We start from the raw sequence: 72,089 nt of genomic DNA, 5'->3' as shown, positions 1-72,089 counted from the left end.
CTCACAGGAAGGTCAGTTTTGTAGCTTCTTTAACGAGCTAGACTGTTTTCAGATGTGTGAACATGATTGCACAAGGGTTTTCTAATCATCAATTAGCCTTCTGAGCCAATGAGCAAACACATTGTACCATTAGAACACTGGAGTGATAGTTGCTGGAAATGGGCCTCTATTCGCCTTTGTAGATATTGCACAAAAAACCAGGCATTTGCAGCTAGAATAGTCATTTACCACATTAGCAATGTATAGAGTGCATTTGTTTAAAGTTAGGACTAGTTTAAAGTTATCTTCATTGAAAAGTACAGTGCTTTTCCTTCAAAAATAAGGACATTTTAATGTGACCCCAAACTTTTGAACGGTAGTGTATATCAATCTAAATGATCAATTTACGATCAGTAAAGTATCAACACTGTAGTTCCAATATTAATAGATTCTGTTGGTGGACAAAAAGTATATAAATTATGCACGATCAACTTGTTTTTGTGTATCGTGCAGAAATTAATTTATTCTCCCACAGTCGACGCGTTTCTTCAGTCACCTCCAACCTGTGACTGATTCATCAGGATGGGGAGACAGTATATTACAGAAATAGGTCCACTTTGATGATGGATAGTGAGGATGTATTAATCACTTATCAAAAACTCCCTTTTTTTTTTTTTTTTTTCTCTTTTCCTGTGGATTTTTATATAGTACGGGAGTTTTCTTTTCCCCAAAATTTGATGATACTTGTGTTGCAAATGGTCTGAATTATGATATTAATTGGTTTTAGCTCAGTACTTGAAGTATCCAGCCCAGATTGATTTAGGTTTAATCATGGTTAACGGATGCCATCCGAGCTAGATCTCTAACCACATTAATGATATCATTCAGGAATCATGTGGTTACGATAATACACGGACTGGCATCCAACTGATGTATGTATCTTCACTGTGACTCTGTTAGACTAGTGGTCATCAGTGTGATCTTATTCCATAAATTATTCTAGTAACTTACTGGGGTACTTCTGTGTAGCTGTCCCTGATGTTTGTTTATAAACCATCAGTAAGTAGCTAACAGATGTTACACAGCTACTTGAAATGTTTTTATATAGGCGGTCATAAACACAGTTGGGCCTCAATATTATGAGCCCATTGATAAACTGTGTTATCATTAGTGTCCTTAGTGCAGCTTTAGGTTAGTCTAAGTCAAAAGAGCTAGATACTTTGGCTCAATTGCAGTGACTGAACACTAAAGCTGACTTAGTTTGCTGCCCAGATCACTAAAGAGAGCTGTAACATAGTACTGGAATCGGATGTGATATCTGATAGCACCCTTCAACCTTTCCCACACAGCACAGCATGTGCAACCGCTGGGATCAATGTCCCACAATAAACTGACAGACCTGAACTAAGTCAGCTTTAGTGTTCAGTCACTGCAATTGAGCCAAAGTATCTAGCTCTTTTGACTTAGACTAACCTAAAGCTGCACTAAGGACACTAATGATAACACAGTTTATCAATGGGCTCATAATATTGAGGCCCAACTGTGTTTATGACCGCCTATATAAAAACATTTCAAGTAGCTGTGTAACATCTGTTAGCTACTTACTGATGGTTTATAAACAAACATCAGGGACAGCTACACAGAAGTACCCCAGTAAGTTACTAGAATAATTTATGGAATAAGATCACACTGATGACCACTAGTCTAACAGAGTCACAGTGAAGATACATACATCAGTTGGATGCCAGTCCGTGTATTATCGTAACCACATGATTCCTGAATGATATCATTAATGTGGTTAGAGATCTAGCTCGGATGGCATCCGTTAACCATGATTAAACCTAAATCAATCTGGGCTGGATACTTCAAGTACTGAGCTAAAACCAATTAATATCATAATTCAGACCATTTGCAACACAAGTATCATCAAATTTTGGGGAAAAGAAAACTCCCGTACTATATAAAAATCCACAGGAAAAGAGAAAAAAAAAAAAAAAAAAGGGAGTTTTTGATAAGTGATTAATACATCCTCACTATCCATCATCAAAGTGGACCTATTTCTGTAATATACTGTCTCCCCATCCTGATGAATCAGTCACAGGTTGGAGGTGACTGAAGAAACGCGTCGACTGTGGGAGAATAAATTAATTTCTGCACGATACACAAAAACAAGTTGATCGTGCATAATTTATATACTTTTTGTCCACCAACAGAATCTATTAATATTGGAACTACAGTGTTGATACTTTACTGATCGTAAATTGATCATTTAGATTGATATATATCTGTGTATGTTTGTCAGTGAGCTCAATTTTTAACAGAGTGAATAAAAGTTATATTTTATGTTTAAAATTAGTTAGTGGGCTCTTTCCAGTGTAAATAAGCCATATTTACTTTGGGCGACTTTCAGGAATCTTTTCATCTGGATATAATGTATGTCTATAATCTACACCAGTGGTGGCGAACCTATGGCACGCGTGCCAGAGGTGGTACGCAGAGCCCTCCCTACTGGCACGCGCCCCATCGGCCGCTCACCACTTGTGAATACCAGCAGGGGCCGCGGCTCCCCTGCCGGCATTCACAAACGGAACTGCTAGCCGCGCTGATCCCAGCACACAGTGACTTCAGTGTGCAGCTGGAATCCCTCTCCCCCTGCCCCGACGTCTCCTACTACTTGGTTCCGCCGGGAGGGGGGGGAGGCGTCCAGCAGCGTGTGTGTCAGAGTGTATGTCGGGAGCATGTTAACACTTTCTGCCCCACTTCTGCAGCAATCAGCAATTCCCAGCAACCTGATTGGTTGTTTGGGTTGGTCGATTCACCAAACAACCAATCAGGTTGCTGGGAATTACCTATTGAGGCAGAAGTGGGTAAGAAAAAGTTAATATGCATGCCGGACCATGCTGACCAGAAGAGGAGCATCAGCTTTCAGAAGGAGGAGCTAAGTATGTGGGTCTCGGGAGGGGCACTGTGGGGTGTCACTACTGCACTGGGGGGCCACTGTGGGGTGTCACTACTGCACTGAGGGGTGTCACTACTGCACTGGGTGGCCACTGCGGGGTGTCACTACTGCGCTGGGGGGCGTCACTACTGCACTGGGGGGGCGTCACTACTGCACTGGGGGGGCGTCACTACTGCACTGGGGGCCGCTGGGGGGTGTCCCTAATGCACTGGGGGCCGCTGGGGGGTGTCACTACTGCACTGGAGGGAGCGTCACTACTGCACTACTGCACTGGGGGGGCGTCACTACTGCACTGGGGGCCGCTGGGGGGTGTCCCTAATGCGCTGGGGGGGTGCGGAGGGGTGTCCCTAATGCGCTGGGGGGTGTCCCTAATGCACTGGGGGCCGCTGGGGGGTCACTATTATTGCTGTGGGGTGGGGGACACTATTACCGCTGGGGCCGCTGTGGGGTGGGGGTCACTATTAGCGCTGGGGCTGCTGTGGGGGTCACTATTACCGCTGGGGCCGCTGTGATGTGGGGGGTCACTATTACCGCTGGGTGGGGGTCACTATTATCGCTGGGGGTGCGCGGGGGGGGGGGGTGTCAGTATTACCACTGGGGCTGCTGTGTGGTGGGGGTCACTATTACCGCTGGAGCTTCTGGGTGGGTGTCACCATTACCGCTGGGGCTGCTGTGTGGTGGGGGGTCAGTATTACCGCTGGGGTCGCTGTGATGTGGGGGTCACTATTACCCCTGGGGCTGCTGGGGGGGGGTGGTGTCACTATTACCGCTGGGGTATGTTTACATGTGGCGGAAATGGGCAGGGCTGTTTCAAAATAGACAGGGTGCAGACCTTGACTGCTTTTTGGATGCAGAAATGCTGTAGAATCTTCCACAGAAATTTCCGCTGAGGACGTTCTGCAGCATTTCTGCATCCAAAAAGCAGTCAGAATCTGCATCCAGTCTGCTTTGAAGCAGCCCTGTCCTTTTTAGAACGACGGGGGTACAATGATACGTTGTGATAAGCCCCGCCTCCTAATGTGTTGGCACTTTGCGATAAATAAGTGGGTTTTGGGTTGCGGTTTGGGCACTCGGTCTCTAAAAGGTTCGCCATCACTGATCTACTCTATCTATCTATCTCTATACAAATAGCAAGATTTATTTCTCTATATAATCTATAGTTGGATGGATGGATTTATGTATGTATGGTGGGGGGAAAAAAAGGCCTGCTATACATTTTAACTTCTTCAGTTGACCATGCTGATCTATTCTTATTCTTACTAGGGTCTACTAATGCCAGCCCAGGGGAAGCCAATAAAGCCCTATGGGGTCGAAGCCAATTTTCCTCATTTTTGGGAAAAAGTTTCCGTCCGTCCCCACTCGAAGTGCATACAAAAATATTGGATTAGTCATCTTGGTGACTTGGCGGAAGATGATGATTGGGATTTGTTTTGGGTGTGGGGGGAGAAACTTCCGGAATACTCATTGGGTGTCTCGTCTGAAGTTTTTGCATCTATGGTCCGGGGATGGGAGAGCCCAAATCTTATAGTTCCAGTGTATGTACAACCTTCCACGAGAGCGCGGGGACGTTACTAGTCTATGTAAACGATGCGCATAAATGCCACAAATGTATTAATCCTTAATCGTACTGACCAGCAGATGGCAATGTTGACCGCAGCATGTAATTGCAGAGGGCCGATGTGGCCGTTATCATCCTGAGGTCTGACATTGGCCTCTTGATCTGCCATGGCTGGGATAGTAAAACACAAACAGAAATACACTGCAGTGCAGCATTGTGCTAGCTGATCCCCACCGGGGCGAACAGTGCAGGCCAAAAAAATAGCATTGGTGTATTAGTGTATCTTGACGCCACCCGTAATTCGTGGTGGAGTCAAGATTGACAGAGGGTTCACGCCCCCTCTACGTGATTGGCTGCATTGGAACAAACGTGTCAGGTCCTGCAAGGTCGGTGAACGTAACAGCACGCCGTGGTGCTATTTTTTTTATCCTGGGTGCCCAACTGAAGGGGTAGCACATCAGAGAGGCAGCCTGTGTCCTTATGATGCATCTGGGGTTAGAGAGGCGGCCGCCCTTACCCACCACCACCATATACTTACTTGTCTTCGGGGGACCTTCTGTCAGGCAGAAGACAGACGGCCAAAGCAATATAGTAAAGTCAGTGGCCCCCCGCACGTAGGCGTCCGCCCTCACCCAGCATTGAGTCGACCGCAGTATTGCGAAGTGACACCGTTGCAGTGGCCGGCACCCAGCAGACAGACGCCTGGCGCAAGACACTACAATCCGTCTGCCCCATGTACAGAGCACGCCGCCAGCGTCCCATACGTAGCAGTCTGGGATCAGATGGCAGTGAGCCGCGGCGGTAGGATTCGAGGCTGGCAGTGGTGAAGCGGCCGCCAAAACAGAGAGAGCAGACGTCCGCCGCAAGACATAAAAATCCGTCAGACCACGCAACCGGCAGAGTCAGGGGTTGGACGGCAGTGAGCCGTCTGCCGCAACAAGGGGAGAAAGCATGACTGAAAATACGGCGGGCACACAGCAAGCTGCACACTGTGCATTGATTTGTGCGTGCCCTGCACGCACACATCAATCCATACAGTGCTGCTAGGACCTTAGTACGTTGACCCTATCGGGAGCTTCGGGTGTGACGGGGTCGTTCTTCCTGTCAAACCCCTTGCTTCCGGTGGCGTCAAGGTACACTAATACCTAGCATTGGTTTGATATACAGTAGGCCTCATTTATTAGAACTAGCTACAGGAAAAACTCTGTTGTACGCAGCAACCAATCACAGGGCAAGTTTGCTTTTACTAGAGCAGTTTGCAACAATGAAAGCCCCCCTGGTTGCTAGGGGCAACAAAGACAGTTTTTTAAGTATTTAATCAGTAATCTACTTCTAGAACATTGCTGGTGAGTTATTGGAGCTTCTGCACAAATGGGCAGCAAGTGTAATAGTCGTTTGGCCGCGTCCCTCCCGTTATTTTGGATTCTTGGTTCTGGAGAGCCGATACGCAGTCTGTAACCTTCCAAAGCTACCGATTGACCCATGTGCTGAATTTGGTGCAGATCGGTCTAGTTCACCGCATCTCACCAGTGCTTTAGTAAAAAAAAATTTTAGCAAATATCCCGTGATCAGAAGGCTGGGTTCACACAGGGCGGATTTGTCGCAGAAATTCCGTCCAGTGATAGGCCACGGCGAATCCACCTGTGGCCCTTCAGCCCCGCCGCCGGGAAAAGTGCTTCACGGCCCTGTGGGTTCCCTGAAGATTCACTTGGATATGCAGAACTTTTAGGCCTCATGTCCAAGTGATTGAAAGAAGAATTAAAATCCGCAGCGGATCACCTGCACTCGGATCCGCACCCCATAGGGATGCCTTGACCACCCGCGGGTAGATAAATCCCCGCAGATGGTCAATAAAAGTGAATTTAAAAAAATGTGGAGCATGAAAAAAAATGGACATGCTCCATTTAGGTGCGGGTCTCCCGCGGGGACGGCTCCCGCAGGCTTCTATTGAAGCCTATGGAAGCCGTCCGAATCCGCGGGAGACCTAAAATAATAAGCATTTTAAAAGCAGCTGTAAACACTAATGCCCACTAGAGATATGATGGCCTCACCTGCTGGATGTGCAGCTTCAGTTCCTGCAGGCAGAGCTGCACATCCAGCAGGTGAGGCCCCAACTGCACCGCTCTTACAGATGCTGCTCACTGATGTCAGTGCACACCCGGACGCATATGAACTTTTTCCACAAGACTTCTGCACTTGTCAGCAATTCCAGCAATCTGATTGGGGAATCAGCCAACCCAGAGAACCAAACAACCAATCAGATTGCTGGAATTGCTCAATAGTGCAGAAGTCTTGTGGGAAAAGTTCATATGCCACCCGGGCTCAGCACGATCCGAGGAGGAACGGTGCTGACAGCAAGGAGGAGGTAAGCATATGGCTGGGGAAGGGGGAAGTTAATATTGCTGCTGGGGGGTGAGGGTTAATATTGTTGTTGCTTGGAGAAGGTTAATAATGCTGATTGCTGCCGGGGCTGAGGGAATTAATATTGCTGGTGTGTTGGGGGGGGGGGTGGAGGGGTTTAAATTGTTGCTGGCAGGGGGTTAATATTGCTGCGAGGGTCGGGTGGGGTGGTAAGATTGCTGGTGGGGGTTAATATTGCTGCTGGGAGGGGGTTAATATTGTTGCTGGCAGGGGGTTAATATTGCTGCCGGGTTGGGAAGGGGAGGAGGAGGGGGGGGTGTTAATATTGCTGCTGGGTGGGTGGGGGTTAATACTGTTGGTGGGAGGGGGTTAATATTGGTGCAGGGGGGAGGGGTTAATATTGCTGGTGGGGGTTAATGTTGCTGTGTGGGGGGGTTAATATTGTTGCTGGGAGTGGGTAATATTGCTGCTGGGAGGGGGTAATATTACTGTAGGGGTCGCTATTACTACTGGGGCCACTGTGGGGATCGCTATTACTAACTGGTCTACTGTGGGGGTCAATATTTTTACTAGAGCAACTATGAGAGTCACTATTATTACTGCGACCACTATAGGGGTCACTATTTTTACTGAGGCCACTATCAGAGTCACTATTACTACTGCGACCACTATGGGGGTCACTATTAGGGCTCGTTCACACGGGCGTAATTGCATTTCGGTCGCACAAATACGCTACGTATTTGCGCAATCGAAAATCGCTTATGCCTGCGTATTTGGGCACGCAGAAAAGAACGCAGATGGGCCCCTGAGATGGTGCGCAAATATGCATTGAATACATAGGCTTCCTGCGCATTCACCACGTATTTGCGCGGCCCATTCACTTCAATGGCCTATCGGGGTGCGTAGTTTGAAACAATATAGGTCATGCTGTGTGAGAATATACATCATGTGAATGAAATCATTGACATCAAGGGCTTCTGTTCTCTGCATATTATGTACGCAAATACGCTGGTGTGAACGAGCCCTTACTGTACTGTCTTACAATCGGCCCTTTGAAGTTCACCAAAAACCTGATGTGGCCCCCGGTGAAAATGAGTTTGACACCCCTGATCTAGAGGCTCAGTCACAGCAAATGTGGACACATAATACCATATGGAACCTGTATGCCTCAATTGCCCCCCATATCACATCTTGTATCCAAGCTAGAGGCGGTACAACAAAGTACTAGAGCCTCCATGCTCGCCTGTATCACATCTTGTATCCAAGCTAGAGGTGGGACAACAGGGTACTAGAGCCTCCATGCTCGCCTGTATCACATCTTTTTTTATGATCGCAGGGAGAGAAAACGCATCAATTCTGCCATAGAATTTTGAGGTTTATTTATAGCGTTAATGCAGCACATGGTTAACTACCTGAGCCTAATATATGTCATTTTAATTTTAATGATGGGATTTTTTTCTATAGTGCACATGAAGATGAGGATTGACACCCCAAAATGAAGACCCCCCGTATGTCCCATGTTCAGAGATATACCCATTGTGGCCCTAATCTTGTGTCCACCTAAATGAAGTACAACATGTGGCAAAAAAACAATATCAGAATCACTTGGATATGCAGAGCCTTTAGACCTCATGTCCACGGGGAAAAGAAGAATTAAAATCCGCAGCGGATCCGCACCCCATAGGGATGCATTGACCACTCGCGGGTAGATAAATACACGCAGATGGTCAATAAAAGTGAATTTAAAAAAATGTGGAGCATGAAAAAAAATGGACATGCTCCATTTAGGTGCGGGTCTCCCGAGGGGACGGCTCCCGCAGGCTTCTATTGAAGCCTATGGAAGCCATTCCGGATCCGCGGGAGACCTAAAATAAGAATAACTTACCCGTAGCGGACCGGGTAGATCTTCTCTTCTTTGCGGCCGGATCTTCTTTCTTTCTATCTTGGAAAATGAAATCGCATGCGGAAGATAGCGTGCCGCACTGCTTCCATTGACTAGAATGGAGGCCGGCCGCGCGTACACCCGCGGCAAATAAAGCATACCGCGGGTGAGGTCGGGTGATTTCATGGTGCGGAATTCCGCGATGGAATTCCGCACCGTAAGCATTGAGCTATTAGGTTCAATAGAACCTAATAGCTGCGGGCAACGCAGCAGATTTACGCAGCATAAATCCCTCCGTGGGAAGGAGCCCTAACTTTAGCCAGCAGAAGGCGCCTTAGTATAAGGCAGAAAAAGAAAAGCCCCTAGGCAATCCGAATCCAAAGTTGGATTGCAGAGGGTTAAAGAAGCCCTGTCCTTTTTAGAACGACGGGGATAAAATCATATGTCCTGATCAGCCCCGCCCCTGACACGTTGGCACTTTGCGATAAATAAGTGGGTTTTGTGTTGCAGTTTGGGTACCCAGTCTGTAAAAGGTTCGCCATCACTGATATAGAGGAAGCCCCAACATGTTGGATACACATGGGAGTGCAGCGCCAAAAACGCATGGAACCGTAGTGAGAGGAAAAACTGTGTGAAAATGGCCTTATAAAGATATATGTTTACATTTAGGCTGGATTTCGACGAGCTTACGCATATTTGCACAGACAAAGAAATAACACGCAACGATTATCTCAGCTAGTGAAATAGACAATTAGTATAATATGCGTTCTTTCCCTATGAGAATGTGCGAGAAAATATAGTATGCTGCGTATTTTTTTGTGCGATCGAAATGCACATGGAAAATACGCGCCTGTGAACAAACCCATTGAAATCAATCATTTCTATTTTCTGTGACTTTTGTAGGTGCAACTGCCCCAGAACAAATGGAATCCTGTCCCCTTCACCAGCAGTTTACACTCCGTGCCAGTGCGCAGAAGTTTGGAAATTGCTACGGGATGACAGGCGCCGCCTGATCTTCCCTGCAGGTACTGTCACTACATGATAGGACAGGTCTTATCTTTTCCTGAGCGCACAAATAACGGCCGGTAAAAGAAGTGGTAAAAACAAAACCGCAGAAATTCCACATTGCAAGAGGGCAGTGTTTCGATACACATTCCTGCTCTGAACAGAGCAGGAATTGAAAAAAAAAAATCAAACTGCGCATGTCCATGATATGAGATTAGTGGGCATGCACAGTGCTATACTTACCACATACGCGGCCTCTGCCGTCTATCTGCCGGCAGAGAGTATTGGTTGCAATTTGTAAAACACCGCAGGAGACCCACAGTGTGTTACGTATACGCCCGTGGACATGAGCCCTAAGGCTGCTTTCACACAGGCGTCTGGGAAAATGCTGCATTTTAAAGCGTTTTCGAACGCCATTTTCAAACGTGTTCAACAGCGTTGTGTAACGCACTCCATCATTACAATGGGTGATGAGGGGTGTTAAAAAGGGCTTTTCATTGAGGAAAGGTCCGCGGGTAAACATCCTGTCATGGGACATCGCCAGAGGCCTTAGGTAAGTAATTTCCCCTCCCCTCATGGATCGGATCTGTGATTGGAGGTGAAACTAACTTTTTTAACTTTTCCGTGATCTCCGTTCGCAACTACATTGTCTTCAGTAAGGCCAGCTGCACACGACCGCTTCACATTCCGAATGCGGGATACCACAGCGGAATCTGGCCGTTACCCCAGCCGGCGACCCTGCGTTCCTGCAGAATCTGTAATGCGGATGACCGCGAGTGTGAAGAAAGTAGCAGTAGTATGTATCTTTCAATGCATGTGATTTGCTGCAGATCCTCCGTGTGGACGACGACTGCGGATTGAACAATAGGAAACCGGTGGTGTGAAGCCGGCCCGAGAGTGTGAGGTCGCAGGGCTATACAGCGATCTTGGTCGCGTAGCACTAGTCTCATTGCATGACTACAACTCCGCCGTTCATGGGAGCTCAGTGCTTGACCATCTCCGTCAGCTCCACAGAAGTGAATGGAGAAGTAGTCACACGTTTAAAGAAATCTCATCCATATAATGCGGAAAAACAATCTACAGTTTAAATTGACCTGCGGGGCAGATTTTAAAGCTGCAAGACATCAATTTACAGATGTAGTAACACTAACGCATTCCACGTCAGCGTGCCACTGAGTAATTGAGTCACAGCTCCACTTGGCTTAGCACAACTACACTATCTGTGCAGCACGGCTCCGCTAAGCAAGTAGCGTACTGCATCTTACAGACGCCGTCTGGTCCGCGCAGCAGATGTAGCCTGCCATCCTTCAAGGATTCTGTGAGGCAATAGTAAAACAAACTGGGTATAGGTGCGACCGTCCTAGAGAAGCACAAGGCATCGGGGATTAGCTCAACTGCTCTGTTTTATTGAAGCCAGCATAAGGAGACGCGTTTCAGGCCTACGGCTCCTCTTCCTCAGCATTTGCTTTGCCAGAATCGTGAGCAGCATTTAGACATGAGTCGCCTTAACAGAGAAGTGTATTGCCAGCAAACCTGGAGACACGCTTTATTGTATACATATTTTTGATCAATTCAAAAAATGAAATACAATCCTATATAGATTTGGTTACATACTGTGCCATGTAATCCCGAACATTGTTTGCATATAAAAAATAATCCTTCTCCTCCTCAGAGGGAACATAAACAGGCAGAAACTAAAAGGGAAAGATAAGGTCCAGTTAAAGGGAACATATCAGCACCCACATTATGGGGCTCAAAGCTGAGGGAGGAACTTGTAGAGGGGGGGGGGGGGGGGTGTGCTTTTTATACTCTCCAGGTCCCTCATCCCAGCGCTGTAACCCTGAGAAATCGGAGAAGCAGACAGCACGACTCTGCAGACGGCTTTGTAAGCATGCGCTCTCGTATAGAGTTTAATGAGAGAGCACATGCGCATTATCTTCTAAAAAGGGTCACGCTGCGCGTGTTCTGATTTCTCGGAGACACAGTGCTGGAAAAGAGGAACCTGGTGAGTATAAAGAGCAGCTCCCTGTTACCCCCAATTTCTTACCTTACAGCCCCATAGCATAGTTTACTTTAATAAACAGGGATGATTCTACTACAGATCTCCGCTAAAACGTTTTGGGAACATTATATTTCATATAGTATTCCTTACCTCTACTTCTACATTGGTACAGACTTGACACACAGTCATGAGTAAAAGTTTTGCCCCGAGAATTTCTAAGTAGAAGAAAAGATGGATAAATAAATAAGTAAATAAATATAATCAGGGATCTTCCCATAGGATTATCATGTCCGTATGGGATACCTACTCCACTTAGCCAGAGGGGAGAGATGCCATCAAGCAATAGCTCTCGCTCAGGTAGACATTGGCCTTCTATGTAATACATGGCATTCATGTACTGGTCAGTAACACTAATACAGCTCTGTACTCCCAGAATACTGTAAACGTACAGGCCTATTGAACATTGAAGCTTCTAAGACTATGGCCAAAGACAAAAACTTGCTTGGTAGATCTCAGGGTAGGGCTTATATTTCAAGCCCCATTGAAAAATAATGGTAGAGCTTATTTTGTAGGTAGTTCCTATTTTTGGGGAAACAGGGTAGTTACTCCCATTCTCCACACCCTTTTTAGAGGACAGGATGTGTTAATGTAGAATATCCTAGCATCCCCGAAGGAAACAGACAGGCCTGGACAAGCTGATTTCTCCTGCGGAAACAAAGGCAAACCCCCATAGATTAAGGGCTCACTCAGACGGGAGTATGTGTCCCACGTATTTTTCATATGCACATTTACTACGCCTGTTAAATCCCCAAAAACTAGATAGGTGCATATTCCGCAAAATAGGACACGTTGCAAATTTTTTTCCACAGACGTGAATAAAAACCGCTGGTGTGAGAAGCCCTAGACAAATCAGTGGGCTTTTAGCACTGCTTACTACGCATGTATTTTTCACATTGGGAGACATATGTCCATGTGAATTAGCCCTAAGGGTGTGTGTTCAGAGAAGAGTGCGCACAAGATACAAGCAGACCATGAGCATCTAGAATAGGGTTTTCCAACATTCCTTGGCCATGTATTCCCTTCTCAAATAAATTACTTAAAAATTCAGCAAAGGTTATCATCGCACTATGTGTTGTACCTACCTTCATCACAATACCAGGACAGACTAAGTATTCCCTAGAGGCAATGACTGTACTCCTTGATAGAGAAATAAGGGGTACAGAGGTGGCAGTCACTCTCCTTCCACACTAGTATTATAAATGGCACATGGTGGGGAAAGCCCTGTTAGGGCCCTAGAAGCTTCAAGGTACATCTCTAGCCCATGAGATACATATATGACTGGCTCAGAGCCAACCATCCGATGGTTTAACCCCTTAACGACCAGCCCATAGTGTTTTTACGTCCGATTAAATTGATACAACTGCCAAAATAATGAAAATTGAAATTTTTCCTACTGCTTAGATTTATTCAAAAATTGTAGGGAAAAATACGCAGTACACCACTAGATGAATTCGTTAAGGGGTCTAGTTTTCAAAATGGGGTCATTTGTAGGGGTTCTCTGTCGTTTTGGCCGCTCAAGGGCTCTACAAGCGTGCTATGGGGCCGAAATCCCCTTCATGCTAAATTTCAGTTCTGAAAGCCACCGACTACTCCTTACATTTTGGGCCCCTTAGTGCATCCAGACATAAGATTAGGGCCACAATGGGTATGTCTCTGAACACTGGACAAACAGGGGTATCTATTTTGGGGTGCAAATCTTCATTCATGTGTGTGCTGTACAAAAATGCTGTTTTTAAAATGACAAAATTGCCAAAAAACGAAAATCACAATTTTTTTCCTTTTGCTTTGCTTGAGTTCATTTAAAAGCTGTGGGGTCAAAATGTGCAGTACACCCCTAGATAAATTTGTTCTGGGGTCTAGTTTTCAAAATGGGGTCACTTGTGGGCGTTCTCTATGTAATGTGCGGGGGGGGGGGGAGGATGGAAGAGCCAGGAGAAGGAACTGAGCTCCCGTCCCCCTCTCCGCCCCTCTGCACTATTTGCAATGGGAAGAGGCAGGGCGGGGCTAAGTTCCGAGAATTAGCCCCGCCCCCGTCCCACCTCTGCCCATTGCAAATAGTGCAGAGGGGCGGAGAGGAGGCAGAGAGGGGGGCGGGAGCTCAGTTCCTCAGTACCTGCTCCTGGCTCTTCCATCCTCACCCCCCCCCTTGCACACGAGGACAACGTATATCTGTGCATGGGGGAAGGGGGGAGAAAAAAAACCCCGCAGCTTTAGGCCTCTTTCATACAAGCGTTGCATTCACCCGCACCCGGCTTAGGTAGTTAACCATGTGCTGCCTGCTTGCTGGAGGAGAACCCCTCTGTCTGCTGGGAGTCCCCCAAACTATTGCAGATTTACATGCAATTCACCTAACAACCCTCCATCTGTAACCTCACTGACCAGCAGTGAATGCCCGCAGTTAACTCCTTCATGACTGACCTGGTTTAAGCACTAATGAGCAACCAGTTTTTCAGTCTTTATTTTTGTGCATTCCTGGGATCAGAACTCTTTTTTTTTTTCTTTTGTTTTGAGGACTTGTTTTTGTGTGAAAAGTTGTTTATTTAACCCCTTCCCGCCCCATGACATAAGGGTACGTCATGGCAGGGTGGTACTTCTCGCAAAGTGACGTACACTTATGTCATAGGGATAGCGCGAGATCATAGCAGATCTCGCGCTATCCCGCAGCGGGAGCCAGCTGTCACTAGTAGCTGGCGTCCTGCTGCAACAGCAGGGGGCATTGGAGATGCGTCCCCCCCCTCGCTGTAAACCCCTTCCCTGCCGCGATCTATGTTGATCGCAGCAGGGAAAGGGTTTACAGAGGGAGCGCGCTCCCTCTGTGACTTCAGCCGGCTCTCGCAATGTTATCGCAGAGCCCGGCTGGTTGTTATGGCAACAGGACGCCAGATACTGGCGTCCTGTATTGCCAGCGCCTAAGATTGCTATAGTAAGCATTTTAGCATTTTGCCTCACAAAAAAACGCAATAAAAGTGATTAAAAAAGCGTATGTACCCCAAAATGGTACAAATAAAAACCACAGCTCGTCTCGCAAAAAATAAGCCCTCAGAGAGCTCCGTCCATGGAAAAATAAAAAAGTTATAGGACTTTGAATGCAGTGAGTTAAGAAAAAAATAATAATTTCCAAAAAAAGGCTTTTTATTGTGTAAAAACCTAAAAAAAATATAAGAATTTTGGTATCATTGTAACCGTACCATCCCGCAGAAAAAAATGTAGTGTATCATTTATGCTGCATGATTAACGCTATAAAAAGAAAATCAAAATTCTATGGCAGAATTGATGCGTTTTCTCTCCCTGCGATCATAAAAAAAGATGTGATACAGGCGAGCATGGAGGCTCTAGTACCCTGTTGTCCCACCTCTAGCTTGGATACAAGATGTGATACAGGCGAGTATGGAGGCTCTAGTACTTTGTTGTACCGCCTCTAGCTTGGATACAAGATGTGATATGGGGGGCAATTGAGGCATACAGGTTCCATACGGTATTATGTGTCCACATTTGCTGTGACTGAGCCTCTAGATCAGACCTGGGCAAAGCACGGCCCGCGGGCCACATCCGGCCCGCTGAATAGCTCGGACCGGCCCGCAAAGAGTGTCCTGGTGACTCACCAATGAGTCCGGTGTCGGCAACGGGAAGCAGCGAAACTATGCACTCCGAAGCCTTGTCCATTTTGTTCACTTCTGTGCTGTGCTAATAGTTATTCAGGCCTTACTTATTCAAGCACCTCTACCAATGACGTAGGCTTGAATAACTTTATTAAACAGCACATAAGTTAACAAAATGGACAAGGCTTCGGAGTTTGTAGTTTCACTGCTTCCCGATGCTGAGTAAGTGATGCCACTGTAACTTCTGAGTGCCAGGATGCTCGTTGCGGACCTTGGGGAGTGCCAGGACAATCGTTCCACGCTCGTCATTGGTAAGTGTCAGGACTTTTCCCTTTGCATTGTAATTAGAATAATAATACTAATAATATTCACTTTTTAATTCATTCATTTTCAATGGCGGCCGTATTCTGGCCGCAAATCGGGCGGCTGGAATACGGCCCCATTAAGGCAATGTGCATGGAGCCTTCGTATGTTGGTCTGGCCCTCTAAAACCATTCCAATTTCTCATGTGGCCCCATGGGAAAATTAATTGCCCACCCCTGCTCTAGATCATACAAACTTCTAGGCTGTGGGAGTTGCCGTCCTAAATGCGCAGACCGGTGCCAGCGGCCGGCGAGTGACGTTTCTGTGCGGGGCTCTGCGAACCCCGCACAGAAATAGAGCATGCCGAGGTTTGTTTTCCACGTGTGATTTCGTGCGGACAAACCGCGGCCGTCTGCCTAGGATTGCGTTTTCTAACGCAATCCTATGGCAGCTTCCATGGGTGGAAATTCTGCGGGAAATCCGGCAGCGGAATTTCCGCCCGTGTGCACGGGGCCTAAGGCTGCTCTAAGACGTGCATTCAGAAAACACAGCTTAAAATCGTGGGTTTTTTACCTCAATTTTGAGCAGCACCTTTGAACGCATGGTAAAGCGGTTTTAATGCACCCCACAATTGTGATGGGTGGGGAGGTGCGTTAGAAAACGCAAATACAGGACAGATAGCGCTTAAAAATCACCGCTTCCGAGCTCACGTCTGAGTAATCGCATTCAAATCAATGGAAACAGTATACCGCAATAAAAAGCGGGGTGTGTGTGTGATTCTCATCTAGCGCAGGAAACGCGTTAATAGGGCTAATTCATGTATGGAAATTCATTTTGCAGCTGTATGCAGCATGATTTAGGTATGGGTACCCGGTGAGAAAGGGAAGGGGGGGCCCTGAGCTGAACTTTTGCACCCGGGCCCTTGAGCCTTCAGGTGCGCCCCTGACCCTAAGGGTGTTTTTCACCTCATCTTTCTGCGTTTTACATACAAAAATGACAGGAAAGGGTTGTGACCCGGCGGCCGTCGCAGGGAGAAGATGACCATCGCCACTGTATGCCACGGAAAGGGGTGAATGCGCGTGTGAACTGGCATTTCAAGCGCAACCCGATTACTGTAAACCTTGTTTATGCACAAATACGCTCCACTGCGACAATAGTCTTGGCGCGTACATTCGTCTGCCAAAGCCCTAGGGCCTCTTTCACACGGCGTTCTAAATTTAGCAGAAAAGCGGTCGCAGAAACCGCAATGATTTTTACGTGCATTTGCGCTCCCGATATTCCATTAGAGTCTAAGGGGGTAAGCAAATGCGCTCTCATATGCATAAAATTGCGCCGAGGGCTCCTTCACACGAATGTACTTTAGTCCCCTTATAATCACAAGCATATAAAAAGGGGAAAAAAACGAAACCGCGGATCTCTATGGTATTTCAGTGGTTTCGTTTTTACCACCTCCTTTCCTGCCTGTGATTTCTATGCATGATTTGCCCGTGCCGCCGAGCGTAGTTTCGCCTGTGCCAGTCTGAATAAGCCTTAGGCCTTATTCACATGACGAATTATACATCAGTATTTTGTGAGCCAAACCAGGAACGGGCGCAAAATACGGAAGAAATGAAAATCTTCCCAATTAGACTTTCTCTACACTTCTGCTTGTGGCTCACAAAATACTGATGAAAAATATGCCCGTGTGAATAAGCCCCTAATTCTGTGCATGGGGGGGAAGGGGGGAGAAAAAAACCCCGCAGCTTTAGGCCTCTTTCATACAAGCGTTGCATTCACACGCAAAGGCATCGCGTGGAAGAATTGCGGCAGCGCAGCATTGCTGCAATCTAATCCCTTTTGGAATTAGCGCTGTCTCGTCCATTCACAGGGCTGCATCGCGTGAATGGACTCCGCTGCCGCGGTCGGCAGAATGGCTTTTGTTAAGCCTTAATAGCTAAATAGAAGCCCGCTGTCTTCTGCAACAAGTGCCGGTAAACTCCCTCCCCCTCTCTGCGGTTTTCGTCAAAAAATAGGTCATGGCTCATATTTTGATGCTGTGCGGGAGGGGAGGGGGGGTAATAATCGCCTGTGTGAATGAATGCATTGGAGTCCAATGCTTTACATGGCGACGATTTGTGGGCGACGTTTATCTGCGAGAAAACATTTGTTTGAAAGCAGCTTTATGAGTGCGATATCAGTCCGATTTTCTTGTAGCGATATTGCGCTTGCCCGCGTATGTGTATTCGCATCTGCAGATATTTTGCTGGCTTTTGTGCATTCAGAAAGATACCCACCGCTGCTCCCAGCTATTGAAATTAGTCTAACGAGTTCTGGGTGTGTTCCTCTCCTGCGCAATTACGCAGCGTATCACGCACCTCCTGGCATATCACATGCATATTTGTGCATCCCCATTGACTTCTATGGGGACTTTTGGTGTGTGCAAAAGTGCCGCAAAATAAAGTATGCTGCATATTTTTTTTTTGCGTGAAATGTAAAGATGCGCACTTGTAAATGAACCCGTTCGTTAGGGCTCTATTCGCTGCATAAATGCGCACACAAACACACCCATTTGAAGCCAGGCTTAAGAGTTCCTTCACATGGACATTTACACGTGTGTGTTAGCATGCGCAAACTTTCTGAGCACAATATGCAGAGAATAAAACCCATTGATTTCAACGGATTGGTTTTCGTTTCCTTTTTTTGCCCAAATGCGAAAAAACCGCTGCATGCTCTACTTTTGTGTGCATTTAAAGTCTATAGGGGGTGCGCAAATGTGCGTGCAATACACTGTTCAATCCCACGAGAAAAATAACACACCTGGAACTCATTAAATTCTTTTAAATTCCTATTTTAGGTCTCCCGCGGATCCGGACGGCTTCCATAGGCTTCAATAGAAGCCCGCGGGAGCCGACCCCGCGGGAGACCCGCACGAAAATGGAGCATGGTCCAGATTTTTTCATGCTCCATTTTTTTTAAAATCCCTTTTATTGACGATCCGCGGATATTTATCTACCCCGCGGGTGGTCAATGCATCCCTATGGGGTGTGGATTTGCGGGCAGGAGAAGAGTTAAAATCCACTGCGAATTTTAATTCTTATTTTGCCCGTGGACATGAGCCCTAAGGGTAAATAACCATTTAAGTCAGGGAGTGTTTGTCTGGTGCACGCAAATGAATAGGCCCCGTGACGCAGAAATGACAGTAAAATACACATTAAAAAAAAAAACAAAAAAAAAACAACTTGTTTGCTGCGTGCAAAAACGCATACGCCCATGTGAAGCCCTTAGCGCTCCTTCACACGTGCGTGACGCAATCACGCGAGTGTGTGACGCTATTGCACTCCAAATGGAGCGCAATCACTTCGTCTTGCGACCGTTCCTGCGCAGGTAACTTTCCTTTTCTATACTGCCGGCCCAGTTCACATCGGCGAGGGACACACCCAGCAGTGAAAATTGACCAGTGGTTGCAGTTCCCGCGGCCGATTCTCTGCACGCAAAAACGTACGCAAAAGCACTTGTGTGAAAGAGACCTCACTGATCTTTAAGGCTTTTGCATCCCTTCAGGGTCACAACTACCGCTGGGGGGGTCACTATTACTGCCGCAGAGGTTTAGCCATTGCTTTCAATGAAGCCAGCGATGCTGCAGCCGACCCCATTAACCTCTTAGTGACCAAGCCTGTTTGTGCCTTAAAGGGGTTGTCCCGCGGCAGCAAGTGGGGTTATACACTTCTGTATGGCCATATTAATGCACTTTGTAATGTACATTGTGCATTAAATATGAGCCATACAGAAGTTATTCACTTACCTACTCCGTTGCTAGCGTCCCCGTCGCCATGGTGCCGTCTAATTTCGCTGTTTTCTGGCGTTTTTAGACGCGCTTGCGCAGTCCGGTCTTCTGGCTGGAATGGAGATCAAAATGTGCAGCTTTGGTCTCAGTTTTAGTAATGGCAGCCTAGGGTTTTGTTCAAGGTCGCCAACGAAACCCATTTGAGAATTTAAACAGAACCCAGAGAAATATGCAAATGGGCGTACCTGCAAAACATAGGACATGCATACACGCATAGGTGCTCTGTGTATAAATATTCCCTATGGGGAGTCCCCTTGTCCCTGAACGGGGAGTAAAGAATCCGCTGTTACAGAGGATTGCATATCACATCTTGTATCCAATATAGAGGCGGTACAACAGGGCACTGGAGCCTCCATGCCCACCCGTATCACATCTTGTATCCAAGCTAGAGGCGGTATGACAGGGTACCAGAGCCTTCATGCCTGCCTGTATCACATCTTGTATCCAAGCTAACGGTGGTACAAAAGGGAACTTGAGCCTCTGTGCCTGTCTGTATCACATCTTGTATCCATTTGTTCGGCGGATGCATCATTTTGTAGTTGAACACGCTTGCTCGTAATGCCTTTTGCTTTTGTGCTTGTTAGGGAATTCAATGTTCCGTCAATATGCTGTGAGGCTCCAAATCAAAGGCTGTTATGGCGGCCGCCATGAGAAAGCTATGAAACACAGAGATCAGGCCTGTGTCTAGAAGCAATCTGAGTTTATTGTGTACATTGCCTTATTCTTATACAGAAAATAGTAGGCGTATCAGTAGGCTAGTGTTACAGAGGTTGACCTGTTTTACTGGTACATAATTTTGTCTTCTCTATAAACAATGCTTTATTTGTTTGTATGTAGACATCGTGTCTGGTATCCTGATTATCATCACACTCTACATTAACAAAGCATTCCATACAACCTTTTGATCAGTGTAATGAGATAAACAAGCTCTTGGAGACATGCTGGACATTTAAGATTACACCTCTACTTAATGTAATTAAGTACTAAGCTAAATGTAGGAGCATTTAGCAGACCTTTTCATAGGACACAGAATAGAGTGTACAATTTAGGCCTACAGCCTCCGGAAACGTATATCAAAGATACATACATATATAAATTAATATGTTCATAACCCTCACAATCCCCCATTTTGAAACAGTCCATCTTGAAAAGAGCCTTTGTAGTGGTACTATCAAGGGTGCTAAGCCACCCCTGCCGGTCTTTCTATCCTCTTCGCCGGATCCCCACTGTTGTTGCTCTTTTACGTATGACTGTTTTAACAATATCGTAGAGGGGGCGATTCCAGATAATTTGCTTGTCTCCGTATCCCACAGAATGTCCATAAATTGCAAACACTCAAAAGAATGAACAAAAGAAACAGTATTAGTAAAGGGTGAAACATAAAATCCATCATCTTTCCTGCAATAGGTGACCATTCAGTAAAAATATCATACCAGTTATACTCTGTGTCTACCTGGATCGTAGTACCTAGGCTGACTAGCTTATCTCCTACCCATACATTTTTCTAATTCCATAAGGGAGAGGTTAGTAACATCCAAATGCTTTTAAAGGTGTTCAGTATCTATCATTAGTCTTACAATTCTACCCAAGGATACTGTCAGAGTTGACATAGGGATAGCATCTGGGTACCAGTAGTACCTTAATGTTGCTTCAGCATCTGACAAAAATGTGTAAGTTTCTGTAAATCAATGTATCACCGATATGTTCTGTATACATCCAGACAATGGAGTGGTGAGATTATACATACTGGTGGTTCCAGTTCGGTTGGCAACAAAGAATAAATATATATTGGGGGCCAACTTCTATCAGCATATAGAAGAAGCAGGTAACACCGTCCAATCACATATGCTGATTGAAGGCTGCTGGAAACATGGCTCATATGCGGCTGTACTCCGTCCGCATACTAGGCCATCCAGTGTTTCTTCACAGTTCTCTATACCATGGGTTTTATTTTCACTATAAATCATCATACCTGCGAACTTGGGCAACCAATATTGTAAAGCATATAGAGGCGGTCCGAACACCACAGGTAGTACTACAGACTTACACATCAGGCTTGTGTCCTTTACATCATAAAAAGTCATTTCCCCAGTGCTATACTCATCAGAGCATTCTACACCATCAGCCCCGGGCCGTATCCAAGATGCTACTGGAATTACATTATTGAGAATATTTCTCCACAATTTTTCATTATTTGTCATCTAATCTGACTGTTCTTTGTCCCTCTCGTGAATCATATATACATATTGCAGGCTACATTGTGTATAGTTCATGAATTTACTCATATTTACAAACAAATCCTTTTAAACCGCAAAACCAGATTAAAAAGCGTTAATACATCCTTATCATATCCTAATGCAAGACATCGGGGGAGGAACAAGGAAGGCATGCATTGTGCCTGAACATTTATCAATCTAGAAACATCCTGTCCTACCCCAGCCATTTTATTCTTCATCACCTCTAAATCTATAGAGTTCAGAACCCCTACACCTGTACCAATTCCCCCTAATAGGGTATCATACCATTTTCGTTTTCCTCTGGTGCAGGGTTTCATTGCCTGAAGAGAAATATTATAATGCACAATTGTTTTCTGGCTCTTTGTGGATGATAAGGGGGTGTCAAATGCCTGGGAGTTACCCAGGGCAGACATGAAGTGTTGCATTATTTCACCTGTGAAATGTGTACCTCTATCTGACTCGATTACCTCTGGTACCCTGTATCTGCAGATTACCTTATTCATGAGCTTCTGTTCGGTTACCTGCTCATTTACTTTTGTAACAGGGTACGCCTCCAACCTGAAAAACATCAACAACAACAAGCACATATTCATACTTCCCAACACGTGGGAGCTGAATGTCGTCAATTTGCAATCCCTGAAATGGGTAGAGTGGTCCTGGCAAGTGCCTTTGTGGTCAATTTACTTCTACCCTGTTGCTTACGGCATAGCTCATGCAAAATTGGACAAATGATGTAACAGCTACAAAGAACCCAGGGGGCAACCCTTTCTCTCTCAAGCGTAGGTAACATAGCTGCCTTCGATAGGTGAGTCTTTCCATGGATCAGCTGGGCCATCATGGGGTACAGGGATCGTGGTAGGCAAGTTACTGACTGTTTGCCATACGCCACCCTCTTCTACTGCTCCCATATTAGTCCATTTATCTTTTTCTTCTTTGCTGGCTTGTGACTGTCAATGTTCAAATTTTTATCAAAGTCCAAATCATAGTCTCTGACTTGTGCGGTCAGTATCTTCTTTTCTTCTTTCTTCCACGGCTTGAGGGCCGCTGTCTGCGCTGAAGTCTGCTAGGGCGTTGCCTTTTGCTTCTGCACTGTTGGCTTTAGTATGAGCTTTCACCTTCAGGATTGCTACTTTGTCTGGTAGGAGTAGGGCTTTCATAAGGTTCTGTACTGCTACACCATTCTCAATGGGTTGTCCTACAGAAGTTTAAAAATGTCTGGCCTTCCATATTGGGCCGTAACCATGATCTATGCCGAATACATACCAGGAGTCAGTGTAAATGGTTACCTTCTGTCACTCTACACGCCTCAGTGAGGGCCTTCAGTTCCGCTTCTTGTGCCGAGACATGCGGAGGCATTCTGCTTTTAGAGATCTTGTTGTGTGAACACTGCATATCTGGTGTGGAGTTGTCAATCACCCTGGTACCATCTATAAAATACAACTCAAAATATGTATTAACAAGGGGTTTCAATAAATCTTTAAAACATAAACTTTCTTGTTGCATCAATGCTAGACAATCATGCTGATATTCTATTCCAAATAGATAACGTTCTTATTTGCAAAAAATTTTTAAAAATAGCTGATCTGCAATACATAGATCACCTATGCATCCCCCTCCCCCATTTGAAACAGGATACTCGATTGGAAGAAGAGTAGCCGGGTTCACCATTGAAAAGAAATATTAAAGGGGGGGCATGAGCAAAGCACATTGCAACCTTATTTGACGAGCTAGAGACAGGTGTTTAGGTTGCACTTGAGTGAGTATACTCTGAATGTCATGAGGGGTGAGAACCACTAGAAGGGTAGTTCAGGACCAACTCAGAAGACTTGTCAACCACTACTTGTACTGCTGCCACCGCACAGACACAGGAGGGGGCTCCTCGGGCTACCGGATCCAATCTCATGGAGTAATACCCAAGTGACCGTGGACATCCTCCATGTTTTTGCGTCAATACTGCTGTCGCATGAAAGGCCAGGGACGGCAGTATGAGACAAGTCCCAAAAAGGTGCGAAGCTTTGGCAGCAGAAGAAGATACAGAAATGGCTTGAACTGCAGCCCTGTGTCATTCTGTGAGATGTCTGCCTTCTTGAGCTAGACAACAACCTTTTGTTTACAAAGCTGTAATTTTTCCTTTTTAAGCCTTGCAGCCATTTTCTGCTAAAAAAAAAAAATTTAGAAGAGAAATAGATGCAGATTGACATGTTTCAGATCCTCAGCACAAAGCTGGAAAGTCATTAACATATTGCAACAGCACAGTCCCCTCAGGCGGAGTCCAAGCCTGCAGGACAGTTACATAAATGCCCTTTTGTCTGAAAAAGGGCCGGAGATTCAGACTGTCTCCACTCTGGCTTATTATCTATGACCTTAGGGATTTCAATAGACCTTCTACAAAGGCCATACTAAGTACATGTTTACCCATCTCTTCTATGCCCCTATACCCCAGATCTGACAAACGTTGTTGAAGGGGGGGCATAGAATTGTTTTACACTTTCTTCCTTCTCTTTGTGTGATATTAGAAAGAGACAAGGAGGATTCTCTCAATTTTTTTTTTCTTTTTCCCCAATGTTTCAGACAAATTAAAAATATTTTACCACTTCTCAATTCTCTATGTTTAATTTTATCCCAATCTGTGCCACAATAGTCTTTCACATAATTTTAGATTATCGTTCCCACTGCCTTCCCTGTTTTACATATACTTCTATATCACCCTCCGCTCCCTTCATCTCTTTCTTGTCCTCATGCTTCCACTCACTAGCCTAGGATCTAGTGAGCATAGGCATAACCGGTTTGTGCCGAGGAGCTCCGCAAGCAGGGCAGCTCTCTCTCCAATCCGGGTTCTGTTGTCCACAATGCCAGCAGGTCCATCCCTCCAGTCCAATGTTTGACCTTGGAGTGGATGACTTGGCATAGGGTGGGGAGGAGACGGTTGGAATTGAGATGAAGGAGGGGGTGAAGATGGAAGAGGGAACTAACCCGACAATGAGAGAACATCTTTGAATTCTTTTCTCATTTCATTTTCAGCTACTGAACAGTATATATATATATATATATATATATAATACAACATACTTCCTGTGTAGCCAAATATAACCAATTCTTAATTCAGATTTCTTTGCAAAGACAAGTAGGTCTTCTAAAGCCCAGTACTCCCCACCCTTTGAAATTTATCTTATCTTCTATAGAACACAGAAACTTGTCCAGACAGATAGCAAAGCTGTATAACAGGTTCCACTGCCTGTGACCATCTTCTATTGTGTGTAACTAACCTGGGCTGTCTATTTAAGATTAACCCAGAATGTAATACACTTGCCCCCACCTTACAAAACTGCAAATTCACACTCACTAAGGGGGTTTTTATTCATTCCTATACGGACTGATAATATGTGAAGTAGAAATTGGGATTGTATTTACTGTACACCAGACTTCCAATAATGAGCGAATTATGTATAGATAAGAAAAAACTCTTAGTACCGCGGTTTTTACACAATTCGCTCAGAATAGGCTACCCAATGACAAACACAATACAACTTATGCCCATTTCTACTCACATACTGATATTCACCACACTGTGACCACTCAGCGGCCAATATATTATAGGGGGCTTTATTCCACCCTGGCATTATTAACAATTCATCGGACACTTCTTTGTTCTTAGCTACCGACATTTTCGTACTATTGCGGATTTTCTTAAACAGCGACATTTTCACACTAAGCCCGATTATCACAAGAAATTCTTCAACTATCAGTTTATCAAAATTTTCCTTTAAAACAAACTAGTGTATTACTCTCTGCGTAATCCGGTTCACAGCGCCATTAATATATATTGCTGCAAGGAGCAAGACTTAGTTCAAATTACGCCTTAAAGAGAGTTAGACACTATAAAAGGTTCATACTGTAGTTGATTGGGACCCTAATAAGTGGGATGGGGACCAATATTCATTTGCCAATTTCTTTAGCTATCTTTCACACCTTATCCTCTTTACCAGCAGTATGGACAATGGCTGGCGGTTTATGTACACCAAGAGGCTTATTATTTTTATTCTTTCACACACATAAAACAATTGTTTGTTTCACTATTTTTCTGTGCAGTCTTCCGCACCTTATCCTCTTTACCAGCAGTATGGACAATGGCTGGCGGTTTATGTACACCAAGAGGCTTATTATTTTTATTATTATTTTCTTTATACACTCTTCAAATAAAATACTGTTGTTAATTGAAAGTGAGATACACTTTAAATAGAACTTTTGTTATTAATTTGACTAAAGTACTTATCAGGTGTTTCAAGTACACAATTATCTCATATTAATATCTAAATTCAATAATATTCAAATTAACACAACTCAATATTTTTGAATTCCACATATTCCACGAATCTGTATATACATATATACACTGTGGTAATCCTGGGCTATTATCTCACACAACTAGTCTCAGGAATAAAATTAGATGCCCCTCCTTTGGTCACTCCATTTGTTCAAGTGAGAGACTTAACATGGAGTCTAAGAGTGACCTTCACTCTATACATTACCACAATATACATATATATACACCAACATCCACTTAAAATGGAGACACACTTCTCACCTAGGCTGGACTGTGTGTAGGGTGGAGCAAGACCTGTTCCTATTGTTCTTCCCTCCCATCTCCTTACATCACCTAGCTCCACCCCCTGTGGTCTGGCTCAGCATTTGGTCATTTTTGCTTCATTTCGTTTCTGGTTACCGGACAGTATACACCATATAACACAGTCTAACTCTCATACAGGTCCTTCCATTTATACACACACATAAAGACAAAAACATTTGCATGTCAGTTACTATTTTTTTTTTGTCAGTACTTTAAGTGTCAGTACTTCCTCACTTGTCTAAAAGTGTCGGTACTTCCCAACCCTGCTTATTTCCCCCCGTCTCAATTACTTCTCTTATACCTATAAGAGGCTCCCATCAGGGATTTTATCCCCTGAAAATTTTAGGCTTCCCTGGTACAATTTATACCATGCCTTCCCGAGATCGGCAAGCGGGTTTCATATTCTGTACTTCCTCACCCTGCATATTTTACCTCGTCTCTACTACTTCTCTTATGTTTATAAGAGGATCCCATCAGGGGTTTTATCCCCTGAAAATTTTAGGCTTCCCTGGTATAACTTATACCATGCCTTCCAGAGATTGGCAATAGGGTATCATATTCTGTACACTGACCATGCAAAGTAACAAATAAAGACAATAACAGTTAAACACCCGCACAGCATATTCAGCCCACCATATGAATTCTTAAAAAGCTTGAAGATTTATAAGAGGCATGCACTTCTTACCCCTCGGACAGGAAAGGAGCAGCCAGGAAGCACGGATAGATTGTGGCAAGATAAAACCTTACCTTACTGCGCAGTTTTTGTCAATCCGTGGTTCCGAGTGGCTCCTTATCCCATCTGGGTCCGGGGGGTTCGAGGTGTAGGTGGTCCTCTTGTTCCATCAAGCCCCACGTTGGGCGCCAATTATGTTAGGGAATTCAATGTTCCGTCAATATGCTGTGAGGCTCCAAATCAAAGGCTGTTATGGCGGCCGCCATGAGAAAGCTATGAAACACAGAGATCAGGCCTGTGTCTAGAAGCAATCTGAGTTTATTGTGTACATTGCCTTATTCTTATACAGAAAATAGTAGGCGTATCAGTAGGCTAGTGTTACAGAGGTTGACCTGTTTTACTGGTACATAATTTTGTCTTCTCTATAAACAATGCTTTATTTGTTTGTATGTAGACATCGTGTCTGGTATCCTGATTATCATCACACTCTACATTAACAAAGCATTCCATACAACCTTTTGATCAGTGTAATGAGATACACAAGCTCTTGGAGACATGATGGACATTTAAGATTACACCTCTACTTAATGTAATTAAGTACTAAGCTAAATGTAGGAGCATTTAGCAGACCTTTTCATAGGACACAGAATAGAGTGTACAATTTAGGCCTACAGCCTCCGGAAACGTATATCAAAGATACATACATATATAAATTAATATGTTCATAACCCTCACATGCTTGAAATGGAAGCGACTGCCAAGGCTAAAGCCCGTGTATATTCCATAGACTATAGCTATCTCCAGGATAGGAGGACAGCTGTACAGCCTACTGGGTGCAGAGGGGTTCTTGTGCAGCCTTCCTCGCACACAGCCTACATCGCGGAGAGTGCGCAGCGTTCCTTCGTGTCATTTGGACGAGACCCTTTTGGACGTGTAAATCCTCGGCCCGTCATGTATTGCAGACGAATAGTTTTACATTCATTAAATCCCGTGCCTCGCTGAGAACTGTCTGCGTCAGTTTAGTTTGGTTTTCTCACTCCGCCATATTTTCTTTGGGCGCCTTTCAGGAATCTTTTCATCTGGATATAATGTATGTCTATAATCTATCTATCTATCTCTATACAAATAGCAAGATTTATTTCTCTATATAATCTATAGTTGGATGGATGGATGGATTTATGTATGAATGGTGGGGGGGAAAAAAGGCCTGCTGTACATTTTAACTTCTTCAGTTGACCATGCTGATCTATTCTTATTCTTACTAGGGTCTACTAATGCCAGCCCAGGGGAAGCCAATAAAGCCCTATGGGGTCGAAGCCAATTTTCCTCATTTTCGGGAAAAAGTTTCCGTCCGTCCCCACTCGAAGTCCGTCCAGCAAAAAGAGATCTCTCAAACAGACCGACGGACGCACCTTTGGAGGCAAACTAGTGCTTGCTTCTAGTGTCATCGTCTGCTTAACCATCCTGCGTAGGGAGGTGATGAGTCCTGCAGGCTCTGCAAGCCTAGGATGCGTGAGCATGGTGCAAGAGGAAGGACTGAAAAGGATGTGAGGGGGAGGGCACGGTTGAGAAGGCGTTGGGCGGGGCTATGCAAAGGTCTTCCGTCTCCCTCAGTGCATTGTGGGTGTGCCCGGAGTGCTGCCTGAGCGTGTTGCATCTGATACGTCCCCTGTCTGGGGATCATATATTAAATGGATTTTTAGAACAGGGAGCTGGAAAAAGTGCTTGCTCTGTCCACTCCGCACATTGACCTGGTATTGCAGTACCTCCAGTACTGGTGCACCCCCTTTCCTACAGCAGTTTCCAAAAGCAGAAAAAAAAACTGACGAGCAAGAGGTGCAGCGCAGCTGCGGCTGCTAACAACCAAGCACTTAGATTTAGGCCTCATGTCCACGTGATACATGGCGGAAGTATCGCAAGATACTTGTGCGACGGCTCGTGTTTTTGCGTGATGTCCTGTAGTTTTTATTTGTACCATTTTGGAGTTTATAAGACTTTTTTATCGCTTTTTATTATAACTTTTTTTGGAGATAGGAATCGGTTATGTGCACACTTCCCATAGACTTGTACAGGGACCCTTGGTGCGCAAATGTGCACAAAAATAGAGCATGTTGGGGTTTTGCACGCATGCGAAATGTGTGAGTAAAGAGAATTCTGAAGGCATCCATTGAAACAAATATGTTTGTGTGAAGCGGCCCTTACTGTACTTTTGTTAGCACGAATCAAGCACATTTGCAAGCGCAAAAAAACACTCAACCATGCCGCTATTTATTGAAATGGGCAATTAGTGTAATTAGAATAACACATGTTCTGCCCCTGCAGAAATGCACGAGAAAATAAAGGGGACTGCTTTTTTTTTTTAACAAAATGCGTATGCAAAATACACTTATGTGAAGGAACTCGCTGCAATCAGCGGGTTCTACTGACGTGTATTTAGCATGTATATTTTTCATGCGCAAATACATCTGTGTGAATCTGGCCGAAGAGCCCACGGTGGTATGCGTAAAACGCTGCGTCTCTGCGGTGAGAACACAGTCGTGGACATGAGCCCTAAGGCTGGAGCTCTATGGAGTCTTTCGCCATGACATGGGTCATGTGACCAAAGATCGCTGTGCAGCCCTGTGAACTTGCATTCTCAAATATATCAATGGGCTCGCGCAAGTTCCCGCAACCTATAGATTGCTTAAACCTCTACGAGGTTGGATTTTTGCAATATATTGGTCGCAGCTACTTGTGAGTTGTATCGCAACTCCATTGTCTTCAGTAAGGCTGGTTGCACACGACCGCTTCACATTCCGAATGCGGGATACCACAGCGGAATCTGACCGTTAACCCAGACGGTGACCCTGCGTTCCTGCAGAATCTGTAATGCGGATGACCGCGAGTGTGAAGGAAGTAGCAGTAGTGTGTATCTTTCAATGCATGTGATTTGCTGCGGATCCTCCGTGTGGATGACGACTGTGGATTGAACAATAGGAAACCGGTGGTGTGAAGCCGGCCCGAGAGTGTGAGGTCGCAGGGCTATACAGCAATCTTGGTCGCGTAGCACTAGTCTCATTGCATGACTACGACTCCGCCGTTCATGGGAGCTCAGTGCTTGACCATCTCCGTCAGCTCCACAGAAGTGAATGGAGAAGTAGTCACACGTTTAAAGAAATCTCATCCATATAATGCGGAAAAACAATCTACAGTTTAAATTGACCTGTGGGGCGGATTTTAAAGCTGCCCCTTCAGCAGCGCTCTGCACTCACACTATAGCAGGTTAGTGTGAGAGCGCAGAGTGCTGCTGAAGGGACCACGGGATTGTTCCTTTTAGAACAAAAGTTCCCGGCGGGAACAAATCCCAATCATCATCTTCCGCCAAGTCACTAAGATGACTAATCCGATATTTTTGTATCTAAGTTAACTGAATATGGCCGCCACCACAACTTGCCTCCAGCTTTCCTAGTCTTCTGCACAACATCATTACATGTCTACACCACTTTGTTTTCAGGAGCCGAGGCAAGTGGGGTGATGACTACCGAGCGAGGCTCTGTTCGTGTCAGTGGTAGGGAGCTCCATGATGGTCATCAGGTTACCAACATGTTCTGTCACCCAGCTTTCCTAGTCCCTGAATGGCCAGCTTCACAGAGCGCCACTTTTTACAACCCATACCCGCCGCTGAGGTCAAGAAATACCCCAAAAAGCATTAGAGGAGGGGGGAAACCTGGTTTTCTTGCCCCATGTGCCCATCCCAACCAGCCTCTGTAATTACCCCCGCCGTCGGACATAAAACGCAGTTTACGTTATTTTAGGGAATGCTAAAATGCTCCTCTCTTCAGTAGCTCCACTCTAGCCACTTCACTGATCTGCTGGATAGAATGTATTGGCTAGTGGTAGGATCTCCCAGCAGCCACTACACTCCAGACGCACCATCCAATCAGTGAGCGGGGGGCGGGGCTAGTGAGCGGCAGCTCTGGGGAGGACGCAGCAGTTCTGAACTCCATGTCTTCTGGGGTGGGTGCGGTGGCCGGGCTTCAGTTCCTGCAGGCAGAGCTGCACATCCAGCAGGTGAGGCCATCATATCTCTAGTGGGCATTAGTGTTTAGAGCTGCTTTAACCAGGGCATTGTGGGTAATGGGCGGGGCCATAGTCTCCGCTGGGGCATTGTGGGTAATTGGGGGGGGGGGGCTCTCTAGTCTTCGCTGGGACTGGTGGGGTCATAAATGGAGAGGTTTATGTGCACAACAGAAGCAGCTGCACAGCGCAGGCCAAGTCTTCAAGCATGGCTGTCGTCGCACAGGAGGCTGGAGGGGCGGGTGTATAACAGCACCTAGCGGAGATGGCGCGGCCCCAACTGCACCGCTCTGCGCCATTTGCGTGCGGCGCGGGGACTTCTTACAGATGCGACACCATTGTACCCGTGGGCTAACACCATTGTACTGGGCTAACAGCTGGCCACGGGTTCCCGTAAAAGGGAAGTCCGTGCCAATATCTGCAGTGGCCGAAGGGTCGTGGCCGCTGACTGGTGGCCGCTCATTACCTCGTGTGAACATGGCAGTGATGAGCGGACTAACGAGGAAATGCTCATATGTTGGCTGATGGCGTCCTTTACATGGGCTAAACATGAACGGCTCCTTGTCGTCTCTCCGTGTAAACCACAATCATAGCTGCGGATTTGGACAGCTCCCAGTGTGTGTGTGTGTGTGTGTGTGTGTGTGTGTGTGTGTGTGTGTGTGTGTGTATATATATATATAGGCCTTAGGTTATGGCTGTGATGATAGGATTTCCTCCTGTCAAAGTTGCATCGCACCGCACGAAAATCACGCTTTCATGCGATGCAACAGAGAGGAAGGCTCCATAGGGTAACATGGGCCATGAAACCTCACGAGTCGCGGGCATATGGGGTGTCGCACCCTCCAAAACATGTGAATTACCCCATTGGAAAGCATAGGCCGAACAAACACGTGATTTGTCGCAGTGTGACTTTGTCGCTCATGTAAACGCGGCCTGAGTATTAGGGGACTCCCTAATATATGCGAGCCTCCTAACATTTAGGCCATGTTCGTAGCTTGCTGGACCACGTGGTGCTAATAATCTCCGCTGTCGGTGTCCTGCGGCAGATTTGTACGTATTGCTGCGACCGTGTCGGACGCTCCTCGACTTCACAGCAGGTTTGCTGTTTCTGTGTTCATTGTGTGAAAATCCTGCTTAAGACGTGTTCTGCCTCCGAACGCCAACCGTAAATGCGCCAATATTCAGATGGAACATAAACGGTTGTATTCCCACGTTTGAGCGTTTCACTATTACCCGACTCCAGTTTACCATATGGTGCAGCCAACATGTCTGTTCATCATATGGCAGAAGGACGGCGTAATACTTAATTTCTCCTGCGGGGGCGTTGCAGGGGAATTGAACACTTCGGCCTTTTTCACGCGGCAGAGCAAATATTGCACGTATATGAACCGCGGCTCGTTCTATCTTTGGGCGGGGCCTTGCATCACCCATTGTTTAAATGGGGCTGGCGGCAGCATCGCACCGCGTGCTAGGTGCGGACAGCCGCAGCGGGAGGGAGGGGAGGCAGTTTTATTACAAAAATGACTCACATCCACAGAAAAATCGTACGTTAGCGAGCGTGAAAACAGGCCGCGATTCACGGCCTGGTATCGCACTCACTGTGTGACATTAGCCTTACTGCCAGATCTTCCTTGGATTACAGCAGATCGCTGGGGGTTCAGCTAACCTAATGCCAACATAATGGATGTCCCAGCTTTCCTAGAACCCTCTAGAGCAGTGCTCCCCACCTCCGCCCCTCAGCGCCCCCAACAGGTCATGTTCAGGATCTCGTATAGTAAGAACACCTGTGGCAATGTCTGAGGTACCGATGATAATTACATCACCTGTACAACACTGCGGAAGTCCTGAAAACATGACCTGTGGGGTCCAGAGGACTGGAGGTGGGAGTCACTGCCCTACAGTGATATGACAAAAGGCGGCTGACTGGCCATTCAGGGACTAGGAAAGCTGGGTGACAGAACTGTTGGTAACCTGATGACCATCATGGAGCCCCCTACCGCTGACACGAACAGAGCCTCGCTCTGGCCTCACCTGCTGGATGTGCAGCTCTGCCTGCTGGAACTGAAGCCCGGCCACCGCACCCACCCCAGAAGACATGGAGTACAGAACTGCTGCGTCCTCCCCAGAGCTGCCGCTCACTAGCCCCGCCCCCGCTCACTGATTGGATGGTGCGTCTGGAGTGTAGTGGCTGCTGGGAGATCCTACCACTAGCCAGTACATTCTATCCAGCAGATCAGTGAAGTGGCTAGAGTGGAGCTACTGAAGAGAGGAGCATTTTAGCATTTCCTAAAATAACGTAAACTGCGTTTTATGTCCGACGGCGGGGGTAATTACAGAGGCTGGTTGGGATGGGCACATGGGGCAAGAAAACCAGGTTTCCCCCCTCCTCTAATGCTTTTTGGGGTATTTCTTGACCTCAGCGGCGGGTATGGGTTGTAAAAAGTGGCGCTCTGTGAAGCTGGCCATTCAGGGACTAGGAAAGCTGGGTGACAGAACATGTTGGTAACCTGATGACCATCATGGAGCTCCCTACCACTGACACGAACAGAGCCTCGCTCGGTAGTCGTCACCCCACTTGCCTCGGCTCCTGAAAACAAAGTGGTGTAGACATGTAATGATGTTGTGCAGAAGACTAGGAAAGCTGGAGGCAAGTTGTGGTGGCGGCCATATTCAGTTCACTAAGATACAAAAATATCGTGAGTTCAGAACTGCTGCGTCCTCCCCAGAGCTGCCGCTCACTAGTCCTGCCCCCGCTCACTGATTGGATGGTGCGTCTGGAGTGTATTGGCTGCTGGGAGATCCTACCACCAGCCAATACATTCTAGCCAGCAGATCAGTGAAGTGGCTAGAGTGGAGCTACTGAAGAGAGGAGCCGCTCCAATCTAGTCTTGTGGAGCTAGTGAGCGCTATATTACCTTCAGAGGGGAAGGATGGGTGGGGGGCTGCTGGATCTTGATGGATGTGGGGCCGCTGGATCCTGATGGGTGGGAGGGGGGGGGTTGTTGGATCCTGACAGTCATCAAAGGGATGACAACCAGCTAGAACTAGGAGTAATAGATGCAATATAGACCGTCCACCATAACACTGATACATATGGTTGGTGAGGAGACAAACTGTTATAGGCGTGCCGCTCGCGTGCGCCGGGCACATCCGCCGGGCCGAAGAAAGAAGATCTGGCCGCAAAGAAGAGAAGATCTGCCCGGTCCGCTACGGGTAAGTTATTCTTATTTTAGGTCTCCCGCAGATACGGACGGCTTCCATAGGCTTCAATAGAAGCCTGCGGGAGACCCGCACCTAAATGGAGCATGTCCATTTTTTTTTCATGCTCCATTTTTCTTAATTCACTTTTATTGACCATCCGCGGGTATTTATCTACCCGCGGGTGGTCAATGCATCCCTATGGGGTGCAGATCCGCGTGCGGGTGATCCGCTGCGGATTTTAATTCTTCTTTTCCCCGTGGACATGAGGCCTAAAGGCTCTGCATATCCAAGTGATTCTGATATTGTTTTTTTGCCACATGTTGTACTTCATTTAGGAGGTGAAAATAGTCTGATAAAATTAGTGTATATTTATTAAAAGCGTCAAAATTGAGAAAAAATTAAAAAAAATGTAATGTATTTTCAGCCACAATATCTCAAACATGTGCAAACATACTGTACAAATCTTTGATAAGATATATATTTCTATCTGTTTACTTTATTCTGGACGCACATTAGAAAAACTTCAATTTTTTAACCATTTAGGAGACGTACAAATTTTACATTGATTTTTAACATTTTGAGGAACACTTTCTTTTCCTGCACCAAGCCAAGATTGCAAAGTCTCATGGGTGTCCAAATGATAGATCCCCCCACAAATGACCCCATTTTATAAACTACACCCCTTAATGTATTCACTGAGGGGGTCAGGAGGATTTTTACCCCACAGTTTTTGTCAAGAATTAATGCAATTTGGAGGGGAAGAAATTAAATTTCATATTTTTGCAAATATGTCATTTTAATTTTAATGATGGGATTTTTTTCTATATTGCACATGAAGATGAGGATTGGCACCCCAAAATGGAGACCCCCGTATGTCCCGTGTTCAGAGATATACCCATTGTGGCCCTAATCTTGTGTCCGTATGCACAATGGGGCCCAAACCGAAAGGAGCAGCCGGTGGCTTCGTGAACAGTTATTTTGCATGAAAGTGTTTTAGGTCCCATTGCTCACTTGTGGAGCCCTTGAGCGCTTTGGAGAACCCCCACAAATGACCCTGTTTAAAAAACTAGACCCCTTAACGAATTCCTCTAGGGCTGTGCTGCGTATTTTGACCCACAGTATTTGAATGAATCTGAGCAAAGCAGAAGGAAAAAAGTTAAAGTTGTACTACCTCTAGCTTGGATACAAAATGTGAAACAGACCCTGTTGTATCGCCTCTAGCTTGGATACAAGACGTGATATGGGTGGGCAAGCTGCCACTTGGGATGCATTATGCATTGACACTTGGGGGTCAGGATAACAGCATGCTGACAATAGAGGGCAATGTATAGCTTTATGTCTTTGGTGATGTTAAATTCATTCTCTGTGGCTGATTTTACACAAGTGAGCACTATATCAGCCCGAGAAACTCAAACCAATATCTCGCATGGCAAATATGCGAGTGTGTCTGCCAGTGCAGTGCGCCTTGTAAGAACAATGCATTGCGATGTGTGTATGTGTGTAAAATATATACACATACATAAACAAACACACACACCGCTGTAGGAGCAACTGTAAGAAACAAAATAAATGGTGGGAATATGGCGGCCGCCTGATCTTTCACGCACATAGTATTCATAGGGGAGGTCCTATATTTTCTCGGTCAAGTATTAACGGGAGAGAATACTGCTGGTGAAAACGAAACCACAGAAATCTTAGGCTTAGTTTTGTCCCAATATACGGCCGTGACAATCACCAGCGATGCTTTTTTTTAGAGGATTAAATCGCATCGCTGCCGCGTACATTAAAAACCGCATGTTTTTGTTTAACGCGCAAGTCGGTAGGACTTTCCAATGTTAACATTGCAGCGCATATTTGTCGCCTTGTGATGCGATAAAACGCAGCCTCCATAGGATTACATGGGAGATTTTAAAAAACGCACTGCGCAGAAGGACACAGCAGGCTGCGATTTTCTCTCTCAACATCACATCAGTGAAAACCTTGCTGAAGGGAAGGGAACCGTTGGGAATCATTGGCTGTGGAATCTGCTTTTTTTTTTTTTTTTTCAATAACCAACGCATCGGTTAAAAATGGCGCGATTTTACCCGCCGGTTTGAAACCACCCTAGAGAAAAATAGGGCAAAAAGATGGAGAACTGGGAGGTGACCCGCTAATCTCTATGGTGCTGTAAGTTTGGGTAAATCCAAAAGGTGGTGCAACACGTTTCTGTAAAACCAACAGAGGGCGCTGCAATGTTACTGTAGAAACCAATGGACAGCATGGCAGGTAGCTATACATAAACTATACAAAATCTGATTGGTTGCTGCCGCCGCCATTTTTTTAAAAGGTACGCTCAGTTCTTTCATAGAGAACAAGAAGGTAGGTACTTACAATTCAGGTAGGTAGGTTCAGTTTGGGCCTGGGAGAGACTCCAGTGGAGACTGACGGAAAAATGGCTGCTTACAACCTGTGGTCCTTGTTTCGGGTGCGTGTGTCACCATCGATCTAATGTATCTTACTGCATAGATATATATCTAGCTATAAAAATAGATAGTTATATATCAATATAGATATTTCTAAAAATATCTAGCTTTACGTATAAATTTAAACTTCTATAGTTATGGTTTTGTAAGGCTGAAAACAGACATACAGAATTTGTATTATTATCAGCATTATTCTTATAATTGCCATTGATGTTATTCCAGGGTCAGGTAATACACTGCATGAGGCTTTGACCAATTTTTACTATTTTAGGTAAAAAGCTGCATTGACTGCACTTCTGCATTTAGTGCGATATGGTAGGACTGCAAGCAAAGCCTGAGACAAGATCTTGGTGCGCCCCATGACAATACATATCAGGTAGGTATCCTGCCCTAGAGGTATGAAGGCACCATACAGCAGCACTCATCTGTAATCCAACCTGCAGGGACATTGTGTGCTGCTGTAATGCCCCAAAGTTACTGTAAGATTCTATTGCTTTACTGGTTTTTGCTTTTTTTGGTGTTTTTTATCTTTCATCCCAGTGCTACAAAGACCGAGGACAGAAAGCTCTGGCACTGAAATACTGTGATGAGGCTTCAGCCATGCCACCTGTTACTAAAGAGGTGAGGACTGTCAGTAGTAAAGTGGTAACACAATTCAACTGTTATTTCAGCCATTAATTTACTGACCTACTCCACTGCTTACTGTATTGATTCTCTAGAATAGAGCCTCCATAGCCGCCTGTTCCCCATCTTCTATTCTAGAAGCTAGAAGTGGTACAACGGGATACCAGAGCCTCCTTGCCCACATGTTTCATGTTTTGTCACCAGCTGCTTCCTTTGGGTAAGTGAGAATAGTGAGAGTTTTGGCCCATGTGAAAGGGGAATTACTGTATGCTAAACTATTCACTTCATTTTCATTACCTTCTATGACATTTATGGAAATGACACAGCACAGATTATTGTTAGGGGTTCCATCACACTCCCCTTCTGTAGCCGCACCGCCTCCACGCTCCCCTCATGTAAGCCCACTTTCCTAGTGTAACCGTATTGTCACCGCACCCCCCTTATGTAACCATACCGTCTTCACACTCCCCGCATGTAACTATACCACGGTTCGAAAAGTGTCATAATAGAGCCTTAAAGGGGTTCTGTCATTAAAAACAAAAAAATATATACTTACCTATTGCTCCCCAGCCAGCTTACCTCTTCTTCTTATCCCAAATCTTCTCCTGGAGCCGCTTGTCACTTTGGTCACGTGACCTCCAGCAACCCGATTTTCCTCCATCCGGTCAAAAAGCGTACATTGCGCTACCTTCCGCTTCCTTCACTAGTGACGTATGCGTACATTGCCTTGTCAGGAAGCGCGGAATGAAAGCAGCCGTGCGAGACAATGGCGCGACTGCGCACGTGCGAACCCGGCACACGACTGCGCATGCAGCTATCCTGGAGATAGCTATAGTCTATGGAATATACACAGGCTTTAGCCTTGGCAGTCGTCGTCTTTAAAATCTATGTATAGCTACCTCCCATGCTGTCCATTGGTTTCTACAGTAACATTGCAGCGCCCTCTATTGGTTTTACAGAAACGTGCTGCACCTATGCTCCCTTTAATAAATGATCCCCAGATAGGGGACGTATCAGATGCAACACGCTCAGGCAGCACTCCGGGCGCACCCACAATGCTCTGAGGGAGCTGGAAGACCTTTGCATAGCCCCACCCAACGCTTTCTCAACTGCGCCCTCCCCCCTCCCCCTCACATCCTCCTCAGTCCTTCCTCTTGCACCGTGCTCACGCATCCTAGGCTTGCAGAGCCTGCAGGACTCGTCACCTCCCTACGCAGGATGGTTAAGCAGACGATGACACTAGAAGCAAGCACTAGTTTGCCTCTGAAGGTGCATCCATCGGTCGTTTTGAGAGATCTCTTTTGGTGGACGCATTTCGAGTGGGGACAGACGGAAACTTTTTCCCAAAAAAAGGAAAATTGGCTTCGAGCCCATAGGGCTTTATTGGCTTCCCCTGGGCTGGCATTAGTAGACCCTAGTAAGAATAAGAATAGATCAGCATGGTCATCTGAAGAAGTTAAAATGTACAGCAGGCCTTTTTTTTTTTTTCCCGCCATACATAAATAAATTCATCCATCCATCCATAACTATAGATTATATAGAGAAATAAATCTTGCTATTTGTATAGCGATAGATAGATAGATAGAGTAGATTATAGACATACATTATATCCAGATGATAGATTTTAGATTATTTATATCTGTGTAGATTTTATCATCTATATTAATTAGATAATCCATAGATCTATTTATCTATCAATCAATAGATCTATTATATAATCAACATACATTATAGAATCTACATATATACATAATACAGCTTTATGTGTTTGTGTATGTATGTAGATATATAAATATATATATATATATCATCTAAAATCTATCTTTAATCTATATGCACAAAATCTATAATTCAGATATAATCTATATCTACATAATTAATAAATAAATAGATAGATTCATTCATACATACATACATACACACTGTATGCAAATGAGCCAGGTGTCTGGCAGGCTGATGTCACTGCATTGTGATGTCATCAATTTAGAAGTATAAATACCGGACTTGGCAGCCATGTTAGTCAGTCTCCGATTGCAGCTCGGAGACGGGAGGTGGGGGAACCCCTATCTCCTCCGAGAAGCCACAGAACTGGACCCTTTTTTTATTTTTAGCAGAGTGCATTTTTAATGCAGCACACAAGGGGGAGACAGCGGCCTACCAAAATCTACTGGGTCATATGACGTGGCTGGCGGTGGGCGGGGAAGCGGTTTTTACTCACTCTGAGGAGTAAAGCCCTGGGGGCTGTGGACATGACAGCTCCTGGCGGAAGATGATGATTGGTATTTGTTTCGGGGGTGGGGGGAGAAATTTCCGGAATACTCATTGGGTGTCTCGTCTGAAGTTTTTGCATCTATGGTCGGGGAATGGGAGAGCCCAAATCTTATAGTTCCAGTGTATGTACAACCTTCCACGAGAGCGCGGGGACGTTACTAGTCTAAGTAAACGATGCACATAAATGCCACAAATGTATTAACCCTTAATCGTACTGACCAGCAGATTGTGTGCCTTTAGGAAAAGCATAGGTGTACCGTCAGGTGTCACAATTGCAAACCGGCCCCTGCGGTGAGGGAACTCAGAGGCCCCCACCATATAAAGAATGTGCATGGAGTGCGTTACTCCCTTGCCGCACTGCCTGTTGTGGGAGGGGGTGGAGGGTTGGCCAATGCAGTGTACAGCGCGGAGCTGGTTGATGACATCATCATTCTTCTGCTCCTGGCACCCGTGTGGTCTCCTCACACTACCAGACGCCTGTTTTGGGAGGGGTGGAGGGTCGGCCGACGCGGTGTACGGCGCGGAGTTGGATGATGACATCATGGTTCCTGCTCCTGGCGCCTGTGTGGTCCCTTCACACTGCCGGACGCCTGTTGTGGAAGGGGTGGAGTGTCGGCCGACGCGGTGTATGTAGTGGAGCCGGATGATGACATCATCATTCTTCTGCTCCTGGCACCTGTAGAGAGCATTGGTCGTGTTCCGGAGGGCTGGTCCCATGACTGTGATATTCTGACTGCCCTGTGTTTGTCTCCCCCCTTCCCCACGGCTCAGGGGTCAATGTATTTCTTGGAAGCCCCTTGAGAACATGGCCATATGAGGCCTGGTGAAGTGTAGTTCTTATTTTCCCATCTCTCGATGCCTGTGATGTATTCCAGCATTAATGCCCGGATACATTGTGTCCTGCGGGGGGCAGATTATCTCCATATCAAACACAACACTTGGTTTTGGAAGTTCTTTTCCCATCCCCGCATTCAGCATCCCATAACTTCTGCATCTTCCCCGGTCAGAGGTATGTGAGGCCTTGCTTTCTACGTGACGAGCTTTTTGCCCCATTTTGGGTCCATACTTTTGATCACTTAGTATTTTGCCTCCATTTATTAGAGGTTTGTCTTTTTCTCCAGTTTTTCCGTGTTTGATAGTGTATTCAGTGTATTGTACAGGCCATTACGGATATGGTGATACCAAATATGGGGGTCTTCACCCCCCCCTCCATATGAAATAGAGGAAAATGCACAGAAAAGTTGATCTATATCTCTCTATAGGGGCCACAACAGCCATGATTATACAAGAGGCTTATGTACCGCAATGCCTCATCAGTTACAGTAGTGATCATAGGTAATGGCAAGCAGGGACACCTGTTGTCATGGCAACCAATCGGCCCGCCACGATTACAAGGGCCAGACGACATAACATAGGGAGCATGCTCCCTCGGGGAATCCTCTACTTGCTGCCATCTCAACAGAATGTAGGAGTTTAATAGTAGGGATCGCTATCCTTATGTACCCTGCTGTAGCAGTGGGAAGCCCGCTATCGGATGGTGTGAGCTCAGCTTCTGATCCCACGCCATCCACATGATGTACGTTTGTGTCCTGTTGTGGCAAGTACCACACAGCCAGGACAGACGTACATCCGGTGGCATTAAGGGTTTAACCCCTTAAGAGATAACTTATGTCCTGGGTGGCTGGTACTTGCTGTAAACTCGTGGGAGCAGAATCTGAGATTGTACTATCCCACAGTGGGAGCTGGCTGGGACTGACAGCAATCTATGCTGATCGTGGCATGTAAAGGGTTCACAGAGGGAGCTGGCTGGGACTGACAGCAATCTATGCTGACCGTGGCATGTAAAGGGTTCACAGTGGGAGCTGGCTGGGGCTCACAGCAATCTATGCTGACCGCGGCATGTAAAGGGTTCACAGAGGGAGCTGGCTGGGACTGACAGCAATCTATGCTGACCGCGGCATGTAAAGGGTTCACAGAGGGAGCTGGCTGGGACTGACAGCAATCTATGCTGACCGTGGCATGTAAAGGGTTCACAGTGGAAGCTGGCTGGGGCTCACAGCAATCTATGCTGACCGCGGCATGTAAAGGGTTCACAGAGGGAGCTGGCTGGGACTGACAGCAATCTATGCTGACCGTGGCATGTAAAAGGTTCACAGAGGGAGCTGGCTGGGACTGACAGCAATCTATGCTGACCGTGGCATGTAAAGGGTTTGCAGAGGGAGCTGGCTGGGACTGACAGCAATCTATGCTGACTGAGCATGTAAAAGGTTTACAGAGGGAGCTGGCTGGGACTGACAGCAATCTATGCTGACGGTGGCATGTAAAGGGTTCACAGTGAGAGCTGGCTGGGGCTCACAGCAATCTATGCTGACGGTGGCATGTAAAGTGGTCACAGAGGGAGCTGGCTGGGGCTGACAGCAATCTATGCTGACCGCGGCATGTAAAGGGTTCACAGAGGGAGCTGGCTGGGACTGACAGCAATCTATGCTGACCGTGGCATGTAAAGGGTTCACAGTGGGAGCTGGCTGGGGCTCACAGCAATCTATGCTGACCGCGGCATGTAAAGGGTTCACAGAGGGAGCTGGCTGGGACTGACAGCAATCTATGCTGACCGTGGCATGTAAAGGGTTCACAGAGGGAGCTGGCTGGGACTGACAGCAATCTATGCTGACCGTGGCATGTAAAGGGTTTGCAGAGGGAGCTGGCTGGGACTGACAGCAATCTATGCTGACTGAGCATGTAAAAGGTTTACAGAGGGAGCTGGCTGGGACTGACAGCAATCTATGCTGACGGTGGCATGTAAAGGGTTCACAGTGAGAGCTGGCTGGGGCTCACAGCAATCTATGCTGACCGCGGCATGTGAAGGGAGCACAGAGGGAGCTGGCTGGGACTGACAGCAATCTACGCTGATCGCGACATGTAAAGGGTTTACAGAGGGAGCTGGCTGGGACTGACAGCCATCTTTGCTGACTGTGGCATGTAAAGGGTTCACAGTGGGAGCTGGCTGGGATTGAAAGTAATAAATGCTGACCGTGGAATGTAAAGGGTTTACAGAGGGAGCTGGCTGGGACTGACAGCAATCTATGCTGACCGTGGCATATAAAAGGAGCACAGTGGGAGCTGGCTTGGGCTGACAACAATCTATGCTGACCGTGGAATGTAAAGAGTACAATGGTGTTGCATCTGTAAGAAGTCCCCACGCTGCACGCAGATGGCGCAGAGCGGTGCAGTTGGGGCCGCGCCATATCCGCTAGGTGCTGTTATTCACCCGCCCCTCCAGCCTCCTGTGCGGCAGCAGCCATGCATGAAGACTCGGCCTGCGCTGTGCAGCTGCTTCTGTTGTGCGCATAAACCTCTCCATTTATGACCCCACTAGTCCCAGCGAAGACTAGAGAGCCCTCGCCATTACCCACAATGCCCCAGCGGAGACTATGGCCCCGCCCATTACCCACAATGCCCTGGTTAAAGCAGCTGTAAACACTAATGCCCACTAGAGATATGATAGCTTCACCTGCTGGATGTGCAGCTCTGCCTGCAGGAACTGAAGCCCGGCCACCGCACCCACCCCAAAAGACATGAAGTTCAGAACTGCTGCGTCCTCCCCAGCGCTGCCGCCCACTAGCCCCGCCCTGCGCTCACTGATTGGATGGTGCGTCTGGAGTGTAGTGGCTGCTGGGAGATCCTACCACCAGCCAATACATTCTAGCCAGCAGATCAGTGAAGTGGCTAGAGTGGAGCTACTGAAGAGAGGAGCAGCTCCAATCTAGTCTTGTGGAGCTAGTGAGCTCCATATTACCTTCAGAGGGGAAGGATGGGTGGGGGGGCTGCTGGATCCTGACAGTCATCAAAGGGATGACAACCAGCTAGAACTAGGAGTAATAGATGCAATATAGACCTTCCACCATAACACTGATACATATGGTTGGTGAGGAGACAAACTGCTATAGGCGTGCCGCGCGCGTGCGCCGGGCACATCCGCCGGGCCGAAGAAAGAAGATCTGGCCGCAAAGAAGAGAAGATCTGCCCGGTCCGCTACGGGTAAGTTATTCTTATTTTAGGTCTCCCGCGGATCCGGACGGCTTCTATAGGCTTCAATAGAAGCCTGCGGGAGCCGTCCCCGCGGGAGACCCGCACCTAAATGGAGCATGTCCACATTTTTCTTAATTCACTTTTATTGACCATCCGCGGGTATTTATCTACCCGCGGGTGGTCAATGCATCCCTATGGGGTGCGGATCCGCGTGCGGTTGATCCGCTGCGGATTTTAATTCTTCTTTTCCCCGTGGACATGAGGCCTTAAGGCTCTGCATATCCAAGTGATTCTGATATTGTTTTTTTGCCACCTGTTGTACTTCATTTAGGTGGTGAAAATAGTCTGATAAAATTAGTGTATATTTATTAAAAGCGTCAAAATTGAGAAATGTTAAAAAATTTAATTTATTTTCAGCCACAATATCTCAAACATATAGGGTTCAGTTAAGTCTCTAAAACATAGCTTTTATTGAAAAACTAAATAAAAAGGAGTTTGTAACACAAAGTCCTAAACTCTAGACACAAATACACAAATAAAAAACTGCACCCCTATGTCAAATGAGGGGAAAGCAGTATATACGTTGCCTAGGAACCGATATTTTCTCCCAACGGAATTAAAGTTTCTATTTTTGTTCTCCGAGGTATATATCCTAGAGCTAGTTGGATAGGCTCGTTAAGAATGGTGTTCCAGCTTGTATAGACAGCTATAGATATTCAATAGATGGGGGACTTGTATCCGCTTTTTAGAGCACGTGCGTTATTCCTCCCAAATAGAGAAAGATGCATAGACTGTCAAACAATGCCGTAGGTGAGAGAATATTCACGCTACTTTGGCTAGTTTCAGAAAAATCCGATATAAAGCTGATATCAGAATGCTGTAGCTTGCCAACGTTTTTTGCGAGTTGTAGCCACCAAAACAAAAGTTATAATGCAGTACACCAAACTGCCAGCTCAATTATTTTGTAGGTTCAAAAATCAGTGGTTCAACGCGTTTCCGCTACCTGTTACGTAGCCTCATCAGGAACCATAAGAGAGTTTTTACAAACAAATCAGCTTCCAGCTAAACGGTTAATCCCCAAATTGGGATATTATAACCTTTTAGGAGGAGGGAGGTAGATAATCCTATCACTAGGTAGATCAAGGTAAATGAACCCAGTTTCCCCCCAGGAAAAATAGCTTCCAGCTAAACGGTTAGTCCCCAGATTGAGAAATCATAACCTTTAGAGAGAGGGAGGTAGACAATTCTATCACTAGGTAGTTCAAGATAAATACACCCAGTTTCCCCCCAAAAGTAGCAGGAACAAAAACAAAAAAAGGCAGCAGCACCAGCCTCTGTGGTAGACTGGCGGCTATGAGTGAGCTCTGTGTCTGTTAGAGTTCTTATAGTCATGCAGAGCCTCCCATAATGAAGGTGTGTAATCTCCTAACCAATCAGAAATGCTTGCTTTTATAACCCCACCCAAATTTGGGCGGAGCAACTCTCATAGAGAGATAATGTGCGATTCTGTTCCAAAGGGTTACTCAAATGTTTTTAATTCATGTGGAGTATAAGAGAGACCTAGATCTAATAGCAGCTGGCCTCCTTCATAGATCCGATCTGTTGCTAAACCAAGCACATTAATCATCTTAAAGTACGGTGCCGGTCACATGACCTCCCAGGTCCTGGAACTAAATGAACACGTACTGGAGAGCAGTTTAAATGCTAAAGTTCAACCAGGTTGTGCTTATAGATAAGATGCTTCATAGTATGTAATCCCCTGGAGCGAGGACGTCACAGAAGATCGCTTAATATGGTGTTAATATACGAACTTACCAACTATTAATACCAGGAGTCATATTCTCCTGGAGGACCTGCCAGGTCACGTGGGTATCTCCCGGTCATGTGATTGTGTCATGACGTCATCACGTTCGACGTACAGTTGTAGTTTGTGAGGCTATAGTGACACCTTGTGGTGGTAGGATGGCATGGTTTCATGCAAAGCATATCTGGTCACATAAGCATCAGCAGGTCATGTTTAAACGTCATGACGTCATTACGTCTGGCGTATACTTGCAGTTTTTTACCCAGTTATTGCAGGGATATAGGTATAAACAGATGCTAGAGAGAGTATACGTTTTACCAGTAGGTGGATCCTTTCATTATGACGCAATATCATTGGGCGGGGCTATGCTAACAAGGAATTTCATAAATCAAATACCAAGATATATTTACTTATATATTGGGATAATCATGTGATATTTAAGATGTGAGTTTTTTTTTTACACGTTTAATGCAGAAATAAAGGCACAAAGAGTTTGCTAGAAAGAGTATGCGTTCCACCAATAGGTGGATCCTTTCGTTATGACGTATGATAATCGGACTAAAGCAACCAGGAGTTTCATTAATCAAATACCATATTATTTTTAATTATATATTGCAATGCGCAAGGTATCCTATCATATGATAATTGAGATGTTGAGAGGAGCCTTTAAAAGGTAAGTACGTTGCCCCTATCTAATAAATAATGCCCCTTAATACATGTCATTTCTAGCATATATCTTTGAAGCAGCCCCATATATGAGAGCCCAGTATAAGATGGTGTTCATTTTTATCCAAATCCATGGTACTCTAAATGACAATTTTTTAGGACCAATGTTGCGTATAACGTCAGGTAAGTACTTATCCCTTAAAAAAGGGTCCGTAACGTTCCTCAAATAATGATGTCAATAAAGGGAGACATTTAATTTTAGATATAGATGATATATATAGAGAACGCAAGGTATCTGATTGGGTTACATGAATCATAGGGAGCGAAGTGAAAGAGAGCCCTACGAGGGGCCGAGGACTTAGATGGTACAGTTGCTCAGTATGTTGAGAGAAAGAAAATGGATACCCCAGGAGGGGCAGTGGTACGTAGAAGTTAGAATTCCCTCAGTTTAGAGGGAATTCATTAGAGACCAGTATTCTCCGTTTATATGAAGCTAGAGAATGATAACACTTCATTCAATCCCTTGGGTTGCACACAGTCTATCCGGAATGTCCATTGCGCTTCTTTTTGCAGTAGCCTTTTATCTAGGTCACCGCATCTTCCAAAGCTTTTTATTGATTCAACACCCTGAAATGTTAGTAGGTCTGGGTTCCCTTGATGGAATTCCCTCATGTGGTTCGCGACCGGGGTTTTTCCCCCCCGTCTGATGTTTCCCACATGGCCCAGTATACGGCGCCTAAATTCCTGTTTAACATTAAAAATGTTCGTGTGAACCCTCCTATTATTGGAATTACCATTTCTAACTCTAATCCTACTCTTACTACACCTACAACTACACAGACGGCAGGGGACAAAATGAAGGTTATTAACCTCTCAACACAGAGTCTGACTACAGATCAGATTTCGGTGCTAGAGAGAGGCCTGTCCTTTGTCCCGGCAAGCCGATTTGATCGGTTTGCCTGGTCAAAGGACATAGCTCTCTTCCTACGCAAACTAAGGTGGAGAAAGTTCTATACTGTACAAAATCGAGCTAAAGCTGATGAACTAGGTCTAGAACCTCAGGATCTGCCGGGTCATGATGCTCTAGTGGCTCTGGAAAGGGAACAAGATAGAACTGAAGGAGTGGGACCATTTACAGAATTGAAAAAGAAGAGTGTCAAAAATCCACCTCCTAAGACCTCGACATACATCGATATATTCGAAAAAATTATTCTCAATGAAATCAGAGACATTCCAGTCCCAGAACGTATACGTAACAATCTTACAACAGAAGAACTAAGAGCTCTAGAGTCACTGGAACGTAAGGATGACCTAATAATAAAACCCTCCGACAAGGGGGGTAACATTGTTGTACTTGACAGACAACAATATGTTTCAATGTGCGAGGACATCCTAAATGACAGCATGACATACCGAAAATTATTCTCGGATCCAACAGACCTGTTCTATAATGATCTGAAAAAAATTCTGTTCACAGCAAAAACCTGGGGTTGCATTGATTCTAGAGAATTTGAATATTTGTTACCCATCCACCCTAGGATCTCCACTTTTTATAGCCTGCCAAAGGTCCATAAGGGATTTTCCCCTCTAAAAGGCAGGCCTATTGTTTCGGGCCTAGAAAATATGACCCAAAATAGTGGGATTTATATCGATCAGATTTTACGCCCGTTTGTCACTGCCTTACCATCTTACGTCCGTGACACCACGGACGTCCTAAGATTGATAGAAGGGATACACATTGAGCCGGATACCCTACTCGCAAGTCTGGACGTAGAGGGTCTCTACAGCTCCATACCGCATGAAATAGGAATGGAGGCAGTGGGTTACTTCCTTAGACAAAAAGGCACGGCCTATAATCGCCACAACCAATTCGTGATTGATCTGCTAACATTTGTTCTTACCAAGAACTACTTTCTTTTTAACGGCCATCTCTTCCACCAGCTCAGGGGCACTGCGATGGGGAGTCCATGTGCCCCATCCTACGCAAATTTGTTCCTGGGCTGGTGGGAGGCACAGATGGTATTTACAGATCAACACTCACATTGGACGGAGAAAGCCATCATGTGGTTGAGATATATAGATGACATTCTCGTCTTGTGGTCAGGTACTAGGGAGTCATTTACCGAATTTGTCAACGTATTAAATTGTAACTCCATAAATTTAAAACTTACTATGGAAATTCAATCTGATTCGATTACGTTCTTAGACGTTCGGATATTTAGGACATCTACTGGATCCCTACAATCTAGCCTGTATAGGAAGCCCACATCCTCGAACAGTCTACTTGCATGGGAGAGTGCCCATCCCTTGTCATTAAGAAATGGAATCCCCAAGGGCCAATTTTTGAGACTCCGACGTAACTGTTCGGATGAGAATGATCTCCAACTTCAAAGCAACAGTCTAAAGAAAAGATTTGTTGACAGAGGCTACCCTCATAATCCTATTGAGAAAGCGTATCAGTTTTCAACTGAACAAGATAGATCATCTCTACTGATACCTAAGGAGAAAAAAACGGATAACCAAATGCGCATCATTTCCACGTTCGATTCAGGAGTCCCTTATATGCGAGATCTCCTTTCAAAACATTGGGGTATACTTCAGGATGACCCGGATCTTAAAGCTATTCTACCTAATGTACCCCTACTAACATTCAGGAGGGGTAGAAATATCAAGGACCGAGTAGTAAAAAGTCACTTAAAAACCCTGCGATCAGAAACGTGGATAAGTGGATTTAAACACACTGGCACCTTCCCCTGTTCACATTGTCAGGCCTGTAGGAATATTCAGAAAGGCAATAAAATTACCAGTGCAAGTACATCGAAATCATACGACCTGAGGGAATTTTTCAATTGCCGAACTTCCTACCTAGTTTACATGGCTACGTGTCCATGTAAAAAGAACTACATCGGCAAGACCAAACAGGAATTCAGGCGCCGTATACTGGGCCATGTGGGAAACATCAGACGGGGGGAAAAAACCCCGGTCGCGAACCACATGAGGGAATTCCATCAAGGGAACCCAGACCTACTAACATTTCAGGGTGTTGAATCAATAAAAAGCTTTGGAAGACGCGGTGACCTAGATAAAAGGCTACTGCAAAAAGAAGCGCAATGGACATTCCGGATAGACTGTGTGCAACCCAAGGGATTGAATGAAGTGTTATCATTCTCTAGCTTCATATAAACGGAGAATACTGGTCTCTAATGAATTCCCTCTAAACTGAGGGAATTCTAACTTCTACGTACCACTGCCCCTCCTGGGGTATCCATTTTCTTTCTCTCAACATACTGAGCAACTGTACCATCTAAGTCCTCGGCCCCTCGTAGGGCTCTCTTTCACTTCGCTCCCTATGATTCATGTAACCCAATCAGATACCTTGCGTTCTCTATATATATCATCTATATCTAAAATTAAATGTCTCCCTTTATTAACATCATTATTTGAGGAACGTTACGGACCCTTTTTTAAGGGATAAGTACTTACCTGACGTTATACGCAACATTGGTCCTAAAAAATTGTCATTTAGAGTACCATGGATTTGGATAAAAATGAACACCATCTTATACTGGGCTCTCATATATGGGGCTGCTTCAAAGATATATGCTAGAAATGACATGTATTAAGGGGCATTATTTATTAGATAGGGGCAACGTACTTACCTTTTAAAGGCTCCTCTCAACATCTCAATTATCATATGATAGGATACCTTGCGCATTGCAATATATAATTAAAAATAATATGGTATTTGATTAATGAAACTCCTGGTTGCTTTAGTCCGATTATCATACGTCATAACGAAAGGATCCACCTATTGGTGGAACGCATACTCTTTCTAGCAAACTCTTTGTGCCTTTATTTCTGCATTAAACGTGTAAAAAAAAAACTCACATCTTAAATATCACATGATTATCCCAATATATAAGTAAATATATCTTGGTATTTGATTTATGAAATTCCTTGTTAGCATAGCCCCGCCCAATGATATTGCGTCATAATGAAAGGATCCACCTACTGGTAAAACGTATACTCTCTCTAGCATCTGTTTATACCTATATCCCTGCAATAACTGGGTAAAAAACTGCAAGTATACGCCAGACGTAATGACGTCATGACGTTTAAACATGACCTGCTGATGCTTATGTGACCAGATATGCTTTGCATGAAACCATGCCATCCTACCACCACAAGGTGTCACTATAGCCTCACAAACTACAACTGTACGTCGAACGTGATGACGTCATGACACAATCACATGACCGGGAGATACCCACGTGACCTGGCAGGTCCTCCAGGAGAATATGACTCCTGGTATTAATAGTTGGTAAGTTCGTATATTAACACCATATTAAGCGATCTTCTGTGACGTCCTCGCTCCAGGGGATTACATACTATGAAGCATCTTATCTATAAGCACAACCTGGTTGAACTTTAGCATTTAAACTGCTCTCCAGTACGTGTTCATTTAGTTCCAGGACCTGGGAGGTCATGTGACCGGCACCGTACTTTAAGATGATTAATGTGCTTGGTTTAGCAACGGATCGGATCTATGAAGGAGGCCAGCTGCTATTAGATCTAGGTCTCTCTTATACTCCACATGAATTAAAAACATTTGAGTAACCCTTTGGAACAGAATCGCACATTATCTCTCTATGAGAGTTGCTCCGCCCAAATTTGGGTGGGGTTATAAAAGCAAGCATTTCTGATTGGTTAGGAGATTACACACCTTCATTATGGGAGGCTCTGCATGACTATAAGAACTCTAACAGACACAGAGCTCACTCATAGCCGCCAGTCTACCACAGAGGCTGGTGCTGCTGCCTTTTTTTGTTCCTGCTACTTTTGGGGGGAAACTGGGTGTAGTTATCTTGAACTACCTAGTGATAGAATTGTCTACCTCCCTCTCTCTAAAGGTTATGATTTCTCAATCTGGGGACTAACCGTTTAGCTGGAAGCTATTTTTCCTGGGGGGAAACTGGGTTCATTTACCTTGATCTACCTAGTGATAGGATTATCTACCTCCCTCCTCCTAAAAGGTTATAATATCCCAATTTGGGGATTAACCGTTTAGCTGGAAGCTGATTTGTTTGTAAAAACTCTCTTATGGTTCCTGATGAGGCTACGTAACAGGTAGCGGAAACGCGTTGAACCACTGATTTTTGAACCTACAAAATAATTGAGCTGGCAGTTTGGTGTACTGCATTATAACTTTTGTTTTGGTGGCTACAACTCGCAAAAAACGTTGGCAAGCTACAGCATTCTGATATCAGCTTTATATCGGATTTTTCTGAAACTAGCCAAAGTAGCGTGAATATTCTCTCACCTACGGCATTGTTTGACAGTCTATGCATCTTTCTCTATTTGGGAGGAATAACGCACGTGCTCTAAAAAGCGGATACAAGTCCCCCATCTATTGAATATCTATAGCTGTCTATACAAGCTGGAACACCATTCTTAACGAGCCTATCCAACTAGCTCTAGGATATATACCACGGAGAACAAAAATAGAAACTTTAATTCCGTTGGGAGAAAATATCGGTTCCTAGGCAACGTATATACTGCTTTCCCCTCATTTGACATAGGGGTGCAGTTTTTTATTTATTTGTGTATTTGTGTCTAGAGTTTAGGACTTTGTGTTACAAACTCCTTTTTATTTAGTTTTTAAATAAAAGCTATGTTTTAGAGACTTAACTGAACCCTACTGTGACATATCCATTTTTTCATCGAGGTGTTCGTCCTGCAACTGTGAAACCAATATCTCAAACATGTGCAAACATACTGTACAAATCTTTGATAAGATATATATTTCCATCTGTTTACTTTATTGTGGACGTACCATAGAAAAACGTCAGTTTTTTTTTTACTATTTAGGAGACGTACAAATTTAACATTGATTTTTAACATTTTGAGGAACACTTTCTTTTCCTGCACCAAGCCAAGATTGCAAAGTCTCATGGATGTCCAAATGATAGATCCCCCCACAAATGACCCCATTTTATAAACTACACCCCTTAATGTATACACTGAGGGGGTCAGGGGGATTTTTACCCCACAGTTTTTTTCAAGAATTAATGCAATTTGGAGGGGAAGAAATTAAATTTCATATTTTTGCAAATATGTCATTTTAATTTTAATGATGGGATTTTTTTCTATAGTGCACATGAAGATGAGGATTGACACCTCAAAATGGAGACCCCCCGTATGTCCTTTGTTCAGAGATCTACCCATTGTGGCCCTAATCTTGTGTCCGTATGCACAATGGGGCAATCAAATACCTGTGGATGTCATTTTCCCCTGAGGCGCGGATTGCGTCTGCGGGAAAACACCCGCTGCATGCTCCATTTTAGTGCGAGGCTCCGTCAGGCTTCTATTGAAGCCTATGGAAGCCGTACGGAACTGCGGCACACCCGCAGCTGAATTCCGAGCACATCCGCCAGGCCGAAGAAAGAAAATCCGGCCACGACGGAGGAGATATGCGCAGCGTCATGACCGCGGGAAAGGAGGGAGCCGCTGCGGGATTCTGCATGACGAATCTGCGGCGGGCATGATTTTCCCCGTGGACATGAGGCCTAAGGCCCCAGGTCCACGGGGAAAATCAGGCCCGCTACGGATTCTCCATGGAGAATCCGTAGCGGGTCCCGCCTGCCCCGCGGACATGATGCTAAAAAATAAGAATAAACTCACCTGCAGCGGTCCGTGCATGTCTTCCTTCCATCACGAACGGAACTTCTTTCTTCAGCCCAGCGGATGTGCTTGGCATCTCGGCTGCGTGCCGTTCGCATGCGCCGGTCACATCCGCCGGGCCGAAGAAAGAAGTTTCCGGCCGCGAAGGAAGGAAGACCTGCATTGCCCAGAGCAGGTGAGTTTAAATCAGGCGCGGGTCTCCTGCGGATCCGGACGGCTTCCATAGGCCTCAATAGAAGCCTGCGGGAGCTGTCCCCGCGGGAGACCCGCGCCTGAATGGAGCATGTCCGGATTTTTTCCTGCACACGGGACCCGCGCCTGCAGGGATAAATGACATCCGCAGATATTTTACTACCTGCGGGTGTCTAATGCATCCCTAGGGGGCGCGGATCCGCGTGCAGGAAAAACGATGCGGATTTAAAATCCGAATTTGCCCGTGGACATGAGGCCTAAGGCGGATTTTAACTCTTCTACTGCCTGCAGATCCGCATCCCATAGGGATGCATTGATCACCCGCGGATGGTCAATAAAAGTGATTTTTTTTTTTTTTTTTTTTAAATGGAGCATGAAAAAATCTGGACCATACTCCATTTTCGTGCGGGAGACCAAAATCAGAATTTACTCACCTGCTCCGGATCTTCCCTTCGCCGCGGCTGGCTGTATAACATATCCAGTCGTGTGAGACCGGCCTTCGGTAGATCGCTACCTTTTTATCACGTGACCAGGGACAGCTCAACAAGACCACCGATCACTGCTCCAAGCTCTCGGTGACCTTTGGTAGCAAGAAGTTTCATCTCCTCTCACCGATCAAAGAGCGGAGATTAAACTTCAACTTTTTCTTAACTTTTACATGATCGCCGTTATCCAACCGAGGATAAGGATCCCGTCGGGGGACATCGCCGGAGGCCTTAGGGAAATATTTTCACCTTCCCTTACGGATTGGATTCGTGACAGGAGGTGAAGCTGTAACTCTTTTACTTTTACATGATCGCCGTTATCCATTGGCTAATGGCAATCACGTGACTGGGGACCACGTACTGCGGCCCACCATGAAATCTCCAGGCTCTCGGCTATGTTTGGTAGCCAGGAGCAGGGATATCTTAAATTACTCAGGCAATCTTCGGCTCTTGCATCGGCCAACGTTGACGACGGGCGCGTGCGCAGAAGCCGAGGTGAGGTCCAAGGGTAAATCCGGGGGCCTTAGGTATGTAATTGCATCTCCCCTCACGAATATGAGCGAAGATTACATTTTACCATTTTTTAACTTTCTGTTTACTTTTAAGGGTGACTGGTGGTCGCGCCAACAGCAGGGAGTTGTCATGTCCACAGCCCCCAGGGCTTTAATCCCCAGAGCAAGTGTCTTTTTACGGCCCTGGAGATTAAAGCCCACTTAGGCAGGAAGTCACTAAGGGGTTAAGGAGCAAACAGACTTCGTCACTAGGGCCGCTCTCACACAGACAGTTTTTACAGCGTTTAGCTCGGCGTTTTTTTTTTATTAAATGTATTTTTTATTGAGCTTTTCCACCTTTTACATATCTTTATAGCATTTTTGTATACAACTGTTTCCCCCCCACCCCCCCTGAGGTCTCTCTCTCAACATTTAGTCCTTTAAATGACAGGTCCCTGCGTATTCACAGTCCTTCAACATGAACAATAGTAACGGTTCCTGGAACAAACGTTTATTCTTTAGTCTTCTTGTTGCTTTTCGTCTTTTGTTTTCTTTTTCTGTCATCTTTTTTGGTTCAGGGGTAGTTGTTTTTGCTGCTTACAAGGGGCAGCCACATACCTTTTCTCATTGTTTGGCCTCTCTCTCTCCAATCCATCCTTTCCTATCCTGCCCCGTTAATCCTTTCCAATTTATTTTTCAGCATAGCAATCTTGTAAATGACTCTATCTTATTAAATAAACTTTATATATACCAAGTACGTGTTTCGTTATGTCTTTTTTATTTCTGCTCCTCTCCCACATTAAGTCCCCAGTTTACAGGTGCCAACCCACACGGCTCACCACTCCACCCCCTATATGCTTGGTCTATCATTTCTTGTTTGGCTCTGGGCATGTATCCATCTCAGCCATATATCCTGGTATTTTTGGCTGGTCTTGCGCTTAGTATATATACTATTTTCCCATGGTAAAATTTGGTTGACCTTGTTTTTAAATTCTAGCGTGGGTGGTTCTTCATCTAGCCAGCGCTGGGCTATTGTCTTTCTAGCTATGTACAATAATCTGGATACGGCCAGTTTTTCATGATCATCTAGCGCTAGGTCGTGTGTATATCCCAGAATGCACACATATGGTGTAAAGTCCATACGTATGCCGAATGCCTCATTTATTGCATCTCGTATTTCCACCCAGTATCTATGCAATTTCGGACATCTCCATAGCATGTGGATTAGGTCCGCCGTGTGGGTTTTGCATTTTGCACACACCGGAGAGGTTCTTATTTCTATGTTGTACAAGAAGGCCGGAGTACGATACACTCTGTGTATTAGGAATATTTGCGATACTCTGTGAGACTCGCTTAGAGATAGTTTGGGCGTCATTTGTAGGATTTCCTCTCAGTGCGACTCCTCAATGGGCCCTATGTCTGCCTCCCATTTTGCTTTTGTTGGTATCGGGTTGCATGCATTGATCGTGTCCTGTATGTGAGAGTATAATATAGATATTTTCCCCGCTGTGGTGGTGGCTATTATGTCCGCCACTATGTTTGTTGTCACTGTTATTTCCGCCAAATTCTTTTACATCCTTGAAGGATGGCAGGCTACATGTGCTGTGCAGACCAGACGGCGTCTGTAAGATGCACTACGCTACTTGCTTAGCGGAGCCGTGCTGCACAGATAGTGTAGTTGTGCTAAGCCAAGTGGAGCTGTGACTCAATTACTCAGTGGCACGCTGACGTGGAATGCGTTAGTGTTACTACATCTGTATATTGATGTCTTGCAGCTTTAAAATCCGCCCGGCAGGTCAATTTAAACTGTAGATTGTTTTTTCCGCATTATATGGATGAGATTTCTTTAAACGTGTGAGTACTTCTCCATTCACTTCTGTGGAGCTGACGGAGATGGTCAAGCACTGAGCTCCCATGAACGGCGGAGTCGTAGTCATGCAATGAGACTAGTGCTACGCGACCAAGATCGCTGTATAGCCCTGCGACCTCACACTCTCGGGCCGGCTTCACACCACCGGTTTCCTATTGTTCAATCCGCAGTTGTCGTCCACACGGAGGATCTACAGCAAATCACATGCATTGAAAGATACATACTACTGCTACTTCCTTCACACTCGCGGTCATCCGCATTACAGATTCTGCAGGAACGCAGGGTCGCCGGCTGGGGTAACGGCCAGATTCCGCTGTGGTATCCCGCATTCGGAATGTGAAGCGGTCGTGTGCAGCTGGCCTTACTGAAGACAATGGAGTTGCGATACAACTCACAAGTAGCTGCGACCAATATATTGCAAAAATCCAACCTCGGTGAGGTTTTAGCAATCTATAGGTTGTGGGAACTTGCGCGACCCCATTGATATATTTGAGAATGCAAGTTCACAGGGCTGCACAGCGATCTTTGGTCACATGACCCATGTCATGGGGAAAGACTCCCTAGAGCTCCAGCCTTAGGGCTCACGTCCACAATTGTGTTCTCACCGCAGAGACGCAGCGTTTTACGCATACCACCGTGGGCTCTTCGGCCAAATTCACACAGATGTATTTGCGCAGCATATTACGCATGAAAAATATACATGCTAAATACACGTCAGTAGAACCCGCTGATTGCAGCGAGTTCCTTCACATAAGTGTATTTTGCATGCGCATTTTGTCCAAAAAAAAAGCAGTCCCCTTTATTTTCTCGTGCATTTCTGCAGGGGAAGAACTTGTATTATTCTAATTACACTAATTGCCCATTTCAATAAATGGCGGCATGGTTGCGTGTTTTTTTGCGCTTGCAAATGTGCTTGATTCATGCTAACAAAAGTACAGTAAGGGCCGCTTCACACAAACATATTTGTTTCAATGGGTGCCTTCAGAATTCTCTTTACAACGTAGTTGCGTATGGGCTGCGGTTATATCCGCGACCACGGAGCACAATAGGCTCTATGCTGTGGATATCCGTGGTAAAATAGAACCTGCTGCGTTCTCTTTTCTGTGAGTGGATTACATAATTCCAACCCACTAATGTGAGCGGAATTGTGTAATCCAATGCGATTGATCTGCGTATTACCGCGGATCAGACGCATGCGGAATCCGTAATTCCTATCCGGTCATGTGAGACCGGCCTAAGGTAGATCTCTACCTTTTTATCACGTGACCGGGGACCGCTCAACAAGGTCACTGCTCCAGGCTCTCCAGGGAGCAAGGAGATTTTACGTTTCCTGGACTCCCCGACTCCTGCGCATGTGTCCGATGTTTTGCCAGCGGTCGCATGTGCAGAATCCGGGTAATTTCACGGATGAGGATCGCGTCGGGGTGCAAATACAGAGGCCTCCGGTAAAAAGTTTCTTCTCTCACCGATCGCATCGGTGAGGGGAGATGAAACTTCAATTTTTTTTAAAAACTTTTACATGATCGCCATTATCCATTGTATAACGGCGAACACGGGATCAGGAACCACTCACCGGGGCCCCCCGTGAAATCTCCAGGCTCTTGGCTCAGTTTTGTAGCCAGGAGCAGGGAGATTTTAAATTATCCTGGCAATCCACAGCTTTTGCGCATGCATCCGCCATTTTGGCGACAGGCGTGTGCACAGAAGCTGGGGTAAGGTCGGCGGATAAATCTGGGGGCCTTATGTGCGTAGTTTCATTCATCCTCACGGATATGATCCCCTTAACGACGGCCCCATCGGGATTCTACGTCCTGGCCGGCTGGGCTTTATTCCTAGAGGACGTAGTTTTATGCATCCTCTAGGAATGACAGCCCTGCAGGCTCAGGATGTGATAGCTCCATGCTGCCGGTTACCGGAGGTAGCCGACAGCATGGAGCTGTCATCCCGGGCCGCGGGACCCCACCCCCGGTCACGCGATCGCGTTAAACTCAATGGAAAGTTTAAAAACAATTAAAGATTTAAGCTCCACTTACGGATCCGATCCGTAAGGGGAGCTGAGAGTACTCACCTCCGGTCCTCCGCAGCGTCCAGATCCTTCTGTCTTCTCCCCGGCACTGCCGCCGGCGTCTGCGCGTGCGCGCCAGACGCATTACGTCACGCGCATGTGCAGAGAGCCGGGAGGCCCGGGAAATTTAAAAATTCCCTGCTCTCGACTAGAATGAGTAGCCGAGAGCAGGGAGCTGTCACCGGGAGCCGCTGTATGCGGTTCCCGCTCACATGATCCACCATTTTGCTTTTGTTGGTATTGGGTTGCATGCATTGATCGTGTCCTGTATGTGATAGTATAATATAGATATTTTCCCCGCTGTGGTGGTGGCGTTACCTATTATGTCCGCCACTATGTTCGTTGTCACTGTTATTTCCGCCAAATTCTTTTACATCCTTGAAGGATGGCAGGCTACATGTGCTGTGCGGACCAGACGGTGTCTGTAAGATGCACTACGCTACTTGCTTAGTGGAGCCATGCTGCACAGATAGTGTAGTTGTGCTAAGCCAAGTGGAGCTGTGACTCAATTACTCAGTGGCACGCTGACGTGGAATGCGATAGTGTTACTACATCTGTAAATTGATGTCTTGCAGACATCAGGGCTGCACAGCGATCTTTGGTCACATGACCCATGTCATGGCGAAAGACTCCATAGAGCTCCAGCCTTAGGGCTCATGACCACGATTGTGTTCTCACCGCAGAGACGCAGCGTTTTACGCATACCACCGTGGGCTCTTCGGCCAGATTCACACAGATGTATTTGCCCGCTATCGGATGGTGTGAGCTCAGCTTCTGATCCCACGCCATCCACATGATGTACGTTTGTGTCCTGTTGTGGCAAGTACCACACAGCCAGGACAGACGTACATCCGGTGGCATTAAGGGTTTAACCCCTTAAGAGATAACTTATGTCCTGGGTGGCTGGTATGCTTATTATTTTAGGTTTCCCGCGGGAGACCCGCACTTAAATGGAGCATGTCCATTTTTTTTCATGCTCCACATTTTTTTAAATTCACTTTTATTGACCATCTGCGGGGATTTATCTACCCGCGGGTGGTCAAGGCATCCCTATGGGGTGCGGATCCGAGTGCGGGTGATCCGCTGCGGATTTTAATTCTTCTTTCAATCACTTGGACAGGAGGCCTAAAAGTTCTGCATATCCAAATGAATCTTCAGGGAACCCACAGGGCCGTGAAGCACTTTTCCCGGCGGCGGGGCTGAAGGGCCACAGGTGGATTTGCCGTGGCCTAACACTGGACGGAATTTCTGCGACAAATCCTCCCTGTGTGAACCCAGCCTTCTGATCACGGGATATTTGCTAAAATTTTTTTTTACTAAAGCACTGGTGAGATGCGGTGAACTAGACCGATCTGCACCAAATTCAGCACATGGGTCAATCGGGGGCTTTGGAAGGTTACAGACTGCGTATCGGCTCTCCAGAACCAAGAATCCAAAATAACGGGAGAGACGCGGCCAAACGACTATTACACTTGCTGCCCATTTGTGCAGAAGCTCCAATAACTCACCAGCAATGTTCTAGAAGTAGATTACTGATTAAATACTTAAAAAACTGTCTTTGTTGCCCCTAGCAACCAGGGGGGCTTTCATTGTTGCAAACTGCTCTAGTAAAAGCAAACTTGCCCTGTGATTGGTTGCTGCGGACAACAGAGTTTTTCCTGTAGCTAGTTCTAATAAATGAGGCCTACTGTATATCAAACCAATGCTAGGTATTAGTGTACCTTGACGCCACCGGAAGCAAGGGGTTTGACAGGAAGAACAACTCCGTCACACCCGAAGCTCCCGATAGGGTCAACGTACTAAGGTCCTAGCAGCACTGTATGGATTGATGTGTGCGTGCAGGGCACGCACAAATCAATGCACAGTGTGCAGCTTGCTGTGTGCCCGCCGTATTTTCAGTCATGCTTACTCCCCTTGTTGCGGCAGACGGCTCACTGCCGTCCGACCCCTGACTCTGCCGGTTGCGTGGTCTGACGGATTTTTCTGTCTTGCGGCGGACGTCTGCTCTCTCTGTTTTGGTGGCCGCTTCACCACTGCCAGCCACGAATCCTACGGCCGCGGCTCACTGCCGTCTGACCCCAGACTGCTACGTATGGGACGCTGGCGGCGTGCTCTGTACATGGGGCCGACGGACTGTAGTGTCTTGCGCCAGGCGTCTGTCTGCTGGGTGCCAGCCACTGCAACGGTGTCACTTTGCAATACTGCGGTCAACTCAATGGTGGGTGAGGGCGGACGCCTACGTGCGGGGGGCCACTGACTTTACTATATTGCTTTGGCCGTCTGTCTTCTGCCTGACAGAAGGTCCCCCGAAGACAAGTAAGTATATGGTGGTGGTGGGTAAGGGCGGCCGCCTCTCTAACCCCAGACGCATCATAAGGACACAGGCTGCCTCTCTGATGTGCTACCCCTTCAAGTTGGGCACCCAGGATAAAAAAATAGCACCACGGCGTGCTGTTACGTTCACCGACCTTGCAGGACCTGACACGTTTGTTCCAATGCAGCCAATCACGTAGAGGGGGCGTGAACCCCCTGTCAATCTTGACTCCACCACGAATTACGGGTGGCGTCAAGATACACTAATACACCAATGCTATTTTTTTGGCCAGCACTGTTCACCCCGGTGGGGATCAGCTAGCACAATGCTGCACTGCAGTGTATTTCTGTTTGTGTTTTACTATCCCAGCCATGGCAGATCAAGAGGCCAATGTCAGACCTCATGATGATAACGGCCACATAAGGCCTTTTCCAATTACATGCTGCGGTCAACATTGCCATTAGCTGGTCAGTACGATTAAGGGTTAATACATTTGTGGCATTTATGCGCATCGTTTACATAGACTAGTAACGTCCCCGCGCTCTCGTGGAAGGTTGTACATACACTGGAACTATAAGATTTGGGCTCTCCCATCCCCCGACCATAGATGCAAAAACTTCAGACGAGACACCCAATGAGTATTCCGGAAGTTTCTCCCCCCACACCCAAAACAAATCCCAATCATCATCTTCCGCCAAGTCACCAAGATGACTAATCCGATATTTTTTGTATGCACTTCGAGTGGGGACGGACGGAAACTTTTTCCCAAAAATGAGGAAAATGAGCGATAATAGTGACCCCCACCCAGCGGTAATAGTGACCCCCACCCCCCAGCGATAATAGTGACCCCCCCACATCACAGCGGCCCCAGCGGTAATAGTGACCCCCACAGCAGCCCCAGCGCTAATAGTGACCCCCACCCCACAGCGGCCCCAGCGGTAATAGTGTCCCCCACCCCACAGCAATAATAGTGACCCCCCCAGCGGCCCCCAGTGCATTAGGAGCACCCCCAAGTGCATTAGGAACACCCCCCAGCGGCCCCCAGTGCAGTAGTGACGCCCCCCCAGTGCAGTAGTGCAGTAGTGACGCCCCCTCCAGTGCAGTAGTGACACCCCCCAGCGGCCCCCAGTGCATTAGGGACACCCCCCAGTGGCCCCCAGTGCAGTAGTGACGCCCCCCCAGTGCAGTAGTGACACCCCCCAGCGCAGTAGTGACACCCCGCAGCGGCCACCCAGTGCAGTAGTGACACCCCCCAGTGGCCCCCAGTGCATTAGGGACACCCCCCAGCGGCCTCCAGTGCAGTAGTGACGCCCCCCCCCCAGTGCAGTAGTGACACCCCCCAGCGCAGTAGTGACACCCCGCAGCGGCCACCCAGTGCAGTAGTGACACCCCCCAGTGCAGTAGTGACACCCCACAGTGGCCCCCCCAGTGCAGTAGTGACACCCCACAGTGCCCCTCCCGAGACCCACATACTTAGCTCCTGCTCCTGAAAGCTGATGCTCCTCTTCTGGTCAGCATGGTCCGGCATGCATATTAACTTTTTCTTACCCACTTCTGCCTCAATAGGTAATTCCCAGCAACCTGATTGGTTGTTTGGTGAATCAACCAACCCAAACAACCAATCAGGTTGCTGGGAATTGCTGATTGCTGCAGAAGTGGGGAAGAAAGTGTTAACATGCTCCCGACATACACTCCGACACACACGCTGCTGGACGCCCCCCCGCGGAACCAAGTAGTAGGAGACGTCGGGGCAGGGGGAGAGGGATTCCAGCTGCACACTGAAGTCACTGTGTGCTGGGATCAGCGCGGCTAGCAGTGCCGTTTGTGAATGCCGGCAGGGGAGCCGCGGCCCCTGCTGGTATTCACAAGTGGTGAGCGGCCGATGGGGCGCGTGCCAGTAGGCAGGGCTCTGCGTGCCGCCTCTGGCACGCGTGCCATAGGTTCGCCACCACTGGTGTAGATTATAGACATACATTATATCCAGATGAAAAGATGCCTGAAAGTCGCCCAAAGTAAATATGGCGGAGCGAGAAAACCAAACTAAACTGACGCAGACAGTTCTCAGTGAGGCACGGGATTTAATGAATGTAAAACTATTCGTCTGCAATACATGACGGTCCGAGGATTTACACGTCCAAAAGGGTCTCGTCCAAATGACACGAAGGAACGCTGCGCACTCTCCGCGACGTAGGCGGTGTGCGAGGAAGGCTGCACAAGAACCCCTCTGCACCCAGTAGGCTGTACAGCTGTCCTCCTGTCCTGGAGATAGCTATAGTCTATGGAATATACACGGGCTTTAGCCTTGGCAGTCGCTTCCATTTCAAGCACGAAAGCAAAAGGCATTACGAGCAAGCGTGTTCAACTACAAAATGATGCATCCGCCGAACAAATGGATACAAGATGTGATGCAGACAGGCACAAAGGCTCAAGTTCCCTTTTGTACCACCTTTAGCTTGGATACAAGATGTGATACAGGCAGGCATGAAGGCTCTGGTACCCTGTCATATCTTTAGGCCTCATGTCCACGGGGAAAAGAATTAAAATCCGCAGCGGATCACCTGCACGCGGATCCGCACTCCGTAGGGATGCATTGACCACCCGCGGGTAGATAAATACCCGCGGATGGTCAATAAAAGTGAATTAAAAAAAATGTGGAGCATGAAAAAAAATGGACATGCTCCATTTAGGTGCGGGTCTCCCGCGGGGACGGCTCCCGCAGGCTTCTATTGAAGCCTATGGAAGCCGTCCGGATCCGCGGGAGACCTAAAATAAGAATAACTTACCCGTAGCGGACCGGGCAGATCTCCTCTTCTTTGCGGCCGGATCTTCTTTCTTCGGCCTGGCGGATGTGCCCGGCGCGCGGCACGCCTATAGCAGTTTGTCTCCTCACCAACCATATGTATCAGTGTTATGGTGGATGGTCTATATTGCATCTATTACTTCTAGTTCTAGCTGTTTGTCATCCCTTTGATGACTGTCAGGATCCAACAACCCCCCCCCAGGATCCAACAGCGCCCCACCCATCAGGATCCAGCAGCCCCCCACCCATCCTTCCCCTCTGAAGGTAATATAGCGCTCACTAGCTCCACAAGACTAGATTGGAGCGGCTCCTCTCTTCAGTAGCTCCACTCACTTACCCAAAGGAAGCAGCTGGTGGCATCACCAGCTTGTTCACACTCAGGAGGCTCTATTCCCTGCAATTGGCTTAGTTCCGTGGGTTTGCATAGTTATTGCCTAATACATCTCTAAACATCTATAGGCAACACACTGTTCCTGCTTTTCTTCACTCCTACTTTAATAGATAAAGATATCTTATTTGGACAATTGGTATGTTTCTCCGAAGGTTTGTTCAGTTAGTGGAAATTTGGTACAGTATTGTGATGGAACCTGTACGTTTGCTAAAAAAAAAAAAAGGAATTAAATACTCAAATCTAATCTAATGTAATGTCTTTTTCGACCAATAAGACGAATTGAACACAGCAAGTGTGTGTGTGAGAGAGAGGGGGTGGCTGAGTAAGTGGGTGAGCAGGCGGGCGGCTGTGTGAGGAGCAGAGTGTGTAGGAAAGTTTCAGAAGGAGGACCAGCACATTGGATAACTTTTTCGTAGAAAAATCAGCTTTTATTTTCCCAGTATGTAAGCATGAAAAGGAGTGCGACGTTTCAACCTCACATACCAGCTCTTTATCAGACATACACACACACATATATATATATATATATATATATACACACACATTCATATACACATACACACTCATACATATATACATACACACACACACTCATACACACACACGCACGCACACTCATATACATACACACACACGCACACACACTCACACACACTCATACATACACACACACTCATACATACACACACACACTCATACATACACACACACACACACTCATACATACACACACACACACAAACACACACACATTCATACACACACACACATTCATACACACACACACATTCATTTTCACACACACACACACACACACACTCCTTCTCACACACATTCATACACACACACACACACACACACACATTCATACACACACACACACATTCATACACACGCACACACATTCATACACACACACACATTCATACGTTTCACCTCCCCTCATGGATCGGATCCATGAGGGAAGGTGAAGATAGTCACCCCACTTCGTATCCATAAGGGGAGATGAAATTACGTACCTAAGGTCCCCGGATTTGTCCCCTGATGGGATGTTGATCCGCGGACCTTACCCCGCCCATCAGCGAGAGGAGATGAAACATCTTCTCGGAGGCTTCCGCATTTGAATCCAGATCCGGTTATCCTCCATAGACCCTTCCGGCTTCTGTGCATGCGCCCGCCGGCCTCCACAAGTGGATTCTACATACGGCAGTGTGATCCCAGCGTTATTCAGACCACTACCTAGAATACATAATTTACAAGAAGCCCCGGGAACGCTTGCCTTCCTGCAGTTCCAAGAGCAGCTTGTTGAGAGTCTTCTGTGTGAGACTTCCGCACCATGGCAAGCATACGAAGCCTCACAGAGCGCCACTTTTTACACCCCATACCCGCCGCTGAGGTCAAGAAATTCCCCCCAAAAAAGCATGAGAGGAGGGCGGATACCTGATTTTCTTGCCCCATGTGCCCATCTCAACCAGCCTCTGTAATTACCCCCGCCGTCGGACATAAAACGCAGTTTACATTATTACTTTTATCTAAGATTTAGGGAATGCTAAAAATTGGGGATGGCAGGGGGGAGGGGGGTTGTAGAGGGGGATTATTTTTAGAAAGTCAGTTTTTTTTTTCCGCACAAGTGGGCAATGGGACCTGGAATTTATTTAGTTGTGCACTGAAATCCAACAGGTGTTCCCTCCATTATAGGCCGTACATCATGTGGATGGCGTGGGATCAGAAGCTGAGCTCACACCATCCGATAGCGGGCTTCCCACTGCTACAGCGGGGTAAATAAGGATAGCGATCCCTACTATTAAACTCCTACATTCTGTTGAGATGTAAGCAAGTAGAGGATTCCCCGAGGGAGCGTGCTCCCTATGTTATGTCGTCTGGCCCTTGTAATCGTGGCGGGCCGATTGGTTGCCATGACAACAGGTGTTCCTGCTTGCCATTACCTATGATCACTACTGTAACTGATGAGGCATTGCGGTACAGAAGCCTCTTGTATAATCATGGCTGTTGTGGCCCCTATAGAGAGATATATAGATATTCAACTTTTCTGTGCATTTTCCTCTATTTCATATGGGATGGGGGGGGGGTGTATTGCAGACGAATAGTTTTACATTCAGTAAATCCTGTGCCTCGCTGAGAAATGTCTGCGTCGTTTTAGAAATATCTATATTGATATATAACTATCTATTTTTATAGCTAGATATATATCTATGCAGTAAGATACACCTATGATCACTACTGTAACTGATGAGGCATTGCGGTACAGAAGCCTCTTGTATAATCATGGCTGTTGTGGCCCCTATAGAGAGAGATATAGATATTCAACTTTTCTGTGCATTTTCCTCTATTTCATATGGGGGGGGGTGTGAAGACCCCCATATTTGGTATCACCATATCCGTAATGGCCTGTACAATACACTGAATACACTATCAAACACAGAAAAACTGGAGAAAAAGACAAACCTCTAATAAATGGAGGCAAAATACTAAGTGATCAAAAGTATGGACCCAAAATGGGGCAAAAAGCTCGTCACGTAGAAAGCAAGGCCTCACATACCTCTGACCGGGGAAGATGCAGAAGTTATGGGATGCTGAATGCGGGGATGGGAAAAGAACTTCCAAAACCAAGTGTTGTGTTTGGTATGGAGATAATCTGCCCCCCGCAGGACACAATGTATCCGGGCATTAATGCTGGAATACATCACAGGCATCGAGAGATGGGAAAATAAGAACTACACTTCACCAGGCCTCATATGGCCATGTCCTCAAGGGGCTTCCAAGAAATACATTGACCCCTGAGCCGTGGGGAAGGGGGGGACAAACACAGGGCAGTCAGAATATGACAGTCATGGGACCAGCCCTCCGGAACAGGACCAATGCTCTCTACAGGTGCCAGGAGCAGAAGAATGATGATGTCATCATCCGGCTCCACTACATACACCGCGTCGGCCGACACTCCACCCCTCCCACAACAGGCGTCCGGCAGTGTGAAGGGACCACACAGGCGCCAGGAGCAGGATGATGATGTCATCATCCAACTCCGCGCCGTACACTGCGTCGGCCGACCCTCCACCCCTCCCACAACAGGCGTCTGGTAGTGTGAGGAGACCACACGGGTGCCAGGAGCAGAAGAATGATGATGTCATCAACCAGCTCCGCGCTGTACACTGCATTGGCCAACCCTCCACCCCCTCCCACAACAGGCAGTGCGGCAAGGGAGTAACGCACTCCATGCACATTCTTTATATGGTGGGGGCCTCTGAGTTCCCTCACCGCAGGGGCCGGTTTGCAATTGTGACACCTGACGGTACACCTATGCTTTTCCTAAAGGCACACAATCTGCTGGTCAGTACGATTAAGGGTTAATACATTTGTGGCATTTATGCGCATCGTTTACTTAGACTAGTAACGTCCCCGCGCTCTCGTGGAAGGTTGTACATACACTGGAACTATAAGATTTGGGCTCTCCCATTCCCCGACCATAGATGCAAAAACTTCAGACGAGACACCCAATGAGTATTCCAGAAATTTCTCCCCCCACCCCCGAAACAAATCCCAATCATCATCTTCCGCCAGGAGCTGTCATGTCCACAGCCCCCAGGGCTTTAATCCTCAGAGTGAGCATGTTTTTACGGCCCTAGGGATCAAAAACACTATAGGGCGGTCAATAAGGGGTTAAGGAGCAAACAGACTTTGTCACTAAGTCCTCTCTATTTTAGTTTGTTTCAGCCCTTTTTAACGCCCCTCATCACCCATTGTAATGATGGAGTGCGTTACACAACGCTGTTGAACACGTTTGAAAATGGCGTTCGAAAACGCTTTAAAATGCAGCATTTTACCAGCAGCATTTACCAGCAGCCTTAGGGCTCATGTCCACGGGCGTATACGTAACACACTGTGGGTCTCCTGTGGTGTTTTACAAATTGCAACCAATACTCTCTGCTGGCAGATAGACGGCAGAGGCCGCGTATGTGGTAAGTATAGCACTGTGCATGCCCACTAATCTCACATCACGGACATGCGCAGTTTGATTTTTTTTTTTAAATTCCCGCTCTGTTCAGAGCAGGAGAGTGTATCGAAACACTGCCCTCTTGCAATGTGGAATTTCTGCGGTTTTGTTTTTACCACTTCTTTTCCCGGCCGTTATTTGTGCGCTCGGGAAAAGATAAGACCTGCCCTATCATGTAGTGACAGTACCTGCAGGGAAGATCGGGTGGCGCCTGTCATCCCGTAGCAATTTCCAAACTTCCGCGCACTGGCACGGAGTGTAAACTGCTGGTGAAGGGGACAGGATTCCATTTGTTCTGGGGCAGTTGCACCTATGAAAGTCACAGAAAATAGAAATGATTGATTTCAATGGGTTTGTTCACAGGCGCGTATTTTCCATGTGCATTTCGATCGCACAAAAAAATATGCAGCATACTATATTTTCTCGTACATTCTCATAGGGAAAGAACGCATATTATACTAATTGTCTATTTCACTAGCTGAGATAATCGTTGCGTGTTATTTCTTTGTCTGTGCAAATATGCGTAAGCTCATCGGAATCCAGCCTAAATGTAAACATATATCTTTATAAGGCCATTTTCACACTGTTTTTCCTCTTACTACGGTTCCATGCGTTTTTGGCGCTGCACTCCCATGTGTATCCAACATGTCGGGGCTTCCTCTATATCAGTGATGGCGAACCTTTTAGAGACTGGGTACCCAAACTGCAACACAAAACCCACTTATTTATCGCAAAGCGCCAACGTGTCAGGGGCGGGGCTGATCAGGACGTATGATTTTACCCCCGTCGTTCTAAAAAGGACAGGGCCTCTTTAACCCTCTGCAATCCAATTTTGGATTCGGGTTGCCTAGGGGCTTTTCTTTTTCTGCCTTATACTATGGCGCCTTCTGCTGGCTAAAATTAGGGCTCCTTCCCATGGAGGGATTTACGCTGCGTAAATCTGCTGCGTTGCCCGCAGCTATTAGGTTCTATTGAACCTAATAGCTCAATGCTCACGGTGCGGAATTCCACGATGGAATTCCACACCATGAAATCACCTGACCTCACCCGCGGTATGCTTTATTTGCCGCGGGTGTACGCGCGGTCGGCCTCCATTCTAGTCAATGGAAGCAGTGCGTCACGCTATCTTCCGCTGTAGCACAGCGGAAGATAGAGTAAAAACCGCTTCCCCGCCCACCGCCAGCCACGTCATATGACCCAGTAGATTTTGGTAGGCCGCTGTCTCCCCCTTGTGTGCTGCATTAAAAATGCACTCTGCTAAAAATAAAAAGGGTCCAGTTCTGTGGCTTCTCGGAGGAGATAGGGGTTCCCCCACCTCCCGTCTCCGAGCTGCAGCGGAGACTGACTAACATGGCTGCCAAGTCCGGTATTTATACTTCTAAATTGATGACATCACAATGCAGTGACATCAGCCTGCCAGACACCTGGCTCATTTGCATACAGTGTGTATGTATGTATGTATGTAAGTATGAATGAATGAATGAATGAGTATGAATGAATGAATCTATCTATTTATTTATTAATTATGTAGATTATAGATATAGATTATATCTTAATTATAGATTTTGTGCATATAGATTAAAGATAGATTTTAGATGATATATATATATATATTTATATATCTACATACATACACAAACACATAAAGCTGTATTATGTATATATGTAGATTCTATAATGTATGTTGATTATATAATAGATCTATTGATTGATAGATAGATAATCCATAGATCTATTATATAATTAATATAGATGATAAAATCTACACAGATATAAATAATCTAAAATCTATCATCTGGATATAATGTATGTCTATAATCTACTCACTCTATCTATCTATCTATCTATCTATCTATCTATCTATCTATCTATCTATCTATCTATCTATCTATTTATCTATCTATCTGTCGCTATACAAATAGCAAGATTTATTTCTCTATATAATCTATAGTTATGGATGGATGGATGAATTTATTTATGTATGGCGGGAAAAAAAAAAGGCCTGCTGTACATTTTAACTTCTTCAGATGACCATGCTGATCTATTCTTATTCTTACTAGGGTCTACTAATGCCAGCCCAGGGGAAGCCAATAAAGCCCTATGGGCTCGAAGCCAATTTTCCTTTTTTTGGGAAAAAGTTTCCGTCCGTCCCCACTCGAAATGCGTCCACCAAAAGAGATCTCTCAAAACGACCGACGGACGCACCTTCAGAGGCAAACTAGTGCTTGCTTCTAGTGTCATCGTCTGCTTAACCATCCTGCGTAGGGAGGTGACGAGTCCTGCAGGCTCTGCAAGCCTAGGATGCGTGAGCACGGTGCAAAAGGAAGGACTGAGGAGGATGTGAGGGGGAGGGGGGAGGGCGCGGTTGAGAAAGCGTTGGGTGGGGCTATGCAAAGGTCTTCCAGCTCCCTCAGAGCATTGTGGGTGCGCCCGGAGTGCTGCCTGAGCGTGTTGCATCTGATACGTCCCCTATCTGGGGATCATTTATTAAAGGGAGCATAGGTGCAGCACGTTTCTGTAAAACCAATAGAGGGCGCTGCAATGTTACTGTAGAAACCAATGGACAGCATGGGAGGTAGCTATACATAGATTTTAAAGACGACGACTGCCAAGGCTAAAGCCCGTGTATATTTCATAGACTATAGCTATCTCCAGGATAGCTGCATGCGCAGTCGTGTGCCGGGTTCGCACGTGCGCAGTCGCGCCATTGTCTCGCACGGCTGCTTTCATTCCGCGCTTCCTGACAAGGCAATGTATGCATACGTCACTAGTGAAGGAAGCGGAAGGTAGCGCAATGTACGCTTTTTGACCGGACGGAGGAAAATCGGGTTGCTGGAGGTCACGTGACCGAAGTGACAAGCGGCTCCAGGAGAAGATTTGGGATAAGAAGAAGAGGTAAGCAGGCTGCCTGGGGAGCAAAAGGTAAGTATATATTTTTTTGTTTTTAATGACAGAACCCCTTTAAGGCTCTATTATGACACTTTTCGAACCGTGGTATGGTTACATGCGGGGAGTGTGAAGACGGTATGGTTACATAAGGGGTGTGTGGTGACAATACGGTTACACTAGGAAAGTGGGCTTACATGAGGGGAGCGTGGAGGTGGTGCGGCTACAGAAGGGGAGTGTGATGGAACCCCTAACAATAATCTGTGTCGTGTCATTTCCATAAATTTCATAGAAGGTAATGAAAATGAAGTGAACAGTTTAGCATACAGTAATTCCCCTTTCACATGGGCCAAAACTCTCACTATTCTCACTTACCCAAAGGAAGCAGCTGGTGACAAAACATGAAACCTGGGCAAGGAGGCTCTGGTATCCTGTTGTACCACTTCTAGCTTGGATACAAGAGGTTATACAGATGGGAATGGAGGCTCTAGTACCCTGTTGTACGCCTTGTAGCTTGGATAAAAGATAAGATAAGAACAGGCAAGGGGACTCTAGTACCCCGTTGTACCACTTCTAGCTTCTAGTATAGAAGATGGGGAACAGGCGGCTATGGAGGCTCTATTCTAGAGAATCAATACAGTAAGCAGTGGAGTAGGTCAGTAAATCAATGGCTGAAATAACAGTTGAATTGTGTTACCACGTTACTACTGACAGTCCTCACCTCTTTGTCTGTCCGCACTAAACAGTTTGCCGAAACAATTCAGTTCTCCCTATTGCCCATCTCTCGCCTCCCCTGCCCTAACCTGGCAGCCGAATACTACCACACCACCCTCAGCCGTGCCCTGGATGAAGTGGCACCGCCCGTGACGCGAGCTGTCAAACGCAGACCACGGCAACCCTAGCTCACGTCCCAAACACGCTTCATCCAGCGGTGCTCTAGGTGCGCCGTGGAGAAAGTCAAAACTGCCAGCAGACTTCCTCCACTTCAAATTCATGCTTAAAATGTATAACCTAGCCCTTCACCATGCCAAACAAGTTTATTTCACCTCCCCAAACAACTCTTTGAGACCTTTCACTCCCTCCTCAGCCCCAAGGAACAGGCCCCTGCGACAGACCTGACTGCTGGAGAACTAGCTGCCTATTTCAAATAAAAATCGACCACATTCAAAAAGAAATCTCTGAAAGCTGCATGGTTAGCCCTGATCCCAGCTTCCTCAGCACTGCACCCAGCACCTACTCACTATCTACGCTAGAACCTACGACAGAGGAAGAAGTCTCCAGGCTCCTTTCCGCTGCCCGCCCTACCACCTGCGCCAGCGACCCTCTCACCTCCTCCGCTCCCTTTCCCCAGCTCTCATTACTCACCTTACCACAATCTGCAACCTCTCCCTAACCTCTGGCACTTTTCCCTCCTCATTCAAACACTCCATTATATCCCCTCTGCTTAATAAACCAACCCTGGACCCGACTAATGCTGCTAACTACCGACCCGTCTCAAACCTCCCCTTTATCTCCAAATTAGTGGAACGCCTGGTCTACTCCCGGCTTACTCGCTTTCTCTCTGACAACTCACTCCTCGACCCCCTCCAGTCTGGTTTCCGCTCTCTACACTCGACCGAAACTGCCCTTACAAAAGTAACAAATGACCTGATGACTGCAAAGTCGAGAGGTGATTACTCTCTACTAATCCTCCTTGACCTGTCTGCTGCATTTGACACTGT

At 46.3% G+C, this 72,089-nt stretch overlaps 1 pseudogene; it reads left to right on the top strand.

Moving 5' to 3' along the window:
• Positions 1-28,728: 28,728 nt before the first annotated feature.
• On the top strand, positions 28,729-28,856 carry LOC136582909 (U2 spliceosomal RNA; annotated as a pseudogene).
• Positions 28,857-72,089: the final 43,233 nt, after the last annotated feature.

This window comes from Eleutherodactylus coqui, chromosome 11, assembly GCF_035609145.1.
Source record: "Eleutherodactylus coqui strain aEleCoq1 chromosome 11, aEleCoq1.hap1, whole genome shotgun sequence".
Classification (NCBI taxonomy): Eukaryota; Metazoa; Chordata; class Amphibia; order Anura; family Eleutherodactylidae; genus Eleutherodactylus; species Eleutherodactylus coqui.
Note: the sequence above shows the minus strand (reverse complement) of the source record. Positions and strands in the feature narration are given on the sequence as shown.